The following is a 60948-nucleotide window of genomic DNA, read 5'->3' on the forward strand; positions in this document are numbered from 1 at the left end:
TTTATAATTTTTTTAACATTTATTTATTTTGAGAGACAGAGAGAGACAGAGCATGAGCAGGGAAGGGGCAGAAAGAAAGGGAGACACAGGATCTGAAACAGGCTCCAGGCTCTGAGCTGGCTGTCGGCACAGAGCCCGATGCGGGGCTCGAACCCACAGACTGCGAGATCATGACCTGGGCCGAAGTCAGACGCTTAACCGACTGAGCCACCCAGGTGCCCCTCACGGTGCTTACTTAATCCATCCCTGTGAAGTCCCTTTCTCCAGGTAAGACAACAAGTTATTTATAAGCTCCAGGCATGGGGCGGGCACGTATTTGGCGAGCCATCATTTAACCAAACAGAAAGTACATTCACAAACAAAGAGAAACCTCACAGCCTGGGACATAATGTACTTGAAGACTTCACACCCGGAGTTACATACCTCCAAAGAGATGAGAGACCTTCCACCCTAGGACATGCGTGCAGAAGATGAGAGCGCCACATTCTGAGACATTCACTAGATAATGCTTAGAGCCCTCACACTCTGGGAATTAAACCTACAAAGATATAAGAGAACTCACTTTCTGGGACATACACACCCAGAGAGAACAGGAGCCTGATATTCTGGGATATACACCAACACAAAAATCAGGGACCCCACATTCCAGGACCCCCAAACACACCAGATCTCTAACTCTGAGACAAATACACAAAAAGAGCAGAAAAGCAGCCCTCACTCTCTGACACTCAGACACACACACACACACACACACACACACACACACATCAGGGACCTCACAAACTGGGACACAGGAACAGAAACAGATCAGACCTCATGCCCTTTACTAACATACCCAAGGAGATGATACACTCACATATGTGGCATACACGCACAATCAGATCAAAGACCTGATCCGAGAAATACAACTAAAACCACACCAGACACCTTCGGTACTGCAGTATGAACCAACAAACAGCCTGCGGACCTCACATGCTGGTAACTACACCCAGATAAATTTGGACACCTGAAATTTTGGGGTGTACCATCTCAAGGAGATCAGGGAGCTCAGATCCTGGGATTCATGCCCACAAATAGAGATCTTCCCATAAAGAGGGGAAAGTCCTGCCATGTACAGCAAAACACCCGGAAACATCATTTCAGGGAGCTGGCGGTGGGGGACATGTACCCAGCAACAGATCAGAGGCCTCACATCTGAAACATACACCCAGGATCCCAGGATAACCTCAGAAATCTCGCACTTCGGATATGCAGACCTTAACAGATAAGAATTTCACTCCTCGGTATATATACCGACAAACAAATCAGAAATGCTTGCAAATATCCCCTGAAGACATCAGATATCTGATGACCTGGAACATACCCCACAAACAGCTCAGAGACCGAACACTCTGGGATGTACATTCGCAAAACATCACAGATCTCACATCCTAGGAATGCATTGAGAAACAGACCAAAGAATTCACCTGGAAAAAAAAAAAACAGCTAAAACATTAAACAAGTCAGAGACCTCATACCCTTGTTCATTCGCCAGTGACAAGATCAGCCACTTCACACTATCAGACGAATACCCACAAAAAGAGGAGGGAATTTCTATCAGGGGCTACACACTCTGCTTCATTCCTGCTTCAGTCACCAGTACACATACGAGAGGGCCCCCCACCGCGAGACAAACAGATCAGGAAGTCGCACATGCTGGGACACAAACCCAGAAACAGAGCCTCTGGGCATTTTGAGCGAAAGGAACTATTCTCACCAAGAGGTCAGAGTCCTCACACTGTGAACACACACACCTCAACAGTTGAGAGACTTCACGTCCTGGGAACTGTATGCAAAGTCAGATTCTCCTCTCCAAGGACGTACACCCCCAAACAGCTGGCCCATAAGTTCTGGGACACACACCAGGACAGAGCTCAGAGACCTCACACCCTGGTTCATACACACACACGGATCAGAGACCTCCTGCCATCAGACACGCACTCACAAACAGAGGTGTTCATATCCTGGGATGTGCACGGACAGCCAGATAGAGACCTCATAACCTGGGGCACTGTAGTTGTTTCTCTCTCCCCCCTGTTTTGTTTTGTTTTGGTTTTGGCTTTTAAGAAAAGAAGGCCATGGGGCACCTGGATGGCTTAGTTGGTGGAGCATGCAACTCTTGATCTTGAGGTCATATATTTGAACCCCACATTGGGCTGGAGCCTACTAAACAAAAAGAAAAGACCACATTTATCCATTTTTTTTGGTAAGTTAGTTAATTTGTTTGTTTGTTTATTTATTTATTTATTTTGAGAGAGAGAGAGAGAGAGACAAAGAGAGAGCGAGCAAGCCAGGGAGGGGCAGAGAGAAAGGGAAAGAGAAATCCCAAGCAGGCTCCACGCTTTCAGCTTGAACCCACCAACTGCAAGATCATGACCTGAGCTGAAACCAAGAGTTGGACGGTCAACCGACTGAAGTATCCAGGCGCCCCTCATCATGTCACTTTTCCTTCTTTTTCTTTTAATTTTTTTAATGTTTATTTATTTTTGAGAGAGAGAGTGTGTGTGTGTGAGCAGGGAGGGGCAGAGAGAGAGGCACAGAATCTGAAGCAGGCTCCAGGCTCTGAGCTGTCAGCACAGAGCCCGACGTGGGGCTCGAATCCCCAAGCAATGAGATCATGACCTGAGCTGAAGTCGGACGCTTAACCGACTGAGCCACCCAGGCGCCCCTCATGTCACTTTTTTGACTCTGCTTCTCTTCCTGCATTGTGTTCTCAGACTCTTGCCTTCACGTGTCCTTCATTTAAGGACACATATGATTACATTGGGCCTACCCAGATAATCTAGGATAATTACCCATCTGAGGCTGCTTAACTTAATCATATCGGCAAAGTCCCCTTTTCCATGTAGATGAACGTAATTAGAAGTTCCAAGGATTAGGAAGTGGACATCTTCAGCTCACAGACCTCACATCTGGAGTCATACACCTCCACGTAAGGGAGACATTTTCCTCCCTCTAACATACATCCAAAAAGAACAGACACACACATTTGGGGACGGATACCAAATAAATGCTCAGAGCCCTTAAGCACTTGGAATGAAACTCACAAACATAAGAGAACCCGCCACCCAGGTCATACACACACAAACTGCAAAGAGAAACAGATTCTTAGACATAAACCCACAATCGGGTCATACCTCACAAATATGGACAAGTACCAGCAAACTGAATAGGCCTCACACCCTTGATAGGCCCACTCAGAGACCAGACACTCACATACTGTGATATACACTCACAAAGAGATCAGAAGGCTTCACGTGGGAAATACTACTAAAAAGAGATCACAGCCCCCAAATCTTGCCACCTGAAACTACAAACAGGTTAGAGGCCTTACATGCAGGGCATAAAGTGCGGAGACCTCGAGATGTACACCCACCAAAAGACCAGAAGCCTCACAACCCAAGATAGCTGCCCGCAGACACACCGGAGATCTCAAATCCTACAGGATACAGCCACAATCGAGTCAGAGGCCTCAATGCGAAGAAAAAGAGCCAGAAGCCCATCACAGACCTGAGATCTCACAACATATGCCCATAAAAGGATCGGAGGGGTTGTACTCTGGGACATGCTCTCAAATAGGTCAGAGGTTTCAAACCAAGGAAAATGACCCACTAAGAGCTCAGTAACCTCACAGCCTGTACACACACCTTCAGATCAGATCAATGTGTATCAACATATAGGGGCACATGGGTGGCTCAGTCAGTTAAGCATCTGACTTTGGCTCAGGTCATGATCTTGCTGCTCGTGGGTTCAAGCCCTGTGTCGGGCTCTGTGCTGACAACTAGGAGCCTGGAGCCTGCTTCGGAGTCTGTGTGTCCCTCTCTCTCTCCCCCTCCTCCACTCATGCTCTGTCTCTCTCAAAATTAAATAAACATTAAAAAATTTTTTGAAAAATCAACATATAGACATGGATATGTATATATATCAGCAAACAAATCAGAAATCTCCTATGGTTGGAAATACACCCCCAAAAGCTCAGAGATCTGACAGCCTGGAACATGCATGTCCCAGTAGCTCAGAGAACTCCTATCCTGGGACACACATCCGTAAAGAGCTCAGAGACCAGCGGTGCCTGAATGGCTCAGTTGGTTAAGTGTCCGACTTTGGCTCAGGTCATGATCTCATTGTTTGTGATTTTGAGCCCCACACGGGGTTCTCTGCTGTGAGCACAGAGCCTGTTTTGGATCTTCCGTCTCCGTGTCTCTCTGCCCCTCCCCTGCTTGTGCGCTCTCTCTCTGTCTCTGTCAAAATAAATAAATACACTTAAAAAAAAAAAAAAAGAGTGGAGAGACCAAACATTTCCTAGGGCGTGCTGAAAGCACACAGATCAGAGAACTCAGATCCTGGGAGAACACCCTGAAACAGGTCAGGAGCTTCACACTCAGGTTCACTGACCAGTGAACACCTGAGACATTTCGGACCATCAGAATACCCACAAACACATCAGGGAATGCATATCTTGGGACATACACCAACAAAGAGACTCCAGGCCTCACAACTTGGACACAGAGCCACAAACAGATCAGAGACTTCAAACGCCACAAAGAGCCCAAAGCCCTCCTCACACCATGTGCCATGTACCATCAAACAGATCGGGGAGCTGAAGTCCTGAGATAGGCACCCACAAGCAGATTAGAGACCTCACAACCTGGACATGTAACCACAAAGAAACCACAGCCTTCAGAATCTGCAACGTGTACCCACAGACAGATCAGAAACCTTAAACCCTGAGTCACAGATAACGAACAGATCATAAAGTTCACATTCCGGGATATAATCCCCCAGCAACGCAGAGGACGTCTGCACCCAAGGGACAGACCCACAGATGGACCTTAAATCCCGCAACACGCAACCACATTCAAGTCAGAGACCTCACAGGCTAAGAAAACACCAGAAACAGATGACAGACCTGAAATCTTACAACACAGATCTACAAACAGATCAGAGAGCTCATGTGCTGGGACATTTACCAGCAAACAAGTCAGAGGCCTCAAGTCAAGGGGCAGATACCCACAAGAGTTCAGAGACCTCTGGACATAGGAGTCTAAATAAAGCAGAGATCTAACATGCGGGTATATATACATGATCAAACAAATCAGAAACCTCCTACCACCAGAAATACCCCCCAAATGGATCGGAGACCTAACAACTGGGACATACCCCACAAACCTCTGAGACCTCACATAATAGAACATATTCCCCAAATCAGCTTGGACACCTGACATCCTAGGACATGTGCACACAAACTGATGGGAGACCTCACATTCTAAGACACATTCCCACAAACAGCTACGAGACCACGGGGTCTGGGACACACCCCCTCAAGCATTCCAAAACCTCCCACTGTGCTTCACACGCCGGCGCACAGATCAGAGACCTCCCACCACCAAACGCACACTCACAAACGGGTGTGTACTGACAACCAGATGGAGACCTCACAACCTGGGACACTGTAGTCATTTCCTGCCGCTGCTGTAACAAGTTAACGATTTTAGTATCACGGAACAACACACATTTACTATCTTACCTTTCCACAGGTCAGAAACCGAAAATGGGTTTCCAAGGGCTAAAATCAAGTTGTTGGTAGAACTGCTCTGTTCCTGGAGGCTCTAGGGAGAGAATCCATTTCCTTGTCTTCATTCTTTGGCTGGTGGCCCCATCCTCCAACTTCAAAGCAGTGTTTCATTCTCAGAACTCTCTCTTTCTCTCTGTCTCTCTCTCTCTCTCTCTCTGATTTGTATTTCTTTTTTTAAAGTTTATTTATTTACTTGAGAGAGAGAGAGAGAGAGAGCACGAGCAGGGTACAGGGCAGAGAGAGAGAGAGGGAGAGAGAGCATCCCAAGCAGGCTCCATGCTGTCAGCGTGGAGCCCAACGTGGGGCTCAAACTCACGAACCAAGAGATCATGCATGACCCAGGCTGAAACCAAGAGCAGGACACTTCACCAACTGAGCCAGCCAGGTGCCCCTGATTTCTATTTCTGTCACCACATCTGCTTCTCCAGCTGACTGTCCTGCCTCTCTCCTATAAGGACCCTTTTAATTACATTAGACTCACCTGGAAAATCCAGGATACTCTCTGTTTATTTATATTTGAGAGGGAGGAAAGGAGGGAGGGAGGGAGAAAGAGAAAGAGAGCATGTGCATGAAAGGAGCAGAGAGAGAGAGGGAGTCACAGAATCGGAAGCAGGCTGCAGGCTGCAGGCTCTGAGCTGTCAGCACAGAGCCCAACACGGGTCTCGAACCCACAAACTGCGAGATCCTGACCTGAGCTGAAGTTGGACACTTAGCTGACTGAGCCACCTGGGCGCCCCTGCAAAGGATCTTTTTAACATGTAAGGTCATCCAATCACTTGTTCCACAGAAAAGAACATGGACATCTTTCAGCGACCTTTACTCTACCAACCTTAGATATACATACATAAGCAATTAAAAACATCCCATCCTGAGGCACCTGGCTGGCTCACTTGCTTGAGCATGCGACTCTTGATCTCAGGCTTGTGAGTTCAAGCCCCACCCTGGGCGCAGGGTTTACTTAAAAAAATAAAAAATAAATAAAAGCATCCCATCCTGAGATATACACACTCATATCACACGATTCCAAAGAGACCAGAGACCTCCCACCCTTGAACATACATCCAGAAAAAGAGTTAGGCACACATTCTGTGTCATATTCCCACATACAGGGTGGGAATCTCTCACGCTGGGCCATGTGACCACAAACAGAGGACGCCTCACGCCTTTACACACACAAAGGGATCAGAAATTCAAATACTGTGACAGAAAGGTGAAAACTGAATGGAGACCTCAAGTGAGAAATGTACCCACGAACAGATGAGAGACCTCACAGCCCGAGACACACACCCACGGTCTTGTAATGTATACCTACAATCAAGTAGGAGACCGCATGCTCTAGGAGAAATGCCTCGAGTCTGATTATGGACTTGACTTCAGAAAATGCCCATAACGAGTTCAGAGAGTTCATGTCGTGGGGACACAGACCCATGGAAAGATCAGAGACTCGAGCAAATGAAAGACACCCACAACGAGCTGCAAGCCTCATACCTAGATATACACATCTGAGTATATCAGAGACCTCTCATCCTGGGACATATGTAACCAAACAAATCAGAAGTCTTGGAAATATCCGTGAAATATCAGAGACCTAACAGCCTAGACGTAACTCACAAACACCTCAGAGACGTGACATATATACACACAAAATCAGCAGAGAGGCCTCACATCCGATGACACGTACACACAAAGAGGCCAGAGACGACACTTCCTGAGATCGTACACCCCACAAACCCCACCAGTTCAGAGGCACTTTCTCTCAAACAGGCCAGAGACCTCTTGCGCTGGTTCATACAGCCACATACAGATCAGAGGCCTCCACCAGCAAATGCACTCACACGCACATTCCTAGGCGGTGAACAGACAACCAGATGGAAACATCCCAACCCGGGACCCTGTATTTGCTTCCTATTGCTGTTGTAACAGAGCACCGCGATTTAGTGTCGGGGAAAAACATAAATTTATTTATTGTGTTACACTTGTGGAGCTTAGAAACCCGAAAATGGGTCTTAGAGTATGAAAGTCAAGTGTGAACAGAGCTGTGTTCCTTCTGGAGACTGTAGGGGAGAGTTCACTTCCTTGCCTTTTCCAGTTTCCAGAGGTGCCTGTATTGTTTTTTTAATGTTATTTATTTTTGAGAGACAGAGAGTGAATGGGGGAGGAGCAGAGAGAGGGGGAGACACAGAATCGGAAACAGGCTCCAGGCTCCAAGCTGTCAGCATAGAGCTGTCAGCACAGAGCCAGAGGTGGCGCTTGAACTCATGAACTGCAAGATCATGACCTGAGCCAAAGTTGACCGCTTTCCCGACTGAGCCATCCAGGCGCCCCCAGAGGTGCCTGTATTCTTGGCCTCTGGCCCCTTCCTCCACCTGCAAAGCCCTCAGCGCTCATCTTCAGATCTCTCTGATTTCTGCCTCCATCATCAACTTCTCCCTGATTAGGGCTCCCTGGTCACATGTCCTTTACTGGACATCTCTGGAGTCCTATTATTTGGCCGAGTACAGACATAAACACACAGTGGGAAATGACACATTCCAGAACATACCCCCATGAACAGTTCAAGGATCTCACAAGCTGGGACGCACACCCACAAACATCTCCGACATCAGATCACTGTGTCTGGCCCAGCTCGTGTCATTACTTTGTGCTCAGTGACAATAACTGTCCTGCCCCCCTCATTTTGGGACCCTTGTGACTACAATGGGCCCACCCAGAAAATCTAAGAACACCTTCCCATCGCAAAAGGCTTAATTTAACTACAGCTTCAAAGTATCTTTTAACATGTAAGGTCACATCTTCCAAGGATTAGGGAACGGGCATCCTTAGGAGGCCTCAAGTCAACAATAAGAGGCCTCCCATCACAAAACACACATCTCCAAAAAAGCTCAGGGACCTGAAATCCTGGGGCATGCACTAGACACAGCTCACACCCCTCAGCTGGAGTCATACATCTAGAAGGTGACCTCTTTCCCTCAGACATGTGCCTAAGGAGAGCAGAGAGACACACCTTCCGGGACACACACCCATAAACAGGTCTGAGACCTCAAAAACTGGGACACATACCTACAAACAGAACAGACCTCATACCACTGACCAAAAGCAAAAGCCTCTCCCCCCAAAAGCCACATGCATACTGTGATCTGTACATGCAAATGGATCAGAGACCTTATTTGAGAAACACAAGCAAAAATTGGGTCAGAGGGGCTCATGGGTGGCTCAGTCGGCTAAGCATCCGACTCTTGGTTTTGGCTCAGGTCATGATTTCATGGTTCGTGAGTTTGAGCCCCACAATGGGCTCTGTGCTGACAGCATGGAGCCTGCTTGGGATTCTCTCTCTCTCTCTCTCTCTCTCTCTCTCACTAATAAATAAGTTTAAAAATTTTTAAATGACTCAGAGACCCCAAACCCTGCCACAAGAACCCACACACATTAGAGACAACCACATATCCTGGGAAATAGACCCAGAGTAATTAAGGATGCTTAACATCTTGGGGCACACAGCGACAAGGAGATGAGAGCTCAAATCCTGAGGTACATACTTCCAAAAAGATCAGAAGCGTCTCCTCTGAGACACATACCCACAAAGAGCTCAGAAACCTCATACCTTGGAAATGCACACTTTAACAAATAACACTGCATCCCGTTACATGTTCAAGGGTACACATCAGAAATCTCATATACCCGCAAATAACGTCAAAAGCGTCAGAGGCCTAACAAGCTGGGATGGAGACCCTCAAACAGCTCAGGGAACTCGTGCCTGGGATATACATCCACAAACAGCTCTAAGACCTCACATCCTAGGACATGGATTCAGAAACAGAGCAGAGAATTCACATTCCGGGAAGACATCCACAAACGTGCCAGTCCGTTCAGCCTGGTTCCCTTACCGGAAGAACAGATCAGCATCTTTGCGTGCAAGATGATCAGAGAGTTCACATCCTGGGATATACTTCAACAAACAAGTTAGAGACCTCACAACCTGGACATGTAACCACAGACCTCAAACCCCGCGATATAAACCCACAGAGAGATCAGAGACCTCATGCTCTGAGAAATATGCCAACAAGCAGATCGGGGGGCTCACATCATGGGATAGACTCCAAAACACATCACAGGCCATATACAAACAGATACCCACAAACAGATCAGCAATCTCAAATCCTGCAATATTAGCTTATGGGTACATGAGAGACCAGACACGCTATGAAAAAAGAACCAGGAAAAAAAAAAAAGAAAGAAGAGAAAAAGAAGAGGAAAAAAGAGCCAGAAACAGACCACAGGACTAATCTCTTGTAACATATATCCATGAAGAGATAAGAGAGTTCATATCCAGAGATATATGCTCACAAGAGATCAGAGGATTCGGGCCAAGGGACATACAGTCACAACAAGCTCTTTCAAACTTCACAGCATAGACATTCATAACTACACACATCAAAGACTTCAGATTTTGGAGACGCCTGGGTGGCTCTATTGGTGAAACGTCTGACTTCAGCTCAGGTCATGATCTTGTGGTTTGTGAGTTCGAGCCCCATATCAGGCTCTCTGCTGTCAGCACAAAGCCTACTTCATACCCTCTGTCTCCCTCTCTCTCTGCCCCTCCCTCACTCATGCTCTCTTATAAATAAATAAACATTTAAAAATACAATATTAAAGAAAACAAAGATCTCAGATTCTGACATATTTACCACCATGGAAAGCAGAAAGTTCATCATCATCGGAAATATATCTGAAACATATCAGAGACCTAATAACCTAGGATGCAACCCACAAACACCATAAAGACCTCACATGCTGTACGTACCCCCCAAATCAGCTCAGAGATCTCATGCACACACAAACAGATCAGAGACCTCACATTCTGGGACATACACCACCAAACATCCCAGAGACCACACATCTTGGGACACACACCCTTGAGTAGGTCAGAGACCTCACACTCTGGTTCACGCACCTGCACACACAGATCAGAGACCTCTCGCCATCAGACACACACTCACAAACAGAGATGGTAGAGTTCACACCCTGGGGTGTACACCAACAACCAGACAGAGACCTCACAACCTGGGACACTGCAGTCACTTCCTACCGCCGCTGTAACAAACCAACCACTGAAATCTTAGTGTTGTAAAACAACACACATTTATTACCTTACATTTCCATGGGTCAGAAACCCAAAAATGAGTCTTACAGAGATATAATCAAGTTGTCGCACACCTACCTTCCTCCTGGAGGCTCCAACACAGAATCCATCTCCTGGCATTTTCCAGTTCTTTTTTTTTTTAATGTTTGTTTTTTTTTTGAGAGACAGAGACAGAGACAGAGTGTGAGTGGGGGAGAGCAAAGAGGGAGACACAGAATCCCAAGCAGTCTCCAGGCTCACAGCTGTCAGCACAGAGCCCGATACAAGGGCTCGAACTCATGGATCGTAAGATCATGACCTGAGCTGAAACTGAACGCTCAACCGACCGAACCACCCAGACGCCCCTGGCATTATCCAGTTCTAGGGGCTACCGCATTCCTTGGCTCATGGCCCCTTCCTCCATCTTCAAAGCCAGCAGGGTTTCATCCTTCAAATCGCTCTCTGATTTTGCTTCCCTCTGATTCAGCTATCTCCCTCTCTGAGTCTGCTTCTATCTGTCACTATCTTTGACTCAGCTTGCATCACTGCACACTGCCATTTCTTTTTTTTTTTAATTTTTTTTTAATGTTCTATTTATTTCTAGGAGAGAGAAAGAGAGAGACAGCATGAGCAGGGGAGGGTCAGAGAGAGAGGGAGCCACAGACTCCGAAACAGGCTCCAGGCTCTGAGTTGGCAGTCAGCACAGAGCCCGACGCGGGGCTCAAACCCACGAACCATGAGATCATGACCCAAGTGAAAGTCAGACGCTTAACCGACTAAGCCACCCAGGCGCCCCTGCACACTGCCATTTCTGACTCTTACCATCCTGCCTCGCACGTAGAAGGACTTTAGTCATTACATTAGGCCCACCCAGATAGTCCAGGATAAAATCCCAATCTCAAAGGTTTCACTTCATTTTACCTACAAAGTCCTTTTTGCCAGGAAGTTAACATAATCACAGGTTCTAGGGATTGGGACGCTGATATCACTGGGGGCCAGTATTCAGCCAAACAGAGCACAGGCATGATGTACGTGGCACAGACAGATAGAGGCGTGACATCCTAGGACACACACCCACAGACAAATCAGGGAACTCACACTTCATATATATGCCCGCAAACAGATCAGAAGACCTAATGGCCTAGAAAGTACGGCCATAAAGAAATCATAGGCTAGGGACGTTTGGCCAGCTTGGGCAGTAGAGTATGCGACTCTGGATCTCAAGGTCAGGAGTTTGAGCTCCACGTTGGATGTAGAGCTTACTTAAAAAGAAAAAAGAAATCACAGACTTCAAATCCTGAAACACAAACCTACAGACAATTCAGAGACCTCACATGCTGGGTGGTACATCCAGAAACAGATCATAGTTCTCACGCCCACCCGCACCCAGCACCTATACTGGCTACCACGTCACAGTCCTCCAAGCCTGGCACATATACCCATAGAGTTCACATATAGCACCTGCTGTCATTCTCTCCTAAACAGACCAGAAATCTCACAACCTGGGATACACACACACACACGCACAGACACGTAGCTCAGACAACTCACACACTGGGACAGTCACCATTAAGCAGATCAGAGACTTCATATCCAGCAGTATGCAACAGGCAGATCAGAGAACTTACATCCTTGGCACAATTCATGACCAGAGAGCACATACTGAATCACACGGGAAGGAACAGAGGAGAGACCTCACCCCATGACACACAACCTCAGGGAGGTCAGAAACCTGACACTCTGGACATATACACCATAAAAGAGCCAAGACTTCGCATTCTATGACATACCCATAAACAAATCAGAAACCTCAGATCTTTTTTTTTTTTTAATGTTTTTTATTTATTTCTAGGAGAGAGAGAGAGACAGCGTGAGCAGGGGAGGGTCAGAGAGAGAGGGAGTGACAGACTCTGAAACAGGCTCCAGGCTCTGAGCTGGCAGTCAGCACAGAGCCCGACGCGGGGCTCGAACCCACGAACCGCAAGATCATGACCTAAGTGAAAGTCAGACGCTTAACCGACTAAGCCACCCAGGCGCCCCCAGAAACCTCAGATCTTGGCAAAGACCACCCTAGTGGATCAGACAGCCTACGACCTGGGACATGTACCTGTGAAAAGTAAAGAAACATTCTGGGACACACACTCTCACACAGGTGAGACACCTCACGTGTTTGGAAATATACGAGGAATAGAAAGATACTTCATATTGCAGGTCCTATGCCCTTGAAAAGATCAGAGACATCGCATCATGGGACATAACACTTGCCAACAGAGCGGCAATGTCAAAATGTAAGAATTAAAACTATGTGGGGAGCCCAGGTGGCTCAGTCCACTAAACAGTCAACTCTTGGTTTTGGCTCGGGTCGTGATCTCATGGTTCAGGAGTTTGAGCCCCGCATCAGGCTCTGTGCTGACAGTGTGGAGCCTGCTTGGGATTCTCTCTCTCTGTCTCTGTCTCTGTCTCTCTCTCCCTCTCCCTCTCTTTCTGACCCTCCTGCACACACACACACTCTCTCTTTCCCTCTCTTTCTGACCATCCTGCACTCTGTCTCTGTCTCTGTCTCTCTCTCTTTTTCTCTCTCTCTCAAAAAATAAATAAATTTGGGGCGCCTGGGTGGCTCAGTCGGTTAAGCGTCCAACTTCAGCTCAGGTCATGATCTCATGGTTCATGGGTTCGTGCCCTACATTGAGCTCTGTGCTGACAGCTCAGAGCCTGGAGCCTGTTTTGGATTCTGTGTCTCCCTCTCTCTCTGACCCTTCCCTGCTTGCACTGTCTCTCTCTCTCAAAAATAAATAAAACATTAACAAATTTTTTAAAATAATAAACTTAAAAAATAATTAAATCCATGAACTGATCAGAGACCTCACACCCAGGGATATATAACCGCAAATAGATCAAAGACCTTACACTTTCTATATACACCCATCTGAGAGACTTCACATACTGGGATATGCACAGGCCTCGCGTCCTGGAACATACAATGATAAAAATGCGTACATGCCATATCCCAGTAAATAAACCCCCAAACAGGACAGACCATGGGATATAACACCCCCCAAATCTCACAGACCTGACACACTGAGACATACACCCACAAACAAATAAGAGAGCTCACACCCACGTGCATATAACCACAAACGTATCAGAGAGCTTATGCCTGTGGCATACACCCATGAAAGACACCTCACACACTGACAATTATAGTGATAAGCATATCACAGATCTCAAATCCTGGGGTTTACATGCACAAGCATTAGTGACCTCACACTTTGGGACATACACCCACAAACATATCAGAGATCTCCCATGCTGGTGAATATACCCACAAAGAGATCAGAGACCTCACAACTGGGGCATACTTGCAGAAACGATGCAGATACATAATATTCTAGGACACAGAGCCACACACACAACACAGATAAGGCATCTGGGAATTAGAACCACATGGATGAAGGACCTCAAGCTCCTGATGCATGTATGCAAAGATCAGAGACCTTACATCCAGAGGAATATTAGGGGCTTCTTACTCTCGAACATATACCTAGAAACAGATCAGGGACCTCATACACTGCGAAATACACCCACAAACGGACTTTGACATACACCAGAGAAGGTGGGCTCGCGTACTAGCAGTATATAACAACATGAAGATCAGAGACCTCACATCCTGGGATATAGATCAGCAAAGAGCTCAGAGACTTCAAATTACAGAACATACACACCCAAAGAGATCAGAGACCTGTATGCTAGGTCACAGAGCCACAACCATATTTGAGAACTCGCGTTATGGGAAATTCCTCCACCCTGAACGGCTCCGAGACCTCACTCCCTGGGAAGTACCAACACAAAAGCACCAGAGAACTCGTACCTTTGATCCACACCCACGAACAGAGACCTCACATATTGGGACACATGGGGACAAACAGCTCTGAGACCTCATGTTCCGGAATGTATGCTCACAAAGAGATGATAGATTTCATTTTCTGGGACATACACCCACAAAGAGTTCAGGGGACTTACATCTTGGGAACTATACCCAGAGATATTTTAGATATCTCACACTCAGAGACATACACCGACAAACGCAGCAGAGACCCTCCCATTCTGGGACATACACCCTCAGACAGACAGTCCTTATCGTCCTGCAACATACACCCAACAAATGGACCACAGTGCCCTGAGGAAACATAACCAAAACATGACCAAAAAAGCCCAGAAACATACCAACCAGGAAAATATATCCACAGAGACCTCAGAGACCTCATATATTGGCACGTATACCCACCAAACATGACAGAGAGCTCACCCACTGGCACATATACCCACAGAGACCAGAGATCTAACAACATTGAGGGACATAAAACCAAAAACAGATTCGAGACCTCTTACCCTTGACATGCATCCAGAAGAGAGACCTCACATCCGGAGACACACAACGACAAACAGATCAGAGGCCTCATACCCTGGGATATATACCCCTAAGTGGATCAGAGACCTTTCCACCATTAGACCATACACCCGTGAGCATAGCAGAAACCTCACACCCAGGACACACACATCCGAATAGATTAGAGAATGAACACCCTGGAATATATACCCACAAGCAAATAAAAAATCTCTCCTGCTGGGAAACACACACCCACACAGATCAAAGACCTTGTGATCTCGTGCACACACAGAGTTCAGATATGTCACACGCTGCCACATACACCCATGAACAGAGACCTCATTTACTACAACACAGAGCCACAACCACGTCCGGGACCCCACACATTTGGGACACACACCCACAAACAACTCAGGAACTTTACACCCTGGGACACACACCCAGAAACAGTTCAGAGGGCTGACACCCTGAAACACAGGCTCCCCCTGCCCTCAAAACCAGAAATGTCAATATCTGGACATTGACTCTCCAACACTGCAGGGACTTTATATCGAGGGACTCAGGGGCCCAAACTGCTCGGACACCTGGATGCAGATTCCTGTCACCTCCGCGATCTCTCTTCCTGGGACTTAAAACTCCATACACCTCAGAGAACAAACAAAACCTGTACACGGTCCTCCGAAGGGTTCGTGGGCTGTGGAACCAGAGACAGAGACTCCCAAATATGTCAGAGATATCACACCCAGAACACAGACTGCCAAGGAGCTCAGAGACTTCAAGTTCTGGACCCAAGTACAAAGTATCTTAGAGACATCATACCCTGGGATTAAAGGATAACAAACAGTCCTGGATGTGACCCAGAAACAGCCCAGAATCCCCACACTTTGGGACATAGATCCCCAAATAGTTTGGAGACCTAAAAACCCAGAGAGATACCCCAAAGAGATCAGAGACCTAACAATGTACAACACAGAGTGCCCCAAACACCCAGATATAGATACAGGCCACAAAAAGCTCAGAAACCCCAAACCGTAGGCAGAGACCCTCAGAGAGCTCAGAAACACCACAGATGAACCCAAAGCTTAGCAGCTTAAAGCAACAGCAAACCCTAATCATCTCACACAGTTTTGGGGGATTTGGGAATTCAGGAACAGCTTAGCTGTGTGGTTCTGGCTTTGGGTCTCTCAGGCTGCAGTCATCAGAAGGCTTGAGTGGGGCCAGAAGCGCCCCTTCCAAGCTGGATCACTCACATTGCTGGCCGTTTGGTGATGGCTTTCGGCTGGGGGTGGGGTGGGGGAGGGGGCTCAGTTCTTTGGTGCAGAGATCTCTCCTGAGTGGCCTCACAATATGATGGCTGGCTTCCACTAGAGAGTGTGATCCAAGAAAGAACAACATAGGAGCCAAAATGCCTTGAAAATTTCCTCTATGTGAGCACTGCTTTGGTGTATCCCACAAACTTGGTAAGTTTTATTTTCATTTTTATGTAGCTCACACTATTTTTTTTTAACTTCTGACTTCTTCTTTGACTCACTGAGGCCCTGCGCCCTCCCCCAAAGCCTTTCTCTAGAGCTCAGACCCTGCCTCTTGCCTAAAAGGACAAGCCCATCTCTCTTATAACTGGATTTACAGTTTTCACAAAAACAGCGTGGTTTTTTCTCACTGTTGCCCCATAGTGTGCAGCCTGTTATGGATGTCCTCAAGGAACAGCTGAAGGAAAACTGTGGGTTAACTAAAGATAGAAACACCATTCCAGAGAATATTTACTCTATCGAACCAAACAGACCATTTATATTAAGCAATATGTGCACGCGACTCCCACGGTCCAACTGAGACCGCCTCAGATGGACACTGGCCCCCTGGCCAGAGATGGCATGGCATGTACCTGTACCTCACCCCTTTCCCCGGCCCTGAATTTTGCTTCCAAAAGGGATGTGTGATTTGGGGGGAGGGGGCTGAAATCAGGAAAGTGTGGGTGTGTGGACCGTATATTGTCGTACTGGCTCTGAGCAGTCCTGCAAAACCTCAGCAGGTCTAAATTAAGGCTTAGAAAGATGCTCCAGAACACTGGACTCTCCTTCCATCCAACCAGGACTTGGGGGGTTCCCAGGCTCTGAAACAGGTTCTACCGGGCCCCGAACACCCATGCGTCCTGGGCGTGGGTGAGGCCTGAGGGGCGACAGACTCCAACATCCATCTGAGCAATGTCCATCCCAAACAGGGCTCTCCACTCTGGGGCTGGTGTCAGGGGACACAACTAATACCTCCCCACAACACCATCTCCGCAAATGGTATCAAGGGAGACTCTGTGACCTCCAGAACAAAGGGCAAGACAGAAGTTTTCAAGGAAGTGGCCACCTGTATTTCCTGGTCTACACAAGGAAGCTGGGTGGCTGTGAATTCATGCGGAGGAGTTCACTACCAATCATACGACTCCCATTTCTCACGGCCTTTCTGAACTGGCATATAGCCAGGTTGGCGTGTACGTGTGTGTGTGCGTGTGTGTGAGTGTGCATGCGCGTGTGTGTTCACGCACGCACCGCAAATGCCTCATGTCTGAATTCTGCCAGGTGATGAGATCATTCATTCCTTATACAGCACCCCAAAGAGCTCAGGGCTTTCAAACATTGGGACAGAGGACTTCACACAGATGAGTGACTTCACAGCCCAGGAAGAGACCCAAACACATCCCAGAGAACACACACTTCAGACAGAGACCCCCAAACTGTTCAAACACTTCATACTCTGGACCAGTGGCTCTGAACCAGAGGCAATTTGCCCCCCAGGGAACATTTGGCAATACCTGAGGACAGTTTTGGTTGTCACAGCTGGGAGGGGAGAGGTGCTACTGGCGTCTAGTAGGTAGAGGTCAGAGATGCTACTTGCCAGCGCCCTTGAGCCAAGACTCCCGGGGAACATACCTATAGTTGAACAAGTAGGGTTTATTATTCATTTCAGTGAGGAGAGAACACACAGCTTTGGAGCCAAGAGACGTTCTAATAAGATGGTGTCCGAAAGAACCAATCGGGACGCCTGGCTGGCTGAGTCAGAAAAGCGTGCGACTCTTGACCTCAGGGTCGAGAGTTCAAGGCCCTATGTTGGGTATAGAGATTACTAACAAAATTTAAAAAATAATTTAAAAAAAAAAAAAGAAGAACCAGTTAAGCCTCCAACTTCAGCTCAAGTCATGATTTTGCAGTTCACAGGTTCAAGGCCTGCATCGATCGGGCTCTCTGCTGACAGCTCAGAGCCTGGAGCCTGTTTCAGATTCTGTGTCTCCCTCTCTCTCTCTCTGCTCCTTCCCCACTCGTGTTCTGTCTATGTCTCTCAAAAATAAATAAACGTTAAATATTTTTTAAAAAGAAAGAAAGAACCAGTTATAGGCCCTGGGCTTCAGTTGAGTGGTTTTGGGGGAAGGTCGAAAGAAGTGGGGCTCAGTCCAGACTGGACACTGTCAGAAAGTGAGAGCAATTTGATGACTAGGTGTCTCAATAAATCTTATCTACAGCGAGTGTGGACTAGAGTGAGGATAAAGCCGAAATCGGTAAAGAAGCAGCAGTCGCTCGTTTTCACCAAGAGAGGGGGATGTTTGGTTTCTGGGTAGGTGACACAATGACCTGTTTTTGTCCGTGCTTAGACGATATTATAAAGTGGCTTTACTTTGTCTCGCTTGATCAAGGTCTCAGAGTAACCTTGGTTAGTATCCTCGAGACTGTTTATATCTAACAGGAGACTAACGTGGCTTGGCCGGGAGGACCAGGACAACCCTGGACGTTGGGGGCTGCGCCCTCCTCCCCCCCCTTTCCTTTCTTTCCCATGCTAAACATCTTTTATGGGCAGAATTATATACCCCTCCCCCACTCAAATTCATATGTTGAAGTTCTAACCCTGAGGACCTCAGATGGTGACCTTATTGAGAAAGAAGGTCACTGCAGGTGTGAAATGAGGTCACATTCCTGGAGTAGAGTGGGCCCCTAATCCAGTATGACTGGTGTGTTTATAAAAAAGGGAAATTCAGACGGGCACACACACACAACACCGTGCGAAGATGAAGGAAGAAACTGGGTGGATGCAGCAGAAGCCAAGGAACATCAAGGATTGCCACCAGCAAACCACCGGAAGCTGGGAGGGAGGCACAGACAGGTTGTTGTTCTCAGCCCCTCAGAGGGAAACAAACCTGCCGACACCTGGATCTCAGACTTCCAGCTTCCAGAACTGTGAGAAAATAAATTTCCGTTACTTAAGCCCCCCAGTTTGTGGGGTTTTTTTTTGTTTTTTTTTTACAGCAGCCCTAGCAAACTGGGATGACATCCCACAATGCCCCTCATAACAAAGAATTTTCCAGTCCAAAATGTCAATAGTGCTGCTGAGGGTTGAGAAATCCTGCACTGGACACAGAATCCGAAAGTACTGACTGACCTCATAACCTTTGACAGAGACCGGTAAAAACTAGCTGGGAGTACACATAGCTTCCCGCCCACACACATAGCTTTGAATGTAGACTACCAAAGTACTTGGAGACTTGGGTGCCTGGGTGGCTCAGTTGGTTAAGCGTCTGACTTTGACTCAGGTCACGATCTCAGGGTTGTGGGATTGAGCCCCATGTTGGACTCCATGCTGAGCATGGAGCCTGCTTGAGATTCTCTCTCTCCCTCTCCCTCTGTGCATCCCAAGCTCACACTCACTCTGTGTCAAAAAAAAAAAATCAGTGCTCAGAGACCTCACACCCTGAACACGGAAGTCCAAAACAGCTCAGAGAGGATATGTCCTAAAGAGACCCAAATACAGATCAAAGATATTCTCCGAGACAGAAACCCCCAAGGAAATGAGAGACCTCGCATCTAGAAACATACACCAAATGTTCAGAGGTATCAAAGCACAGGACACAGAACCCAAGAGAGCGCCGCGTCCAAAATGCCCAGCTATTTCACACCGTGGTCACAGACATGAAACAAATGAGCAACAGTTCATGAACAATTGTATTCATTTCCTGGTTTTAAGCTCGTACTATGGTTATGCGAGTTCTTCACACTAGGGGAAGCAGGGTGAAGGGTACCCAGGAACTCTGCACTATTTGTGCAATTTTTTCTAAGTCTAAAACGATTTTAAAATAAATGTTTTAAAAAGGTTGAAAAAAAACATTAAGGGATGTAAATGGGAATTTGTAAAGCTTAAGAAATACATCTTGCCAGCAAGCTCAGAAAACAGTAGTAAGCCCCAACAGTAGTCAGAGAAATGCCAACAAAACACAATGAAGTTCCATTTTAAGAGACAGGGGAAAAAAACCTCTGCACATCCTCAGACAGAGACCCACAAACACCTGAAAGACCTAAATCTCTGTGACACAGACCTCCAAGCTGCATGTAGCATGTAAGAGCTACCTTAGGAGGAGTTGACTGGCTTGAGAACCACTTTCCTTCTACTTAAATACGCTCAGCCAAACACCTCCCCTGCCTGATGCCTAAAATCCCATCATTAAAAAGTTTATCATTCAGTTACATCTTGCCCCTTCCAAAATTCCCCCATTTAAATGCCACACACTCCTCCATCCCAGAGCATGAAATCATGCAGCTATGATGCATTTATGGCCCAGCCCCCTCCCTACTCCTCTACACACACACACACACACACACACACACACACACACACACACAAAACCTCCTCCACACACTCTTAGTCTTAGTCAGGCCTGGTCCAGAGGGGAGCAGGAAGCCTCCAAGTCATCCTCTCCGGGGAAGGGGGGAGGGAGGGAGGAGGAGATGTTTTAGAAGAGGATCATGAGATCACCTTGAACCTTCTCTGCAGAACTCGGACCTATAGGTAGCCTGAAACACAGCTGTCAGGAACCCCAGTGAAGAATTTTTCTCAGTGCTGCTGTGAACAGTGAGTGGGTCCTGAAATCAATATAATGGGACACAATAAGCATTGTTTTAAAAAGAGAAAGAACAGGTAGAAGAGAATAGAAAAGGTTACCCGACACAATCTGTGCTAGCCAATAATGCCAGCTTCTTTACAGGTGCGCAAAGTGAAGTTCCCAGACGGGATTCGAACCTATGGTCTCCAGGAGCCAAAGCCCTGCCTCTGCAACCGCGAACGCCAACGCAGGAGCCATAGCGCCTGCGCCAAGTCAGCAGCCAATAGCAGCACGGAGCCAGACGACCCGCTCGTAGCCTATAAGCGATTCCCGAAAAGCTCGGTACCCTGGAAAAGCTTGTGTGGGCCATCTGGCGGTGGCCAATCAGCATTCAGGACAGGGCTTGATCCCGCCCTGTACATCGCTGAGCCAATCATTGCTCCGCAACCTTCTACCCCCATCCCACCCCTGCTGTTGATTCGAGTCTTTGGAGCCAACCAGACGTAAGATCCTGGTGGTGGTGGCTTCCGGATGGGTGGAGGCTTTAGGCCGAGGGTAGGGTCCACCATCGCCCTCACTGAGGCTCAGGTCGGTTAGGGCAGCGCCGTTCTCTTTACGGTTTGGAGCCGGGCCGATGCAAGCGCAAAACGGGAGACCTTTCATGTCCCTACGCATACAGTGGTTTCTTCCAAAATGCACAACACCCACCAGCTTCGTGGTACCGCCCGGAGCAAACCGTTCCATCTCCATGTCGCACAATGGTATGCCCCAGAGCCGCACTGTCTCATTAACTCTTCATTCCCACCCTTGAAGCTCTCTTTATGTGTGTGGCCTATGAAGGGCAGTTTCATGTCAATGTCTCAGGGATCAGTCAATCTGATCTAAATAGACTCGCAGGTCTTCCTCCCCTTGCACACGTCCCATTCCAGGCTCCCCTTCATATTGCACAATAGACGGTCCCAGCCCCCGTCCTCAGATGATTTAGCTGAATGCGACGCCAAGGTGTCCCAGCTCCCCTGCTGCAGAGCTCTGGCCCATAAAAAAGTACACATTCTCCTGATGCCACTGATGGAAGTGTGAATTCGTGTGGCACCATCTATCAAAATAAAAATGGATATCCCTCTCGACTAGTACCACCAGCGTGCATGTGGATTTCTAGTCCCCCATGTCTCTACACGCACTTAAAACTGCCCTGTACACAATAGGTACTCAAAAGGGAGTAAATAAATATTGTTAAATAAATAACTTATTAGAGCTGGCAATTCCACTTCTAAATATGTGTTCTAAGGAAATACACATGGCGCCGGTCAGTATGCACAAGAAGGAGCGGGAAACTGAGGGTGACTCAGTTTCCATTCAGGTCATGATCTCACAGTTGGTGGGTTCGAATCCCGCGTTGGGCTTTGAGCTGGTAGCATGGAGCCTGCTTGGAATCCTCTCTCTCCTGAGCTCTCTCTCTCTCTCTCTCTGCCCCTCTCCTTCTTACTAGATAAATAAATAAAGAATGGGAGCAGCGAAAAATTAGAAGAAAAATGGTAAATTAATCAAGGTGATTCATGCTATAGCATGGAGTACCAGCAGCCTGTGAAACAGAATAGAGACTCTGCCCTCGAAAGCATACCCCAGATGTCTCAGGGACGTCATATCATTGAACACAGAGTACAGACAAGCTTGGAGACCTCACACCACGCGACACAGAGCCAAAAACAGTTCAGGGATCTCGCACTATGGGAACAAACCACCAAACATCCTAGAGACCTCACACTCTGGCCAAAGGCTAGCAAAACAAAAACAAAAATAAAAAACAAACAAATGAGAAAAAAAACAAGAACTCGCAATGTAGCAGGATTCTCGCACAGAGAGTCATGACACTGAGGCTTTTCTTTCCAGGAAGCAACTTTATTCCAGCCAGCACCACTCAGTTGGGTTCATACCCAAAGAACTGAGCCCCGAAAACCACGTGGCGTGGGTTTTTTTAATATATGTTTTACTTCTTTGTCTCCCATACATGGTAACACACAAACATGCAGTCTGCTTAACGTGGTCTCATGTTACAAGGTCGTGAGGGATGTCGTCCCACACACGAATAGCAAGGTTGCCTTGAGATGTTCTCTTTTTTTTTTTTTTTTCCTTATGGAGGGGACCCTACCACAACATAAGACATAGATAACCAGTTAATTTATAGATCTCTCATCCTCTGGCTAGAGACTACTGCAAACATCGCAGAAACCTCAAGCCCTGGGACACTAAAGCACACCTTCCACACTGACACACAAACCTCAAACAGCTTACATACCTCATAGCATGGACACGGACCCCAAAACAGCTCAGAGATCTCCCCACCTGGGATCTACATGAAACACCTGGGCAAAGACCTCATACTCTTGACACAGACCACAAAACAATTCAGTGGCCTTGACAGAGACAGAATGAGGGTGACATACCTGTACCTCCTGGAGGGACTGTCCAAAGGACATACTGTTAATGAGGGAGGAGCAAGCAGGGAAAAGAACACTCAAAGACATAAGAGGAGCATCGAAAAGTCTTCTTTAAAAACTTTTTTTAAGTTTATGTATTTATTTTGAGAGAGAGAGAGAGAGAGAGAGAGAGAGAGAGAACATGAGTGGGGTAGGGGCAAAGAGAGAGGGAGAAAGCATTTCAAGCAGGCCCTGTGCCGACACAGCACAGAGCCTGATGCAGGGCTCGAATTCACGAACTGCGAGAGCGTGACCCGAGCCAAAATCAAGAGTCAGGCGCCTAACCCACTGAGCCGCTCAGGTGCCCCGGCCCTGAGAAGTATTCTGAGACCTCACACCTAAACAGCTCAACGAACTCAGACACAGTGATCCTGGCACAGTGACCCCAAACAGCTCAGAAGGTGACACTCCGCACATAAATTCCCAAACAACTCGGGAACTTATCACCCCAGGACAAGACACAGAATCAAAAATAACACAGTGAGTTCAGACTCTGGAAACCTCTCTAAACAGCCTCTGCGACTTTATACTCAGGGACACAGACATTCAAAACATCAGAGACTCCACACCCTGGAAGAAAAGTTCCAAAACAGGGCAGAGACTAAACACCCTGCAACAAAGGCCCCCAAACATCTCAGACGTGCCAAAATCTGCGACATGGAGTTCCCAACAATAGAGACATCATGCCTCGGATGCGGACTTGGAAACATATCAGAGACCTTACAACTTGGTACACAGTTTAAACAAATAAATAGATCAAAGACTTCAGACCCTAGAAACAAACCCCAGATAGCCTAAGAGACTTCATGCTCAGAGACTCAGGGCGCCTGAGTGGCTCAGTCAGTTAAGCGTCTGACTTCAGCTCAGATCATGATCTCACAGTTCACGAGTTCGAGCCTCACATTGGGCTCTCTGCTGTGATCATGGAGCCTGCTTTGGATCCTCTTTGTCCCTCTCTCTGCCCCTCCCTGCTCTCTCAGTCTCTCTCTCTCAAAAATAAATAAACGTTAAAAAAAAAAAAACACAGAGACTCAAGAACACAGACAACTCACACCTTGGAAAAGAGACACTGCTACAGCGAAGTGACCTTGCTGCCTGGAAATAGACCCTAGTAAATAGGACACATCCCTCTCTGGAACTAAGATTACCAAAAAGATTAGAGAACCCATGCCTGGAAACCAACCCCAAACTACTCAAAAACTTCACATGAATGGAACTTGGGATCCACATGAGTTGGTACAGATTGCCCACTTAGCCCAAGAACCCCAAATGACTCACAGATCTCCAGACACAGATACCTAACACACCATAGACTTTACACACTAGGCACAGACATCTAAAACATTTCAGATATCACATGCCATGGGACACGGACCCTCCAAGAGAATAGAGATGTCATACCTCGTGGTACATCCCCTTAAATGATTCTGGAAATGGACACCAAATAAGGCAGGGACATCACAATTGAGAAAGTAATCCCTAGGGGCGCCCAGGTGGCTCATTTGGTTAAGTGTCTGACTCTTGATTTCAGTGCAGGTCATGATCTCACCGTTTGTGGGATTGAGCCCCGCATCAGGCTCTGGGCTGACAATGCAGAGCCTACTTGGGATTCTCTCTCTCCCTTTCTGCTCCTCCCCTGCTTGCTCGCTCTCGCTCTCTCTCTCTCTCTCTCAAAATAAACAAATAAACATTTTTTTAAATTAATAAAGGGGGGGGCGCCTGGGTGGCTCAGTCGGTTAAGCATCTGACTTTGGCTCAGGTCATGATTTCACGGTTTGTGGGTTCAAGCCCTGTGTCAGGCTCTGTGCTGACGGCTAGCTCAAAGCCTGGAGCCTATCTTCGTATTTTGTGACTCCCTCTCTCTCTGACCCTCCCCTGCTCACGCTGTCTCTCTCTCTCTCTCTCTCTCTCTCTCACTCTCTCTCTCTCTCAAAAATAAATAAAACATTAAAAAAGAAAAAAGAAAAAAAATTTAAAAGGGGTGCCTGGGTGGCTCAGCTGGCTGAATGTCCAACTTTGGCTCCGGTCATAATCTCACAGCTTGTGGGTTCAAGCTCCGCCTCTGGCTCTGTGCTGACAGCTCAGAGCCTGGAGCCTGCTTCAGAGTCTATGTCTCCTTCTCTCTTTCTGCCCCTCCCCTGTTCACGCTCTGGCTCGCTCTCTCTCTCAAAAATAAATAGACGTTAAAAAGTTGTTATTTAAAAAAAAGAAGTAATTCCTAGTAGGACAGAGACACCACACCCTGGGACTGACATGTCTGAAAGGAAAGGAGATTTCACATCCCAAATGGCTCAAGGATATCACCTCATGGAACTCAGAATCCAAAGAGCTCAAATACCTCATATCCTGGAACAGAAAGTCTGAAACAGCTCTGGGATTTATATCCCGGACACAGACCTCAAACAGCTCAGAGATCTCTCAGATCAGGACACAGACTCTGAAACACCTTAATGGCATCACACCATGGTATCCATACTCGTAAAAATACCTCTGAGACCTCAGACTCTGGAAATATACCCAGAAATAAATAAAAGACCTCATTCTTGTAACTGAGACCCACACAAATGGCAAAGACCTCACCACTAGAAACATCTGCCAAATCTAAATGAGATTTAGACACACAAGAGCTAGGGGGTCTCACACCCTTGATAGTGACCCCTGCAAAGTTCATAAATCATAAACTCTGGACCCACATCCCTGAAGAGTTCAAAAACCTCACATGCTTGGACAAAGACCCCCCCAACAGCTTAGAAAACTTTCTAAGAGACAGAAAGAAATGCCAACACCTCAGCGATCTCAGTCTGTGGCACCAACAGACTCCAAGACTACGAAACTTCACATCCTTGGACACAGAACATAAAACAATCCCAAGGCCTCATGCGCTGAACACAGATTCCCAAGGAGCTCAGAGACCTCCTGGGCTGGGACACTGGCCCAGAACCACCACAGACACCTCACACCCTGAGACGCAGTGTTCCAAAGAGCCCAGGAATCCGGAAATCTCGGACTCGAGCACAGCACAACACAATTCTGAGGCTTTGAGCTTTGGACACTGACACTCCAAACCCCCCACATCTCCCCACAACTCCCGCCCAACCTCACAGACCCCGTGAGAACAGAAAAACCCCAAAACAAAGAGATCTCACATCCTGTCACCCAGGCCCTTCATACCTCAGAGACCTTCAGAAGCAGACACGTACCCAAAACATTGCTGACCATTCTCATCCTAGAATGCACACCCCAAAACGGCTCAAAACTTCAGCCTGGGGCACGAAAAGCAAGCACCTCAGCTTATACCTCATCTTCTCTCCTGAGAGCTGACCAAAACAACTCAAGAGTCGTGACGCTCTGAACACAAACTCCCAGACAGCTCAGATATCTCATGCCCTGGAACCCAGATCCATGAACAGACAGTGATCTCACACAGTCACCCAGGCGGCTGCATAGCTCAGAGACCCCACTCCCTGGAAGCAGAGGTCAGAGACAGCATACCCTTGACAGTGACTCTCCATAAGAACACACTTCCTCACACCTGGAAACATATCCCGAATGGCTCAGTATTCCCACCACGTGACACAGAATCCAAAGCAGCATAGAGGCTTCACATCCCGAACACATGGGACAAAACAATTCAGAAATCCCATGCCATGGACAGAGGTGCCATTGAGCTCATTGGTCTCATGTGGTGGGACCCAGATGGAGAAAAAAACAAAAAAATCACTCAGAGGTGTCAAACTATGGGGTACAGACACCAAAAAGAATCCTTGGGTCCTGCAAACAGTTACCAGTTACGCAAAGAGTTCATGAGGCCTCACACCTTAGACACAGACCACAAAACTATTCAGAAACTCTTACACTGGTGACAGATTTTGAACAGGGTCCTAAATAGCCCATGAACTACACAGAAACTAATTTGCAAAGAAACCCCCTACTTGATGGGCACCTGGGTTGCTCAGTCGGTTGAGCGACCCGACTTCAGCTCAAGTCATGACCTCGTGGTTTGCGAGTTCGAGCCCCGTGTCAGAGTCTTTGCTGTCAGCACCGAGCCGCTTTGGATTCGCTGTCCCCCTCTCTCTCTGCCGTTCCCCTGCTTGTGCTCGCTCTCTCTCTTTCTCAAAAAATAAATACACATCTAAAAAAACCCAGAAATCTTCTACTTGAGACACAAACATGGTAAAACATCTGACCCCATACCCTAGGAATAGACAACTAATAGGGAATAGGCATCACACACTTATACAGGAAATATGAAAGACCTCACAGCTTGGAACACACCCCAAGTGACATAAGGATTTCATGGCAGGGAACACAGGCCAAAAAGAACTCAGACACCTCATACCCTTGAGACAGCTCAGACCCCCGAACAGCTAAGAGATCTCACTCCCTGGATACAGACTAAAATAATGATTCACAATCTTTGTACGCTGGACAAACATAATCCAGAGAAACTCAGGAACTTCATTTGTTAGGACACAGACACAGGGCTATCTTCAAGAGATCGCACTGCAGAACCCACCCGGGGATATAGTAATTCCAAACCCCTCAGAGACGTCACACTCTGGGACACAATCCTACACACAGTTCACATACCTCAACCTCTTGAGACCAAAAAAAAAGCATACAAATTTCAAGATCTCATACCGTGGACGCACATCCCAAAAGATGTAGGATGTGCCTGGGTGGCTCAGTTGATTAAGCGTCTGACTTTGGCTCAGGTCATGATGTCACGGTTCGTGAGTTTGAGCCCCATGTCAGGCTCTGCGCTGACAGCTCCAAAAGAGCTCAGATGCCATGTACAATCAGGCACAGAGCCAGCAGTGTGTGTGCCCTCCCAGCCTGGTACATACGATCTCCGGAATTCATGTTCTAACCCTGAGAACACTTCAAGTGATCTCATCCACTTGGACAGCAACCACACAGTGTCCCAGAGACTTCACAGTCTGGACACGGATGTCTACATTTCAGATACATCACACCCCAGATCTACCTATACCCCGGAGACCTTATAAGCTGATACACAGAGCCCAAATCTTCCAGAGACCACCTATCCTGTGCCATAAGCTGATGAACAGTCTAGATAACTAATACCCTGATTAATCACACAACCCAGAGTTAATCAGAGACACCAGCCCTGGAAGTGAGATTTTCCCAAAAGAACAGAAGCATCATGCCTAAAAAGCATACCCCAAATAGTTCAGAAACCTCACACCATGCAAGCGGATGCCAGAACAATTATGAGAATTTACGCCCTAAGACTCAGATATCAAAACAGCTCAGAGACTCCCCACACAGGTACATAAACTACAAGCACTTTAGAGATCTCATTCCTTGGAGTTCTAGCTCATAAATGGCTTAGAGACTACAGAAGCTATACGTTAATAAGTCAAAAACATCACATCTTGGGACTGATACCCAAAAGGAACAGAGGCTTCACACCTGGAAATACACCCCCAAACAACCTAGGGACATCATGTCATGGAACACAGAAATCAAAGGGCCTCAAAGACCCCATCCATGGGACACACACACACACATAGTTCAGAGTTCTCAAATTCTCTGTCATAGGTGCCCAAATAGTTAAAACAAATCCTAATCCAGATAAAGCCCCCAAAGATTTGAGAGTCCACATATCTTGGGAAATGATCTTCAAACAGTATAAGGATCTCACACCCAGGGTGACTGACTGGCTCAGTCACTACAGCATGTGACTCTTGGTCTCGAGGTTGTAAGTCTGAGCCCACATTGGGTATAGAGATTACTTACAAATAAAATCTTTAAAAAAAGAGGATCTCCCGCCCAGAACCACAATGCTCAACTATAGTTTGAATAGTGTGGGCGGGGGTGGGACCAATCTGGGTTTTTTTTTTTTTCCTTCTTCCTCTCCTAGCCTCATCTTAAGTTAGGTGGTCCCAGTTCAGAACTAATACGGCAGCATTGTAGGCAACCAAATCTCCAAGAGAAATGACAACATTCTGGCCAGAGGACCTGGGAAAACAGGCCCCTGAAGGCTGGAGAATTCGGAGGGGAATTCCACAGAGGAGAGAGTTGGAGAAAGGAGTCCCCTAATTCCATGCATAAACTGACACAGGTCTGAGACTCACTCCTGAGCTGTCCATATATGATCAGATCCAAAAGGATAGCAGAGGCTTTCAAAAACGGAACAGACCTGGGGTGGCCTGGGTGGCTCAGTCGGTTAAGCGCCCAACTTCAGCTCAGGTCATGATTTCACTCAGGTTTGTGAGTTCGAGCCCCGCGTCGGGCCCTGTGCTGACAGCTCAGAGCCTGGAGCCTGCTTCAGATTCTGTGTCTCCCTCTCTCTCTGCCCCTCCTCTGCTCATGTTCTATCTGTCTGTCTGTCTCTCTCAAAAATAAATGAATACTTAAAAAACAGAACAAAACAAAATGGAACAGATCTCTGGGGCACCTGGGTGGCTCAGTTGGTTGAGCGTCCAACCTCAGCTTAGGTCATGATCTCACAGTTCCTGTGAGCCCTGCATCAGGCTCTGTGCTGACAGCTTGTTTTGGATTTTGTCTCCCTCCCTCTCTGCCCCTCTCCTGCTCATGCTCTGTCTTTCTCTCTCTCAAAAATAAATAAATGTTAAAAAAAAAAATTTTTAAGCAAATGGAAAGGATCTCAAAACTACTGTCCACAGGAGGTGAGGCAAAATTTGTGGTTTGAACCTAAACAAATTGGTTGTCTAATAAAACAAATAAATTATTATTTTCAGAAACTTAACAATAGCTAGAGTCTAAAGAACACAACATTCAAAGTGTCCAAGTTATAACCTAAGGTATACCTACAAAGAACCAGGAAAATGCAACCAATTCTCAAGGGAAGAGACAACAGATACTAACATGAAATGACTCCATGTTAGAATTTTCAAAGACTTTTTAGAAGACTGGAGAAAATCTATGCCAATCATATTTCACAAAGCAAAGGTAAACACAACTGAAAGAAATAGTAAGATAGATGTTCTCTGCAGAAAAATATATTTAAAAAAACTATAGAGTTTTTAATAGTCTTTAGAGTATATAAAGACTATAGAGAAACTGTCAGAACGAACCAGTTAGAGGGGCACCTGGCTAGCTCACTTGGTAGAGCATGCAACTCTTGAACTTGGGGTTGTGAGTTTAAGCCCCATGTTGGGCAGAGAGATTACTTTAAAAAATGAAATACTGGGGTTTTTTAAAAATAATTAACAAATTATTTGAGAGAGAGACTGCAGGAGGGAAAGAGAGAATCACAAGCAGGCTCCATGCTGTCAGCACAGAGCTGGATGCAGGGCTCCATCTCACAACCCTGGGATCATGATCTGAGCTGAGATCAAGAATGGGTTGTTCGAACAACTGAGCTATCCACGCACCCCAATACCGTTGGGTTTTTTTAATTTTAATGTTTTTTATTTATTTCTGAGAGAGAGAGAGAGAGAGAGTGTGAGCAGGGGAGGGTCAGAGAGAGAGGGAGACACAGAATCTGAAACAGGCTCCAGGCTCTGATCTAGCTGTCAGCACAGAGCCCAACGCGGGGTTCGAACCCACGAACCGTGAGATCATGACCTGAGCTGAAGTCAGACGCCCAACTGACTGAGCCACCCAGGCACCCCCCAATATTGTTTTTTAAAAAGAACCAATTGGAAATTCTAGTGCCCCTAAATATAACATAACATTCTAAATAAAAAAGTGTCTGAATGTGCTCAATTGCAGAATGACAGAGGAAGGAATTAGTGAGCTGGAAGATAGATCAATAGAAGCTATTTAACTTGAACAAAGAAGAAATACTGAAAAATGTGAGGAGAGTTTCAGGGATCTATGTGACAATATTATAAATCTAATGGGCACCTGTGTATCTCAGTCAGTGAAGCATATGACTTTGGCTCAGGTCATGATCTCATGATTCATGAGTTCGAGCCCCACATAGGGCTGCCTGCTGTCAGCACAGAGCCCACTTCAGAGCCTTTGTCCCCCTCTCTCTCTGAAAAATAAATAAACATCTAAAAAAAAGGTTTAATATTTATGCTATGGGAGTCTCAGAAAGAGAGGATGATATTGGCATGGACAAAAATTGAAATAATCACCAAACTTGAGAGAAAGACGTAAATTAACAGACTCAAGAAATGCAGTGATGCCCAAGGAGCACAAACTCAAAGAAAATGGTGCCAGGAAATATCATAATCAAAGTGCGATAAAAGCACAACATGTTATTCATAGGAGAAAACCAAAACATATCTCATAGATTTCTCTTCAGAAATATAGCGGCCGGAATACAGGGTAACAACATCTTTAAAGTGCTGAGAGTAACTAATGGTCAACCCAGGATTCCAATCAGTGAACATGACTTTCAGAAATGAATGCATAGTAAAGATGTTCTCAGATGATGGAAAATTAAGAGACTTTGTCAACAGCAGATGCGCTGTACAAGAAATGATAAAGAAAAATAATCCCAGACGGGGAGTGCCTGGGTGGCTCAGGTGGTTGAGCATCTGACTCTTGATTTCGGCTCTGGTCACGATCCCAGGGTTGTGGGATTGGGCCCCCCGTCAGTCTCCGTGCTGAGTGTGGAGCCTGCGTGGTAGTCTCTCTTTCTCTCCCACTGGCCCTCGCCCCCACTTGTGCTCCCTCTCTCCAAAAAAAAATAAATAAATAAAAATATAATAATAATAATAATACCAGAGGGAAACTTGAGAACTTCAAGAATGAGGGAGGAACAACAGAAATGGTAAATATCTGGGTAACTATAAGAGACTATTTTTCCCCTCTTAAATTCTTTAAAATATGATGACTGCTCTAAGCAAAAATGTTATCATTGTGTGTTAACATTTTAATTGTATGAAGATGCAATACATACAACAACCATGACAGAAGGAGGTAGGGCAAAGGGGGTTATATGGTTGCAAGGCTTCTACATTTTACTTGAACGGGTAAAATATCAACTCTAAAAAGACTGTGAAACATTGTATGTTTTATAATCCCTAGAGCAACCACTTAAAATTACTACAAAGAAATATAGCCAAAAATCCAATAGCTAAATTAAAATGGAATACTAAAGAATATCCAAAGGAGAACAGCAGAATAAAAGAGAGAGTGTGTAGGTGCACCTGGATGGCTCAGTTGGTTGAACAACTGACTTTGTCTCAGGTCATGATTTCACGGTTTGTGGGTTTGAGCCCCATGTCAGGCTCTGTGCTGACAGCTGGAGCCTGGAGCCTGCTTCGGATTCTTTGTCTCCGGCTCTCTCTGCCCCTTTCCCACTCCCACTCTGTCTGTCTGTCTCTCTCTCTAAAATAAATGAGAAAGAATGAAATCTGGCCATGTGTAGCAATATGGATGAACTTGAGGGTGTTATGCTGAGCGAAATAAGTCAGGCAGAGAAGGACAGGTACCATATGTTTGCACGTATAGGAGGATTAGGAGGAACTTAACAGAGGACCATTTTTCTTATAATGTTCCTTCTGGACATGTACAAGGAGGCAAGATTGGGGCTTGGAGAGAGTCAGAAAGTGGGAAAGAAACAAAAGCAATTTATATGAATGGGCTTGCTCTATACATGTTGATTTAAGTCTGACTTCAGCTCAGGTCATGATCTCATGGTTTGTGGGTTCAGGCCCCGCATCAGGCTCAGTGCTGACAGCTCAGAGCCTGAAGCCTGCTTTGGATTCTGTCTCTTTCTCTCTCTCTCTCTCTCTCTCAAAAATAAAAATAAACGTTAAAAAAATAAGGTAACCGAAGAAAAATAAATGGTGGTTGTATTAGTTTCCTTTTGCTGCTATAACAAATTACCATAACTGTAGTGGCTCAAAATGACACAAATTTACTGCCTTCTAGTTCTGGAAGTCAAACGTCTGGCGTGGGTCCCACTGGGCTCCAATCAAGTTGTTAGCAGGTGTGGGTTCCCTTCTAGAAGCTTCAGGGGAAACTTTTCTTACCTTTTCCAGCTTTGAGAGGCCCCTGCCTCCCTTGAATCATGGCCACGTTCTTCCATCTTCAAAGGTAGCCACTGTAGTTGGGTTCTTCTCACATCACATCCCTCTTGTCTTCTTCTTTCACTTTTTTTTAAAGTTAATATTTTATTTATTTTTGAGAGAGAGACAGAGAATGAGAGGGGGGTGGGGATACAGAATCCAAAGCAGGCTCCAGGCTCTGAGCTGTCAGTATAGAGTCCAACACAGGGCTCGAACTCACAAGCTGGGGGATCATGACCTGAGCTGAAGTCGGATGCTTAACCCACTGAGCCACCCAGGTGCCCCTTTCCTCTTCTACTTTTAAGGACCCTTGTGAATATTGGTTCCACCAGATAACCTAAGATAACTGCCTTATCTTAAGGTCAGCTGATTAGCAACCTTAATTCTCCTTTGCAGTGTAACCTAACATAGTCACAGCTCCTGGGGATTAAGACGTGAGCATCTTTGGGAGTGGACACATTATTCTGCCTGCCACTAGATGCAAAATGTAAAAAACTACTGAACCTCAGATAAAAGTTTCATTACAACATCCTCTATATTTAAATCTTTCATAATTCTCTAAGTTTAAAAAAAGGTTATGAAAAACCTTTATCGGTTAAGATGCATTTGTCTGCAAGTAACAGAAGCCAAGTTGAACCAGCTTGACCAAGAAGAGAATGGATGAACCCACGAAAGAAGTGGCTTCAATTTAGCTCAACCCTGGTCCCAGGAGCCCCAGATTCCATTCCTCCTACCTCTTTCTTCTGCAATATCCCAAGGCTGGCAGTACTTCTTGGTGCTCATAATAACTAACCTACTACTTTGAGTGGAGGAAAAGGGAGGTTCCAGAGAGGCCAGGTCACTGGCCAAAGGCCATCCCGCCAGCAAGCAACAGAGGTGCAATCGCAGCCCAGGCTGTCCAAACACTGCCCAACCAGGCTCTTAGCCACTGTCAGTCCATGCTGACCTGTGCCAGTGGGCACACTCTGGCCCAGAGGCCTGCCTTCCTGAGTGAGTGAGTCGGAGCTGGCTGCCCATGTCTTCAGGCCTGGTGTGGCAGGCAGGGGCCAGCCTGCGGCCTGTCCACTCGGCACGACTAGGGAGCCATGCGGCCTGCGAACCACGGGCACACTGTCAGGCTGCCTTTTCCCTTATCTTCCCTCTGCCTGGCTGGACTAGTGCCTGGGCCTCTGGAAGCTGGAGTGGTGCTCAGGTTTGAGCAGTCTCCACCCAGAACCTCGCCAGGCTTGGGGGGTTCTAGAAAGGAGCTGGAAGGAGAAAGCTTGTATGCCAGAGGCCTCAGTTCAGCACCCTCAGCAACTGCCCATCAGCGTAGGGCCCGCTGTCCTAACCTGCTCGGTCTCCCCGACGTTGCTATAGTTAGTTCTCATCTCCAAGTGCTTTACACTCGGCTGTTCCTCCTGGTGGTCTATGCTGTCTCTTTTTCTTCTGCTCAGTTAACTCCTTATCTTTCAGATTTTGGCCAAGATGTCATCTCCCTGAGGGCCCCTTTCTGGTACCCACCATTGAATAATGGTATCCAGCTCTTAATCCCTGGAAACTGTGAATGTTCACTTACTTATGTGGCAAAAAAAAAAAAAAAAGGACTTTGCAAGTGTGATTAAGTTAAGGGTCTGGAGATGAGATTATTTTGATTATCTGGATGGGCCCTAAATATAACCACAACTGTCTTTATAAGAGGGAAGCAGAGGGAGATTGGAGATACTTAGAGGAAGAGGAGACACGCACCCAGGGAAGGTGGCAGTGTGATCACGGAGGTGGCAGTGTGATCACGGAGGTGGACACTGGAGTGATACAGCCATAAGCCAAGGAATGCCAGCAGCTTCTTTCCCTTCTGTTCTTTTTGTTTGTTTTTAAAGTTCATGTATTTATTTTGAGAGAGAGAGAGAGACAGAGAGAGAGAGAGAACAAGCAGGGGAGAGGCAGAGAGAAGGAGAGACAGAATCCTAAGCAGGCTCGGCACCATCAGCACAGAGCCTGACGCCAGGTTCAAACTCACGACCTGTGAGATCATGACCTGAGATGAGATCAAGAGTCGGACGCTTAACGGACGGAGCCACCCAAGTGCCCCATCCCTTCTGTTCTTCTTAAATCCATTCAGTTTCAGGAGTTTAGGACTATAAAGTCCAGCAGGGGCCATCTCATCTAACCTCATTGAACAAATGAGGGAAGCTGAGGCACAAAGGGGTCCAGGGATCTGATCACACTCACCCAGCATGACATCAGCAACAGAGCTGTGGCTGGAAACTGGACCCAGATGTGAACCTCTCCTCTGTCTTACAAGGAATCCCTTGTAACTTTCAGAGTGACTTCAAGGACAACCAAAATGACCTTGATCACAGAGGGAAGAGAGATTTTTGCCCCTGCCCAGTGGTAGGAGACATGAGTCAAGTAGCCTCTGGACCTTCCTCTTTCATGGGCCTTCCCTGTCATGTGGTAGATTCCACAGCCTAGACCCCATGTCCAGGTCAAAGGCCACAGGGCCACCAACATTTAGAGTGTGTTTTGAAACCACTGAGCTCAACTCCTTCTGTACCAAAGAAGAAACAGGCCCAGAGAGGGCAAAGGATATAACCCAAACCACACAGCAGCTCCAATGCAGAGCAAGGGCTAGAAGTCAACTCACCTCGCCTCCTGTTTTGTGGTTCTATAGCCAATGCTTTCCACTGCCTCCCTATAATCCTCACCCCCATTCCCTCCCTTTCCACTACCCCATCCCTACTTTCTTCAGGTAGTAAGAGGAGGTCCCGTTATTAAGGAGCATAAATTCCTCCCCCAGACCAAGGGGATGGATTATGATTGGTTTAAACCAGTCACAGCAACTTTGCTTCCTTTGGATAGTGATAAACTGTGGAAGGAATGTGGTCCAGTTTTGGCTAATGAGATATAAGGGGTAATCCATAGGGAGGGCTGTCCATCCCAAATAAAAAGACAATGCCTCATTAGGAGAAAGCCTTTGTTCTGATCTCTTTTTCCTGAATTGGGTGCAGACATGAGGTGTCGGAGGCCGCGCCGGCTCCGACAGGTCCAGGGGTCCCTGAAGGATGGACGGTGTCGGTGAAAGAGAATGAGAGAGCCCCGAGATTCTTTCTGATCACCAGGCAGGCATCTCTGTCCTGTCGGTTTTGGTATCTTTATTTTAAGGTTCAGCAACAAGATGAAGTCATAGAAAGGAATTTCTTACAATGGGAGGCCTTTTGTGATATCAATTAACAGAATGGTCATAGTGAAAAACAGCATAACATACAAGTTAAATTGTATATAGATAAGCTAGGAGTTATTCTGTCTGGCCCTCAAGAAGATAAATGTTTCTGAATTGGTTTATTTGTGGAAACTAACATGGGGGCCCTAAATTGTCAGTCTTTGCACCTGGGTTTATGTTTTAGCTACTCTTATCTATCCTCATCCCAGCTGCCAGTGTAAGGGAGGGTGTTTGTGGAATGTAGACCTTGAGGAAGGGACTGCTATGCTCCACCAATTAGCAAAGATATATGTAGTAACTTATGTTCTGCCCTGAAATAGGCTCTTTGTCTCAGGGCCAGGCTCAATTGTAACTCTTGTGTTCTTAACCCCTTAAGTCTTGGATCTGCAAGGCCCATAGGAAGAGCCTTTTGACAATCGCCCATAGAGCTTTCATCTAAAGTCTCTTTTGTAAAGGCAGGAATATGCTTTTCCTTATGAGGTATCTGTATTCAGAATATGGGTCTGATATGGAATATTGTGAGGCCTGGTCAATACCAGCAGGCTCATTTCCAGCATGAGCCAGTAGTAGCAGAAGGAGATACTAGTCTTCATTTCTCATGGCAGAAGCTGTGCAAACATTGCCATTTCCTTCCTGTGACTGCCATCCAGAGAGGCCGGTGCGGCTCCCGGCAGTGAGGTCTAGAAGTACAACAGCCATTTTGGGACCATGAGGCAAGAACCATGAAGAAAAAAGTCAGCAGGTTTAAAGATGGTCAAGATGGAGACTGAAGGAAACGTGGACTCTGCTTACAATATTATCGAACCTGAGACTATCAACCTCAAATTTTCTGGTAATGGGAGGAAATAAAGCCTTCTCACTGGAAGGCACTCTGGAAGAGCTTTCTGCTCATTACAGGGGGAAGAATGCCCAAGAAAGACCCTCTCCACATAATCTCTTACCTAACCTTCGGGACAGGCAGGCTAGGTCATAGCACACCCTTTTTATGAACAAGGATACTGAGCCACAGCGCCTATGTGGTCTAAATGTCTTCCCTGAAATCCTCACAAACTGGACCTGGTGGAAAGGCAAGCATTGTCTTTGGGAGTAGAGGTATACTTTCTAAGCAAACACTGTTGCAACACACTGCATGGGCCAATATTTGTAGGAACATCAAATGATCCTGAATGTGGCCATGACTGGGAAGCTCTGGCTGCTGCCCACTGGTTGAGGCTTTGTCCTCGGAGAAGTGCTTGGGCCAGTGGTGAGCAGGGAGGAAGCATGTTGGGTCTCAGGCACTCAACAGCAAGTGCCCCCAATCTAAGGAGAAAAAGAAATCCTCTGTTGGAGACATTTAGTGAAAGCAATTAAATCTTTAATCCATCTACAGAAAGGAGTAGCTGAATTATACCAACCCTTGATGTACCCTGAAGCCCCTTATTAATGCCATGCCAATGGGGTGCCCGGGTGGCTCAGTCGGTTAAGCATCTAACTCTTGATTTCGGTTCAGGTCATGATCTTGTGGTTTGTGGGATCGAGCCCGCATTGGGATTCTCTCCATCCCTCCCCTGCTTGTGCTCTCTCTCACTCTCTCAAAATAAATAAATAAACATTTTGGGGAAAAAATGTAAAAAGCCACGCCAAGCCACAGAGCACCAGAGCCTCATTCTCCTGTAGATGTCTGAAGAACAGGGCTCCACATCCAGGGCCTCCTGCGCTGGAGCCGGTGTCCAGCTTGGAGGTGCAGATGATGCCCTACCCACCCCCTCACCCTGGCCAGAGTTCTGCCTGCTGTAAAAGACGGAAGAACAGCTCCTAGAAGCCCGGAGGCCCTCTGGGAGAGTATTCCCCCCTTCACGAGGTCCTCAGCTTACAGAGCCCATTTCTGCAGAGGATTTGATCCACACAACACTGTGTATTGAGGAATCCATTCTTCAATAACGAACCAATCCCACAGTGTCAGTGGTTTCACATAATAATACACATTTATTTCTTGCTTTCGTCACAGACTAATGTGGCCGTTCTTGGTTGATAGGTGTGCTTCCATGTGGTGGCTGAGGACCCCCGGGCTCCTTGTACACTGTGGCTTCACTCTCTGCTGGAAATCTAGACCTCCCTGAGATAGACAAAGAGCAAATGGAGAGAGCACCGCTGTTTCTGAAGGACACACATCATTTTAGCTCACGTTCCATTTGGGAGGACTGGTTGTGCGGCCCCACCCAGGTGCACACGGGGGCGGGAAATAGCATGTAATTTCTGGCTAGGCAGCACTTTCCAACAGTTCAGCATTTGGGCAGATGAAGCATAACCTTTGGGGACACCCAACTGTCACTGTGACACGCTGTCAGATGGGCACCATCTCCAAGAAACTTGAGGATCAAGGGGCACCTGGGTGGCTTAGTCGGTTAAGCTTCTGACTTTTGCTTAGGTCATGATCTCGCAGTTCGTGGGTTCGAGCCCCGTGTCGGGCTCTGTGCTGACTGCCAGCTCAGAGCCTGAAGCCTATTTCAGAGTCTGTATCTCCCTCTCTCTCTGACCCTCCCCTGCTCACGCTGTCTCTCTCTCTCCTAGAAATAAATAAAAATATTAAAAAAAAAAAAAGAAACTTGAGGATCAGTACAGGCAAGTGACACAGTTAGATCCATGATTACAAACTAGGTGTCTACTCTCCCAACTCCTTGCCCCATACCACCTTGACCAGCCAGCTCACTGCCTGGAATTTTAGGAAGAGTCCTAGGCCTGGTGGTTTATTTTACAAAGCAGTTTCAGGGCGCCTGGATGGCTCAGTCAGTTGAGTGTCCGACTTAGGCTCAGGTCATGATTTCATGGTTCATAGGTTTGAGCCCCAAGTTGGGCTCTGTGCTGACGGCTCAGACCCTGGAGCCTGCTTCTGATTCTCTCTCTGTCTCTCTCTGCCCCTCCCCTGCTCGTGCTCTGTCTCTCAAAAATAAATAAATGTTTTTTTTTTTTTAAAAAGCAGTTCCAGCTTAAGAACTTCGCCCTCAAAATGTCTTGGCAAAGGAGATGGGACACAAATGATCCCCCTTTCGCAGGTAAGGAAACTAAGTAAGATAGACTCTGAATTGAAATGAAAAACTCCAGTCACAGGCACTGCAGGCCTTCCAAGCAACAGATTATAGATGTTTCTCTTCCTCAGGCCTCCACAATACCCCTGAAAAGACTCAGTCTTTGGGGTCTTCCAAGGCAATTAATATGAGGCCCACCCCGTAGAGCCTGTCATGTCCTGTGCATGGCTCGGGTACGTGTTAAAAGATAAACTGAAGCACATTTAAATTTTCAGGACTTTATTGGAGCATAAGTCCATCGGAACTGAGTGGAGCCAAACCAGAAGTGGTTAGGAAGTGGACAGGAGCCAGGTGCAAGTCTTATATGGGGCAGACTGGAAGCAAAGGGAAGAGATTATTTGATTGGCTATAGCTGAAGCGGTTGCTCTTATCTGGGAAAGCCTAGTTGACTGTTTGTGATTGGTTGTTCTTAAATTTTGATTTCTTGGATACAAGTGCGTTGCTCTGGCTTAGGTTTCGGTTTGCTTTATGGAGGCTACCAAAGCATCAGAGCTACCTCAGTCTAATGGCCTCCTTGTTTGTTTGTTTGTTTAATTAAAAAAAATTTTTTTTTATTTATTTCTGAGATAGAGAAAGACACAGCATGAACAGGGGAGGGTCAGAGAGAGAGACACACACAGAATCCGAAGCAGGCTCCAGGCTCTGAGCTAGGTGTCAGCACAGAGCCCGACGCGGGGCTCGAACCCACGAACTGCGAGATCATGACCTGAACCCAAGTCGGACGCCCAACCGACTGAGCCACCCAGGCACCCCTGGTTTTTTTTTTTTTTTTTAATGTCTATTTACTTTTGAGAGAGAGAAAGAGACAGAGCATGAGTGAGGGAGGGGCAGAGAGAGAGACACAGAATCTGAAACAGGCTCCAGGCTCTGAGCTAGCTGTCAGCACAGAGTCTGACGTGGGGCTTGAACTCACGAACCATGAGATCATGACCTGAGCCAAAGTCGGAGGCTTAACCCATGGAGCCACCCAGGTGCCCCTAAAATATTTTTAATTAAAAAACACTTTTTAAAAAAAATTTTAACGTTTATTTATTTTTGAGACAGAGGCAGAGTGAGAGCTAGGGAGGGGCAGAGAGAGAGGGAGACACAGAATCTGAAACAGGCTCCAGGCTCTGAGCTGTCAGCACAGAACCTGATGCGGGGCTCGAACCCACGAACTATGAGATCATGACCTGAGCTGAAGTTGGATGCTTAGCCAACTGAGCCACCCAGGCACCCCTAAAAAACACTTTTTAACGTTTATTCATTTTTGACAGAGTGCGAGAAGGGGAGGGGCAGAGAGAGGGAGACACAGAATCTGAAGCAGGCTCCAGGCTCTGAGCTGTCAGCACAGAGCCCCATGCATGGCTTGAACCCACAAACTGTGAAATCGTGACCCAAGCCAAAGTCGGACATTCAACTGACTGAGCCACCCAAGCCCCCTTAAAGTTTCTCCTCCTAATCAGGGTCACCAAATGCACACTTGTAGCATCATTCCCTCACCAATCTGTGTGACCCCAGGAACGTCCTCTCACTGTGTGTGACATCATGCATGTGCACATCCCTGTGTGTGATGCCAGAGGTGTCCCCATCCCAGTGTGTGTAACCCCAGGAGTGTCCACCCCCCAAGTTGTGTGACACCAAAAGCGTCCACACCCTAGTCTATGATAGCGAGTATTCAAACCCCCATATGAGTGACTCCGGAAGTGTTAAGTCCTCAGCGTGTGTGTTCCCTTGACAGTCTGCTCTCCTTACTGCATGAAACCAATAGCGTCCAAATACCTGTTTGTGTGACTGCAGGGATGTCCACACCCAGTCTGTGTGACCCCAAGACAATTCACATCCTGGTTTATGTGATCCCATCCACACCATAGTCTGTGACCTCAGCAGTGTCCACTCCTAAGTCTATACCAGGGAGCGTCCATCAACCACTCTGTGACCACAGGAGGGTCTACACCTCAGTTTCTGACCTGAGGGTGCCAACACATGATTTCTTTGATCAAATAGCTGTCCTTACCTCAGTCACTGCAATCCCAGGCATGTCTACCCCTCGGTCTTGTATAACACTGTAGATGTTTACACCCTAAACTGTGCAACATGAGGAATGCCCAATCTGCAATATGTGTGCTTTTAGGCGTTTCCATTCCCCAGTGTTTTTAACTTTAAGAGTGTCCCAAACCCCCTCTGTGTGACCCCAGAGATTTCCACTCTCCAGTGTGAGTAACAGAGCCCTTGGAGTGTTCACACCTCTGAGTGACCCTATGTCTGTCCACACGCCAGCATGCGTGACACCAGGAGTAATCAAACTCCATCTCAAGATGACATGTCTGTCCACACCCATTCATTCTTACCTCATAGTCGTCTACACCTTAGGCTGAATCCAGGAGTGCCCACATCCCAGTCTGAGTGACCCAAAAGCTCCACAATCCAATCTGCTCTGTGACCCCTGGGATGTCCACACCCTGGCATGTGTGACCCTAGGAATATCTACTAGCCAGTCTGGGTGACGCAGGAGTGTCTACTCCCTAGCGTGCATGACACCAGAAGTGTCCATATGCAAATCTGTTTGACTCCAGGACAGTCTGCTTCCCACTTTGTTTGACTACCATGGTGTCAACACACCAGTCAATCTGACCCCAGAAATGTCTACAACCTACTCTGTGTGATCCCAAGTGTGAAATTGCCAGTGTGTGTGTTTCAAGGAGTATCCACTCCCTACTGTGTGTGACTTCTGGATTGCCCAGACCCCCATCTGAGTAACCCAAGGCTGTCCACCCCCCAGTGTGTACTACCTCGTGTGGTGGCCACACCCCTGTTTATGTGGCCCCAAGACTGTTCACACTCCACCCTGTGTGACTCCAGAATTATGCACACCCCTGTGTCTGTGACCCAAAGGGTGTCCACACAATGCTGTATCCTAAGACAGTACTGGCTTCCTCAGCACTGCTACTCCCGCACACCCTCTGTGGGTGTGACCTTCGAGGGGCTGTTCATGCCTAATTCAGTGGATCACTGTGTCCCTAGCTCCAGTCCACACCATTAAGTGGCCTCTTCTATTCTGTTTCCCCTCATTCTCTCCAGCGGACCATTCAATTCCCATAGCCTCCTCCCCAATGGCGCGCGCACACACACACACACACACCCAAATAGACCATCCCAGCCCTAGACCCTGCAGATTTTGTAGAGAGCAAAGACCAAAGCAGTCAGCCTCCTGCCACAGACTCCAGCACGCAGGGAGTCATGGAGAGGAAGCAGGTAAAGGCACCGCTAATGGGAGTAAAACCTTCCAGCATCTTGTGAAACATCTATGGAAATCAACATTTTACACCCTCTTCCTCCCCAGCTAGAATGTCGGCTCCTCGTGGGCAAGGACATTTGTCCATCTAGTTTTTTCATGTCACCGCAGCACTTAGAACAGCAATCAGTACACAGAATGCACTCATTAGTGTTTGATTAGCACTAATTTGGTTTGGTGAATGAATGAACCCTCTGATCCCGTATTTCCACTTCTAACTCTATCTAACATGCACGCACATTTTTCAGAGCTGTGGGCACAAGACTGGTAGGAGCCAACAATTGGGACAACCTTGTAAATGTCCACATATAGCCAATGACCAATGACTTACAGAGTGACATGAATGCTGGGGGTTCATATTCTACCACAGAGCACCCGCTGGGTGTGAGACAGAATGAGTGGGACCTGCGTGTGCTTGTGGGGTTGGGGGTGCCTTCCACAGGACAGGCTGTTGACAAAGAAAAGCAAGCGGGGCCTGGTTATGGTGACACGTATGTGTGTGCATGTGTAAGGAAACACCAGAAACTGACCTCAGTGGTAATTTTTGGAGAATGGAGGATATCCTTGCAGTCCATATGCTGATATGCTATTGAAACTTTTTATAACAAACCTATATTCATGAATTATAAGGGTAAATCATATGCCAAAATCAATATGCACAGCACAGAGAACTTGTGTGTGTGTGGGGGGGAGGTATATCCAGGGTGTGCCTAGGAACAAAAGTCTCAAACTCACATGCCCCAGGAGCTAGACCAGTAACCCCCTCAGAGAGGGAACTCAGTTCAGGGTAAGGTAAACAGCAGGGGGACTGACGAATGTTCCCTCTCAACAGTGGAGGGAGAGGGCATGGTAAGGGGTGAGTGGGGATGGGTAAAACCTGAGAGTTCACACCCCAAAAGAATTCGGAATCATTGCACCCTGGAACATAGATCACATAATAGCTTAGAGGTCTCAGTTCAGAAACAGACCCATAAGCCAGAGTGGTTATTCAGAGGTGAAGCCTGGGGCGGGGGGGGGGGGTTCAGGATTAGATGAGGTCATGAGGGTGGGGTCCTGATGGGATTAGTGCCCTTATAAGAAGAAACCAGAGAGCCTGCTCTTTTTCTCCACCATGTGAGGACACAGAGAGAAGGTGGTTATCTTCAAGCCAGGAAGAGAGATGTCACCATAATGTGACCCTGCAAGCACCTGGTCTCTGACTTCTGGCCTCCAGAACTGTGAGAAAACTAATTTCTCTTGTTTAAGCTCCCCAGTCTGTGGTGCTTTGTTATGGCATCCTGAGCTGACCAAGTCACACCATAAGCTTTTACTTTCGAGGCCCTGAGTGTTATATCAGAGTCCTTGTACTTGTACTGCCGACTTCTGTCACCACCGGCAGTCCTCAGCCTGGGGCCCTCCCATTTCTGCCCTTTGATCTCCAGGCACTGAGCCAAACAGTTGTCTGGAGGCTCCAGGGCAAGGAGGTCGAGCCTGCCATGCTGTGCCGTCTCGCCTCCAGGCTGCCAGCCAGGATGTGGGGCAGAGAGAAGCAGGTGAGTGGGGTGATCCGGGGGGCCTGGGGCATAGGCGTTTGCACCAAGGCTGGGGATCACCCAGCCCAGACCTGGTAACCTGCTTCCCTTCTCTGTGGGCTATCCTGAGGTGCTGACATCCATTTTCCCGTCTTCCGCTCTCTTTCTCTTTCAAAGACAAGCAGAGGGCAGCAGAGGGACATGGAAAGTGTCTGTTCTAACAAGGTCAGACTGCAACGCGTCTGCAGGAGTGGGCCTGGGCTGAGTGCTGGCTGCTCTGCTCCCTCAGGGTGGCTCCAGGGAGCCAGTTTGGCCAGGAACATCAGGATGGGCAGTCTGGGGAGGGGCCAGGAAACAGGGCACTGACCTTGATCTTTGCCAGAATTCCAGGGGCCCCTGACACCCTGAAGGAGACCTTATAGAGGACTGTGTAGAAAAAGAGGAGGCAGGAGGGAGGGCATCGTGTTCTGGGCACTCTGTATTATATAGAGCGAGTTACTGTGGGGAATAAGATGGATTACATTTCAGGAAGTGCTTAGAACAGGGCTTGGCAAAGAGTAAGCCTTATATGATTACTATGTCCTGATGATCTTTTTATAAACCAGCCTCCCCAACCTTGCCTCAACAACCCTGAACTATCTGGCCCTTGCCTTCTCCACCTGCTCATGCCTCACTCACTCTTGGATTCTAAACCATACTGGTCTTCTTCTGGGTCCTTAAGAGAACCAGCCCTGCTCATCCTTGAATTTGTGAGGATGGAGTTCCTTATCTGCAAAACAGGATCTGGGGATTGTGAGCTGGCAGGGAATTGAAAAATGGAAGGAATGGGTTGAGTTGATTTCCAAATGACTACCGAAATTGGGGGTGTGTGGCTAAAGCAGTGCATAGTGGGTAATTTATAGTTCTAAATGCAGAGATCAGGAAAATTGAAAACCAATGACCTGAGCTTCCTTATCAAGCAGCTAGAAAAGCAACAGCAAATTGAACTTTATGAAAGTGGAAGGAAGGAATTATAAAGAACAGAAATGGGTAAAATAGAAAGCAAACATACATTGGAGAAAATTGACAAGGTCATAAATTGGTTCTTTGAAAAAGATTAATAAAATATTAGTAATGTCTGTTTTCTCTCAAGCAATTAAGAGAAAAAAATATGTTACCAATATCAGGAATGAGAAGGGGGTGCTATTACAGACCCTATAGACATTGAAAGGTTTTTAACACTCAACTTTATTTTCAATGCAGCCCAAACGCCAGTCATTTTCTCATTCTACTGCTTCTGTGTCCCTGTGGATCCTCTGTATCCACCAGGACAGTAAAACTCAGCAACATTGCTAATGCCTCTTCCACTCATGAACATACAATAGCACAGCATTTTTTAAAGTTGGGGTTCAGTGAAATCAATTGTTTAAAATGTAATGGATTGGGGCGCCTGGGTGGCTCAGTCGGTTGAGCATCTGGCTTTGGCTCAGGTCATGATCTCACAGTTTGTGGGTTCGAGCCCCGTCTGTGCTGACAGCTCAGAGCCTGGAGCCTACTTCGGATTCTGTGTCTCCCTCTCTCTCGGCCTCTCCCTTCCTCTCTCTCTCTCTCTTTCTCTCTCAAAAATAAACATAAAACAATTAAAAATCAAAAAAGAAAAGAAAATGTAATGGATTGAATAGAATTGAACACAGTGGAATGGAATGAATATAATAGTATAGGGTGAAATGGAATCGAATCAAAGTCAGACTTTGTGCTAGGCGCTGGGCCTAACTGTTGTAGTAGATATCCGCTAATTGAACAGATATTACTGAACATCTGCTAGTTGTTTGGGACAGGTAGGGAACAAAACAGATTGAAATCTCTACCTTTATGTAACTTATATTTTAGTCATAGAGACAGATATTAGCATATGCATTAGATATGCATAAGGCCCAGATGCCAAAGATACAAAGATCGCCCTTTTTTAAATATTTTATTTATTTCTGAGAGAGAGAGAAAGAGAGAGACTGTGTGAGCAGGGGAGGGTCTGAGAGAGAGAGGGAGATACAGAATCCGAAGCAGGCTCCAGACTCTGAGCTAGCTGTCAGCACAGGCTCGAACCCACGAACCGTGAGATCATGACCCGAGCCAAAGTCAGACGCTTAACCGACTGAACCACCCAGGCGCCCCAAAGATGGTCCTTATGAAGAACAGGCAAAGGACAATGTAGCTTGGAGTTCAAAAGAAATGGATGAGGCTGTAGAGACTAAGAGCCGTGGTAGGGAATCTGAAATTTAACAAGATAACCATGACAACATCATCATCATCGCTGTCTTTTATAGCACTTGCTATGTGTCAGGTATTGTTCAAAGCCTTTAAAAATCCAATCCTTTTTTTTTTAATGTTCACAATAATCTTATATGTATAAAATCATGCACATTTTACAGAAGGGGAAACCAAGGCACAGCAAGATTAATTAAACATCAGTCTGGCTCCCCAAATCTGTTCTTTTAACTACTATACTGTGCTATAGTGCCAGACCACAGGCACCTTATAATCCTGTAGCAGATGTAGTGTAAAAATATACACAAATTAGTAAAGAATACAAATCAAGAGGAAGATCAGGTGGGAAGTGTGCTGAGGGCAGGAAGTAAGAAGGGGGGAGGTGTGCCCTCCCACTAGGTGTCAAGGTGAGTGTGTAAACACACATGCCTAGAAACATTTATTTCATATGAGATGCTCCCTTCCAGTCCTGGCACAGCTGAGGAGTGAGAAAAAAGGGGACTGGGTTAAACTAGCTAACAGAGGGCTTGTGCTTTTAGGGGTTGGGGCTCCTCTGTGTCCTGTCATTCCTTGCAAAAGAGATGAATTCCGGCTTGGGGACAACAAGAGAGGGTTTTGTCTTGGTCTCCACTTCCCTTAACTTTATTTCCAGCCCTCTGGAAGGGGAAAGAGAAAAAGAAAACAATAGAGCATGGTCATGGCAGACTCTTGTGAATCTACACATAGGTGATAAGACTCTCCTCAAGTTTTCTCCCAGGACTTTGCCCCTGGAAATGGGGTTGAGGAGGCAGTATAGTCATTGTGGAGATGAGGGGAGCTGAGAAGAAAAGAGGAAACCTGGGTTTGACCAGTGGCAATGTGATCTCTTTTGAATTTTTTTTTAAGTCACGGAGGAACAGCAGTCAGACTCCTTCCCCATGTCTCATCCATAGACTCGACCACATTGTGATGACAGTAAAGAGTATCGAAGACACCACCATGTTATATTCCAAGATCCTGGGCATGGAAGTCACAACGTTCAAGGTAATCACTTTCCCAAATGCAAATTGCAAGTGAAATGGAATTTGGTTATAATATTTTTAACCCCCTCCTCCTCAAAAACCCCCCACAGGAAATCTGTGAGAAAAATTTAAAGGATCAATGTAGAAGATTCCAAATTCTGAATAATGGAACTTCCAGAGAGAGAATGGAGAAAAAGGAAGGGAGGAAATTGCCATAAAAGTAATTCAAGAGAACTTTCCAGTCTTTGTATGGAAAGGGTTAACTGAGTATCCAGCACATTGACACTTAGCTATGTCCTTGTGAAGTTATAGAACATCAAAGTAGAAACAAATATCGTAAGAGCTTTCAAAGAGGTTAAAAAGAAAAGTAGTTAGGGGCACCTAGGTGGCTCAATCGGTAAAGCGTCCAACTCTTGATCTCGGTTCAAGTCACTATCTCATAGTTTGTGAGTTTGAGGCCTGCATTGGGCTCTACACCGATTGCGTGGAGCCTGCTTGGAATTCTGTCTCTCCTTCTCTCTGCCCCTCCCCCGTGTGAGTGTGTGTGTGTGTGTGTGTGTGTGTGTGTGCGCGCGCGCATGCACACACACGCTCTCTCTCAATAAATAAACAATAAAAAAATTAAACTATATAAAAAAAGGAAAGTAGTGGGGCACCTGGATGGCTCAGTCTGTTAACCGTCTGACTTTGGCTCAGGTCATGATCTAACGGTTCGTGGGTTCGAGTCCTGTGTCAGGCTCTGTGCTGACAGCTCAGAGCCTAGAGCCTATCTTCAGATTCTGTGTCTCCCTCTCTCTCTGACCCTCCCCTGCTCATGCTGTCTCTATCTCTCTCTCAAAAATAAATAAAACATTTTTTTTATGTTTTTTATTTATTTCTAGGAGAGAGAGAAAGCGTGAGCAGGGGAGGGTCAGAGAGAGAGGGAGTCACAGATCGAAACAGGCTCCAGGCTCTGAGCTGGCTGTCAGCACAGAGCCCGATGCGGGGCTCGAACCCACGAACCGCGAGATCATGACCTAAGCGAAAGTCGGATGCTTAACCGACTAAGCCACCCAGGCGCCCCATAAATAAAACATTTTAAAAATTAAAAAAAAAAAGAAAAGTAGTTCAACTACAAAGAAAAAAGAAATATGCAGATATCAGATTGCCCAAGAGTCACATCAGAGACCAGAAGACAACAGAACAATTTCAACATTCTTTTTTCTTAATTTTATTTATTTTGAAAGACAGAGAGAGAGAGAGAGCACGCATGTGTGAGCAGGACAGAGGCAGAGAGAAAGAATCCCAAGCAGGCTCCAACTGTCAGTACAGAGCCTGACGTGGGGGTCAAACTCACGAGGCATTAAGATCATGACTTGAGTCGAAATCAAGAATTGGATGCTTAACGAACTGAGTCACTCAGGTGCCCCCAATTTCAAGATTCTGGGGGGAAATTTTCAACTTAGAATTCTATGTCCAACCAAACTATTAATCAAGGTGAGTGTAGAGTAAAACATTCTTAGATATATGGGTCTCCTGGCTGGCTCAGTCAGTAGAGCTTGCAACTCTTGACTCTTGATCTTTTTTTTTCCCCCAAGGAGCCCCACAACTCTTGATCTTGGGGTTGTGAGTTTGAGCCCCATGTTGGGTGTAGAGAGTTTACTTTTTTTTACAAAAATGTTAATTCATTTTTGGGAGGGGGGAGGGGAAGGGGAGGGGCAAAGGATCCAAAGTGGGATCCACGCTCACAGCAGAGAGCTGTATGTAGGGCTTGAAGCCACGAACCATGAGATCATGACCTGAGCCAAAATTGGACACTTAACCAACTGAGCCACTCAGGTGCCACTTAAAAAAATTTTTTTGAGGCACCTGGGTGGCTCAGTTGGTTAAGCGTCCAACTTTGGCCCAGGTCATGATTTCACGGTTCATGAGTTCAAGCCCTGCAGCTGGCTCTGTGCTGACAGCTGGGAGCCTGGAGCTTGCTTTGGATTTTGTGTCTCCCTCTCTCTGGTCCTCCCCTGCTCACACTCCGTCTCTCTCTGTCTTTCAAAAATGAATAAACATTAAAAAAATTTTTTAAAACCTTAGATGTAGAAAGACTCAGAAACTTTGCCCACTTGCTTTGAAAATTAGGAGAGCATGCTACATCAAAATGAGTGATTAAGCCAGAAAAAGGGAAGACACCAAAGCCAGGACACAGTGGATCCCAAGAGAAAGATCCCAGAAAGATATCTAGAAAACAATCAGTCCAGTTTGGAACAGATGAAAGAAAGATACCAAGAAAGAGAGATCCAAGGGAAAAAAGCTTTTCAGAGATTAAATATTATCCTTGAGAATTCAAACAAGCTTGGAGCACCTGGGTGGCTCAGTCGGTTGAGTGTCTGACTTCAGCTCAGGTCATGATCTCATGGTTCTGAGTTCAAGTCCCACATCGGACTCTGTGCTGACAGCTCAGAGCCTGGAGCCTGCTTCGGATTCTGTGTCTCCCTCTCTCTCCACCCCTCATGCTCTGTCTCTCTCACTCTCTCAAAAATAAACAAACATTAAAAATTTTTAAAAATTCAAACAATAGGTGATAATGCAGGGGTGCCTGAGTCACTCTGTCAGTTAAGCATCTGACTCTTGGTTTTGGCTCAGGTCATGATTTCATGCTGTCAGTGCAGAGCCTGCTTGGGATTTCTCTCTCCCTCTCTGACCCCTCCCCCCTCCCACACCAGCTTGCTCTCTCTCTCAAAAAAAATATAAACATAGGGGCGCCTGGGTGGCTTAGTCGGTTAAGCGTCCGACTTTCGCTTAGGTCATGATCTCGTGGTTCATGGGTTCGAGCCCCGCGTCAGGCTCTGTGCTGACTGCCAGCTCAGAGCCTGGAGCCTGTTTCAGAGTCTGTGACTCCCTCTCTCTCTGACCCTCCCCTGCTCACACTGTCTCTCTCTCTCTCTCTCTCCTAGAAATAAATAAAAAAAAAAAAACATTTAAAAAATATATAAACATAAAAAAATTTTAAATATATTAAAAAGTTTTTAATGTTTTCATTTATTTCTGAGAGAGAGAGATAGCATGAGCAGGGAGGGTCAGAGAGAGAGGGAGACACAGTATCTGAAGCAGGCTCCAGGCTCTGAGCTAGCTGTCAGCACAGAGCCCGACGCGGGGCTCAAACCCACAGACCGTGAGATCATGACCTGAGCCGAAGTCGGACACTTAACCGACTGAGCCACCCAGTTGCCCCTAAAATATATTTTTAAAAAGATGAGAAATGCAGAGACATTTAATATGTCTTAAAGTGAAAAGGCCCATGAAATGACAAATAGGGTAAACATTTAAAACCAACATGCAATGCTATGTGCAAAAGTAGACGTATGCACCATCAGACTGGATATATACACATAATGAACTGGATAGGTCTTAGAAAGATCACACTGAGTAAAAGATGAAGAAACAGAATCAGATCTACAGCATGGTACTGTTTATAACACACACACACACATAAAACGATAATACACTTGTTTATGATAACCTAAGAAAACCAAAAGATGAACAGAAACAAAACTAGAGAGGGGCCTTGCATGGGTCAAGGATGATAATGAGGCGTGTGATGCCTCAGTTCCCTATACTTAGACGCATCGGAGTGAAATGTCAGTATATCTAGGATCAAAAAAAGTCCTAAAAGCTGCGCAGGAGCAGAGAGTGGATGTATCATCTACAAGAGAATGAAAAACGTATTAACATCAGACTTCTTACTAGCAACACCAGATTCAGGAAGACAATGAAGGCACATATTTCAAAGGCTGTAGGAAAATAACCTGCAACCTCAAATTCTATACTCAAACTGTAACTCATGTGAAATAAAGTCGCTTTCTGATAGGTCATGGTATTAACCATGGTGATAGAAAAGAAAGAAATTGGAAAATGATCAAAGAAATGACAGAAGTGGAGACAGAGGTGACATGAAAAAGACAGGAGAGCCAATAAGATCCTGACTGTAGTTCATATATCAAAACATAAAGATACAAGTGAGTTACTTAAAAATTACAAAGAAATTATGGGGCGCCTGAGTGGCTCAGTCAGTTAAGCATCCAACTTTGGCTCAGGTCATGATCTGGAGGTTCTGTGAATTGAAGCCCCACATCGGGCTCTGTGCTGTCAGCATGGAGCTCACTTTGGATCCTCTGTCCCCTCTTTCTGTGCCCTTCCCCTGCTTGCTCAGGCACGCTCTGTCAAAAATAAATATACATTAAAAAACAATTTTTTAATTATAAAGTAACTAAAATAGAAATTAAAAATGATGATAGAATTTGATTTGGAGGGGTAGTAATGCAGATGAGCTAAATTCTTGTTTATCATAGCAGGGAGAGGACTGAAAAATATCTAATGTTGCTAAATCAAGAAAATGTCTAAAGTTGCCTGTTATCAGTCAGGGACTGTGTCTGGAGGCACAGAGCAGAAAACTCAACTAACAATGGGTTAAAGAAGATAGTTTCCTTTTTCTCTCATTTAACAACCTCTGTAGGCAGTTGGGGCTCAAGCATTGGCTGAAAGGAAGAGGAAGTGAATGGGCAAGAAGTGCCAGCTTGGTGGGACAGGGAGGTTTCCAGAAGCCCCACCAGCAACCTCTGCTCATATCTCATTGTCTGGTCCATCTTACATGGCCTCCTAGCAAGGAATGCTGGGAAATGTAGGCTTTTTAAGCTGGGCACACAACTGACCCCATCACAAGTTGGGTTGTTTATAAGAAAAAAGAGAGAAGTGTATGTTACATCATATACTAAATAAATGTACATTAAGACAAACTGCTATCTCTGCCATGGGTAGTATTTACATATTATTTGAAGAAATGGAAATAATTTCCAGAAGAAATAAACACACACAGACACGCAGGTGCATACACACAAAGCAGTTGAGACTGGGGTAGGGCAAGGGGCTGTTGTTTTTAAAAAATTTGTAATATTTATTTTAATTTTGAGAGAGAAAGCACTATTAGGGAGGGGCAGAGAGAGGAGGACAGAGGGTCCAAAGCAGGCTTTGTGTGGAAAGCAGAGAGTCTGATGTGGGGGTTGAACTCAAGAACCATGAGATCATGACCTGATCTGAACTTGGATGTTCAATTGACTGAGCCACCCAGGTGCCCCTAAAATTTTTTTAAAAAATTTTTGGGGGAGGCAAACCAGAAGAGACTCTTAAGTACAGAGAACAATCTGAGGGTTGGTGAGGGGGTGGGGGAGAGGGGAAGGGGGGTGATGGGCATTGAGGAGGGCACCAGTTGGGATGAGCATTGGGTGTTGTATGTGATGAATCACGGGAATCTACCCCAAAAACCAAGAGCACACTTTACACACTGTATGTTAGTCAAATTGACAATAAATTAAACATTTTTTAAATTAAATATTTTTTTGTTTATTTTTGAGGGGGGAGGGACAAGTGAGGGAGGGGCAGAGAGAGAGGGGGACAGAGGATCCAAAGCGGGCTCTGTGCTGACAGCAGCGAGCCCGATGTGAGGCTCAAACTCACAAACTGCTAGATCATGACTTGAGCCCAAGTCAGATGCTTAACCAACTGAGCTACTCAGGCACCTCATAAAGTCTTTTTATGTTTATTTATATTTGAGCTAGACAGATAGAGAGCAAGCGGGGGAGGGGCAGAGAGAGGGAGACAGAGGATCCCAAGCAGATTGAGTGTTGTCAGCACAGAGCCCAATGTGAGGCTCAAACCCACAAACTGCGAAATCATGACTTGAGCAGAAATCAAGAGTCAGATGCTTGACTAAGACACCCAGGTGCCCCGAGGGGTTTCTTTTTAATTAAAAGCCCCAGTATAATTTTTTTAAAACCTTGTTAGGGTATTGAGGGGGCTTTGCCTCACACTCATCTTGGAGGTTGTTCTCAGTTTTTCTTACTTCCCAAATAGGGCAACCGGAAAGCACTGTGTTTTGGAGACCAGAAATTTAACCTCCATGAGGTGGGAAAGGAATCTGAACCCAAAGCTGCTCACCCAGTTCCCAGCTCCCTGGACATATGTCTTATCACAGACGTACCTTTGGAGGAAATGGTCCAGCACCTCAAGGTGAGCTGAACATCCATTCTTTTTGAGAAAGCTGCTGCAGGTATGGTGAAAACAGAAGCACGACCCAGCAGGGTCTTCCTCAAACTTCAGACATTAACAAGTTTTGTCACATCCAGATAATGCCTGTACACAACCATTTGCTCGTTCTTTTTCCTGACATCATTTTTTCATGTAAACAAATTTATTTTGAAAGGAAACATGACATCACGCTTGTAAAGAACACAAACCTAAATTCTTCTTACATAGATGCATTTATGTAAAAAGGAAAGGTTCAACCAAGGACGTGAAAAGCTCATTATATCCTGACACAAAGGGAAGTTAACTGTAAAAACAAACAGCTATAAAAACACCAGTCATTAGATTCTGTCCACTTCCTTTCTCTGAACTCTCTGGGCCTGATGTTACAAAGGGAGATTTGGCAAATGGTTGGGGAGGTGCTAAGGCCTTGTTAGCATCCATCAGAGCCTTTCTTCTTGATAGAACCAGAAGGCTTGAGATAGGGGGCACTTGGTTGTCTCGGTAGGAAGAGTATGCAACTATTGACCTCTGGGTCCTGAGTTCAAGCCACATGTTGGGTGTAGAGATTACTTAAGAAGAAAAACAAAAAACAAAAAACGGGGTGCCTGGGTGGCTCAACTGGTTGAACATCTGACTTCAGCTCAGGTCATGATCTCATAGTTCCTGAGTTTGAGCCCCATGTTGGGCTCTGTGTTGACAGGTCAGAGCCTGGAACCTGCTTCGGATTCTGTGTTTCCTTTTCTCTCTGCCCCTCCCCCACATATTCCCTCCCTCTCCCTCTCTCACATTCTCTCTCTCTCAAAAATAAACATTTAAAAAAAGGGAAAAAAAGGATTGAAATAGGATTGAAGAGGAAATAATTAATTTGGTGTCCTTCTAGCACTTAAAATGGTTTAATGTAAGAGAAGCATTCGTTTTCCTTTTGGGAACACAGATTAAGGTCTTGGATATATTCTTTCTTTGGAAAGTATTGGTGAAAAAGTCTGGTTTAGAAGTAAAGTGGGGGAGGGGCGCCTGGGTGGCTTAGTCGGTTAAGCGTCCAACTTTCGCTTAGGTCATGATCTCGCGGTTCGTGGGTTCGAGCCCCGCGTCAGGCTCTGTGCTGACTGCCAGCTCAGAGCCTGGAGCCTGTTTCAGTCTGTGACTCCCTCTCTCTCTGACCCTCCCCTGCTCACGCTGTGTCTCTCTCTAGAAATAAATAAAACATTAAAAAAAAAGAAGTAAAGTGGGGGAAAGCAGAGGGGTTAAAAATATGGACTTTGGCCCAGACTACCGGGGTTTGAATTCTGGCTCTGCCACTTACTAGATAATTCTAGGCACCATTATCAGCCCCATTTTACAGATGAGAAAACTGAGTTACAGAGCAATTAGGTACCATGATCGAGGCCATACAGCTGGTAAATGGCTGGAGCAGAGGGAGGGAGGGGAGAATGGTAGGAGATAAAGTCAGAAAGGTATGAGGGGTCTTTTAGGAAGTGAATTTTGGTCTCACACCTGGACTTTGATGAATGCCTTTTATCTTCTTCTCCCACTTCAGGCTTGTGATGTCCCCATTGAGAAGGGTCCAGTCCCCAGAACAGGGACAAAAGGACCCATTATGTCCATCTACTTCCGAGATCCTGACAGAAACCTGATTGAGGTGTCCAACTATATCTCTTCATGATTGAGACTGGCCCTCCACCATTCTGTTCCCTGTGATGTCTCCCTCTCCCTTCCTTCCTGCAAACTCTCATCCAAGCCCAGAGATCTCCAGGGACTGAGGACTTCAGCACTTCACTCTTCCTACTGAGGGGACCTGAGTTGGGTTTAGGACCAAAACTACATGCCTGAATGTCCTCCATCCAAGGCTCCCCTAATAAATGAAAAACCTCTCAATTAACAGGAGCTCTTCATTATTATTGTCCCAGTGCTATGTATGGATATTTGTCTAAGGTGTGAGGTCTCCGAGCTCTATGGGGCTCAGTGACCAGGGTATGACATCTCTGAGGACCAAATCTAGGGTCCTTGGGATACAGGGCCCCTGACAGATTGTTCTTGGTAGTGAGCCCATCCTTTCTCATCTCACCCTTTTGGAATTCACCTCTTCCTTTCAAAGTGCTGCCTCCTGTGTCCTCCACCCCGTAGGCCTGATTGAACCTCAAGATCTCTGTGAGTCCCATGGAACCTTTAAGGACCACCTCAGGTGATGCTATCTCCTCCTGGAATGGATTATCTGATCTCACCCCCAGGGTATGTGATACTTTCTACCTTTGGATCTGGTGGGTCCAGATTCATCTCAATTGAGGCTCAGCTCCTGACAGAGAAGACAGGAACAAGACAAATTTCATCTGTTTCTGTTCTCCCCCTCCCAACACCATCCAGTCAACTAATATACATATATTGAGCACCCACTGTATGCTTGGCCCTGTTCCAGACACTGGGGAGACAGTATTGAACACAAAGGGTAAGTATATCTAGGTTTGGGGAGTTTTCATGCTAGTGGGAGAGACAGAAAATAAAGTAAGGAAAATATGGGGGTGCCTGGGTGGCTCAATTGGTTAAGTGTCTGACTCTTGATTTTGGCTTAGGTCATGATCTCAGGGTTTGGGAGATCGAGCCCCACATTGGGCTTGTGCTGATAGTAGAGAGCCTGCCCGGGATTCTCCCTCCTCTCTCTCTTTCTCTGCCCCTCCCACCACGCATGTGCATTTTCTCTCTCTCAAAATAAATAAACTTTTTTTCTTTTAAGTAAGGGGGGCACCTGGGTGGCTCAGTCAGTTAGGCATCTGAGACTCGATTTCAGCTCAGGTCTTGATCTGGAGGGTTGTGAGTTCAAGCCCCACATTGGGCTCCATGCTGGGTGTGAAGCCTACTTTAAAAACATAAAGAAAATATTAAGTATGTTAGAGGATGATAAATGATTTGGAACAAAAGAAAACATGGAAAAGAGGGAATGCAGATAAAAATTGCTGGGGCAGGGGCGCCTGGGTGGCTCGGTCGGTTAAGCATCCGACTTCAGCTCAGGTCATGACCTCACAGTTTGTGGGTTCAAGCCCCGCGTCGGGCTCTGTGCTGACAGCTCAGAGCCTGGAGCCTGTGTCTCCCTCTCTCTCTGACCCTCCCGTGCTCACGCTGCCTCTCTCTCTCTCTCTCAGAAATAAATAAATCATTAAAAAATTTTTAAAAAATTGCTGGGCCAGTTTCTAACGTGTAATGGGATGGTCAGGGGAAACTTCACTGAGAAGACATTTGCATGCAGATCCAAGGAGATGAGCGTAGGAGGTGCACCAATAGCTGGAGGAAGAGAATATCAGGCAGAGAAAACAGGCAGTGCAAAGGCCCTGAAGCATGAATGTGCCTGGTGCGTGAGGAACAGTGAGGCCAGTGCAGAGTGAGCAGTGAGTGGAAGGGGGAGCAGCAGGGAGTGAGGTCAGACAGGGGCTGGGGGACACGTTGTGTAGGGTTTTGTGGGCCACGGAGAGAACTCTGGCTTTTACTCTGAGTGGCAGGGGAGCCACGGAAGGGTCATGAGCAGAGGAGGGCCGTGATCTGACAGGATTTAACAGGTTCCCTCTGGCTGCTGTGAAGAAAATAGGCTGTGGGGGCAGGGGCAGGAACAGGGGACTCTGCGGGGGAGGCTACCGCAGTGGTCCAGGCGAGCGGTGGTGCCGTGCCGGCAGGGGAGGTGATAAAAAGTGGTTAGATTATGGAGATACTCTGAAGACACAGACTGGATGAGTTCACCAAAAGAGAAACTATCACTAGAGAAGGGGTCCAAGACATTTAGAGTTCGGAAACCAGGACAAACCAGCAAATGAGGCAGGCAGCGAGGGAAAGGAAAGGGTACAGCTTCCTGAATGAGTGGTGGATGAAGGAGCATATACGACAGTCTCCTGAGGTGAGCAAGCCTCTAGTCTTGTGGACTCTAGTCTCTAAACAGTCCCCAGGTGGTGGTTCAGCTAGACCCTATGAGTGAACCCCCCCAAAGAGCCCCCAAAACCCTGAGAAGAGAGGATGCATAAAGATGTGAGTTTCAGCATGTGAAAGGTTTGCCAAAGGCTGTAGCAGGCTTCCTGCCTGTTTTTAATTATTTATTATTTATTTTTGCAACTAAATACTTATTAAAATAACAAACTGTAATACAGATTTCCAGTGTAATATAGATCTCACACATTTCTCCCAGTAATAAGTGATAGATAGCCAGATGAATCACAACAGTAGAAGAATCTAGAACAATAAATTTTATTACTAGGAGTCCCCCTAGATGTCAGCAAACCAAACCCATTCACAGATGAGTAACCTAACGACAAGAGAGGCTGGCATTCTCTACAAATGCTTAGGGCACTGATCATGTGCCAGGCACTTACTTGGTGCTGGGCATATAAAAGTAAACAGAACGTGGTAACTGTACTCAAGGAGCTCATAGCCAGGCTAGTGGGCAATAGTGTCCAGTAAGAAGGAAATTAACACACAGCCTAATCTGTATTGTGCAAACAGCATGCTCAAGCTACAAGGTGCACCCAATCCAGGCTCGGGAGCAGCTCTGCGAAGGTCAAGTGTGAGCTGACCTAGGAAGGATGAACAGGAGTTACATACACAAAGAGGTAGTGAAACAGTGCCCCAGGATGGCCCTAGTGAGGGAAAGCATAGTGCATTTAGGTAATCAAAGGAGTTCAAGAACAAGGGAATTCTAGTCCTGGATTTTGGAGACAATTGCCTCCTCACTCCCAGTTCAATGCTATTTTTAGAATACTATCTGCCTTTCTAGGTCTCCTGACAAGTATGTGAGGATTCAGCACACATATCAATACTCTTGCATAGAAAAAAAGGAAGCATATGTGGTTCATGCTTACCTACGTAGAGACATTAAGATTTTCAAACCCTCTTGTTTAAAATGTCTCTTTGAGGGGCGCCTACATGGTTCAGTCTGTTAACTGTCTGACTTGGGCTCAGGTCATGATGTCACAGTTCATGGGTTCAAACCCTGCATCAGGCTCTGTACCAACAGCTCAGATCCTGGAGCCTGCTTCGGATTCTGTCTCTCTCTCTCTCTCTGTCCCTCTCTCTGATCATGTTCTGTCTCTCTTTCTCAAAAATAAAATAAAAACATTAAAATTCTTTAAATATTAAAACTTTTTTTAAAAATAAAATAAAATGTCATTTTGAGGGGCACCTGGGTGGCTCAGTCAATTAAGCATCCGACTCTTGATTACAGCTCAGGTCATGATGTCACAGTTCATGGGATGGAGCCCTACATGGGGCTCTTAGTTGACAGCACAGACAGAGCCTGCCTGGGACTCTCTCTCTCCCTCCCACATGCGCTCTCTCGCTCTCAAAATAAATAAACATTTTTAAGTTTCTCTTTGAGGAAAAATTACTTTGTATTATTATAGTCTTTCATTTCCTCCCCAAATTTGCATCAATCGGGTCATACCATAAAGCTCTTAAGTCTGGAAGGGATTTTAAGGAATTACTTTGTCGTCCCAGCTAAGGCAGCTGCAGGGGGAACAGTCATCACCCTGGTGCAGGCAATAAAGGGGCCTTTATCTGCACAGAACTTAAACATTAATAATAAAACGGACTAAAATCATTCTGCACTTTATCACCACCACATGGCAGCAAACCAGCAATTCTCAGTAATGTTGGTAATGAAACACTCCTCCTGGCCAAGGCAACCTGCTCCTGCTGACGCTCGCCCCACGTATGCCACTGCACTTAGATACACCAGCACGCGCAGAAAGCTAGCACCCACACAAGCTATTCAAATGTCTGCAATCTCTATCTTAGCCATCTCTTCTGTTCATATTTACACATTCTCCATTCCATCCCATTCTGTAAACATAGCTTGAGTAGTCAAAATCATATATACAAAAAAAAAAAAAAAACCCACATCAATGTTTATCTTCCTACAATTATGGTATTTATCTCCAATGACGTTTCTCATTTCTCAAGTCTCAAATCCCTCTCGAGCTGGGGATGATGCCTAGTGCTGCCACTTCTGCGTTCATGGGCTTACCAGGTACAGTTCATGCTCATCCTCTCTGGCTGGGCCATCTGGCAGGTGCTCAGCAGGGTAAAAACCCAGGGGTCTTTAATGCCCAGCTGCATGTTGAAAAACTGCATGGACAGTATCACAGCTTTGGTGGAGGTTTTCTGGACAGAATAACCATTTTTAACTGAATAAATGTCAATCCAGGTTTCATATGATCTAGCTGACTTTCTGTCAGACCACTTCTGGACCTTGATCTGCTCCTGGGGCCCCCTACAGAGAACTAGTCCTCAAAGGAGGCATTCTGAGGAATGTCTAGAGGGTCCCAGGGATTCGTCAGGGTGATCTTGGTGCACTGCTTGGTGGCTTATTCAATTTGAAACATCAATCCATCCCTATAGAACAAAATTTTTCAAATAAACTCTTGCAGGGGATTGGCACCTTCTAATGGTTGAGCCCATCATAGGAGAGCCGAGCACGGCTATTGCACCTGCTGATCTGTGTATACAGAATCTAGTGGCCTTCCTACTGCATGGTGGAGGGTACAGGGTCCCTGGGGCACCACTGGTCCCTGCCTCCAGCACTGCCACCCCCAGGCTACAGAGGCCACCCATACCGAGAGGCTACCCAGCAGGTAGGCACCCAGGGCCCCCTGGGCCACGCTCCCTGCCTATTTTTAAAAGACAGCTTGCATAAACAAACTTAAAAAAGGGGAGGGGTGCCTGGGTGGCTCAGTTCGTTAAGCATATGGCTCTTGGTTTCGGCTCAGGTCATGATCTCAGAGTTTGTGGGTTCAAAATAGGGCTCTGCACTGACAAGAGAGAAGCCTGCTTGGGATTCTCTCTCTCTTCTTACCCTGTTCTCGCTTGCATACTCTCTTGCTCTCTCTCTCTCTCTCAAAATAAATAAACAAACTTAAAAAAAGACAGCTTGCCTTGGACCCAGATGTCATATGCCTGGAGATAGATGATTTATGAAAGGAAGAAAGAAAATAGAAATGAGGGAAAAAAGAAGAAAGGGAGGGAGAAAGGGAGAAAAAGTGGGCAGCAGATGAGTAAATGAATGAATGTGTACATAGATGAATGGATGGATAGATGGGTTGGTGGGTTAATGAATGGGAAGGTGGACTTATCCTCTGCCCCTGGAGAAACTCTTTCACATGTGTGTGCACAGAGGAGTAGAACTTTGTAAATTACAGGTGTGCTATAACACAGAAAAGACT

General features: G+C 46.3%; 1 protein-coding gene and 1 pseudogene across 2 annotated transcripts; one reads left to right on the top strand and one right to left on the bottom strand.

Annotated features, from left to right (window-relative positions):
* The first annotated feature begins 44423 nt into the window (after positions 1 to 44423).
* Positions 44424 to 55637, top strand: GLOD5 (glyoxalase domain containing 5). Of its 2 annotated transcripts, XM_039218302.1 has the most exons (4): positions 44424 to 44480; positions 47589 to 47726; positions 53585 to 53740; positions 55296 to 55637. In XM_039218302.1, exons 1-4 carry the CDS (start codon positions 44424 to 44426, stop codon positions 55419 to 55421), a joined length of 477 nt encoding a protein of 158 aa, XP_039074233.1. In that variant the 3' UTR covers positions 55422 to 55637. The 2 variants fall into 2 exon arrangements, with proteins under 2 accessions (XP_039074233.1, XP_039074232.1); XM_039218301.1 differs by lacking the exon at positions 44424 to 44480 and having other exon boundaries at positions 47511 to 47726.
* Positions 55638 to 59749: 4112 nt separating this feature from the next.
* Positions 59750 to 60678, bottom strand: LOC120221034 (annotated as a pseudogene).
* Between the last annotated feature and the right edge of the window lie 270 nt (positions 60679 to 60948).

This window comes from Hyaena hyaena, unplaced genomic scaffold (assembly GCF_003009895.1).
Source record: "Hyaena hyaena isolate Hyena2069 unplaced genomic scaffold, ASM300989v1 scaffold_754, whole genome shotgun sequence".
NCBI classification, from domain to species: domain Eukaryota; kingdom Metazoa; phylum Chordata; class Mammalia; order Carnivora; family Hyaenidae; genus Hyaena; species Hyaena hyaena.

Bases quoted from the DNA above. Each gene is read 5' to 3' on its own strand.
- GLOD5 (XM_039218301.1), top strand. From the start codon at position 47,511: ATGAGGGGAGCTGAGAAGAAAAGAGGAAACCTGGGTTTGACCAGTGGC. The intron at 47,727-53,584 runs GTAATCACTTTC...CTTCCCAAATAG, and splicing joins TGGAAGTCACAACGTTCAAG to GGCAACCGGAAAGCACTGTG. The intron at 53,741-55,295 runs GTGAGCTGAACA...CTCCCACTTCAG, and splicing joins AAATGGTCCAGCACCTCAAG to GCTTGTGATGTCCCCATTGA.